Source organism: Erpetoichthys calabaricus, chromosome 2, assembly GCF_900747795.2.
Source record: "Erpetoichthys calabaricus chromosome 2, fErpCal1.3, whole genome shotgun sequence".
NCBI lineage: Eukaryota > Metazoa > Chordata > Cladistia > Polypteriformes > Polypteridae > Erpetoichthys > Erpetoichthys calabaricus.
The window spans coordinates 275,795,653-275,867,741 of NC_041395.2; the positions used below are offsets into that span (position 1 = coordinate 275,795,653).

Here is a 72,089-nt window from a genome sequence, read left to right on the forward strand (position 1 = left end):
ATATCCGGCATCGTAGCTTTATTACTGACGCTTTACTGCCGGAATTATTCGGCACATTTGCCTGTGGTTATATGAATGCCTGGCGCGTAGTATAACTGACGGTTTGGCGTGGGTATTATTACTACGTTGTATTTCGACAACTCTGCGCTTGTATTGGCCGATCACGTTATGTGATTCGAAAGTGAAAGCTGTGAATATGGCGAAACGTAAACTGACTTCAAGTGAGGTTTTGCAGGTGATTTTGGACAATAATTCTGATCATGATTGTAGCAGTTCTGAAGAAGATTTTAGCGACAATGATGATCAGCAACGTGCGCTGCATGATACTGTGAATGACGGCGCATCGGATGATGGCGATGAGTGGGTGTATCCCCAGCATCTCAACTGGACTGCTGCCCGAGGTGAACTACCTTTTCTGCATCCGTTTGAGGCAACGTGTGGCTTTATTGTTGATGTAAACAATTACACTGCTGAGCAGTTTTATGAGCTATTTGTGTCACCTGATTTGATCAGACATTTTGTTCATCAGACAAATCTGTATGCAGCACAGTTTATTGAGAAAAATCCCAATTTAACTCCACATTCCCGTGTTCGTGCTTGGGTAGACACTGATGAAAACGAAATGAAAAAATTCATTGGGATTTTGATGTTGATGGGAATAATCAGAAAACCAGATATTGAGATGTACTGGTCTACAGATCCTATGTATGCAACACCTATTTTTGCAGCTATCATGACACCTAACCGATTCTCTTTGCTGCTGAAATTCTTTCATTTGAATGACAACAGAAATGAGCCAGATAAGAAAGATCCAAACCGCGACCGCTTGTTCAAGCTACGTCCTTTGATTGACCATTTATTTGAAGCATTTCAGTTGCCCTACATGCCAGGACCGTCAGTTGCAGTTGATGAAAGTTTATTGTTGTGGAAGCCTGAGAAAAGGTACATTTTGTGTTTTATTATGTGTTTGCCCATTTCTAGAACTTGCACAACATTTAGTGGTCAATACTGCTTGAATAAATGTAAAAAATGTAAAAAAAATGTAAAAAAGTAAAAAAAACGAAAATTGTTCAGATTTCGCCTGGCGTGGGGAATATTTAGGGAGTTGGTGGTTAAAGGGTTAAGGCATTTAGTTGAGTATTCATAATACTAATCTGTTTAGAGATATTTAATGGTTACTGTTTTTTAGGTGCCAAGTATTGGGATATAATTATGTACATTTTATGTTTAAATTTTGTTTTTGTTTGAGTTTTTATTTTTAATGGTTTTATTTTTATTGGTTGTATATGTAATTATGTATTGATGTACTGTTTCTTTAAATCTGAGTAGGTTTCATGTTTCTTGTGGATGGAACCCCAAGAAGTGGGGCTATCTGTCAGTCTCTATTTATGAGCTGCCCCCAGCTCTATAAAGGCTGTGGACTCGAGCAGTTCAGTACAAATCATTGTGAAGTCTATTGGAGTTGTGGATTTTATTGTTAAAGGCTGATTTTTTTTAATTGTTGATTATTTTTGCTCTGTCTTTGGATTCTGATTACTGGACTGTGTTTGTTTGAGACTTATTCGCTGTTGATTATCTGTTTGGCAGATCCTTTAGATAGATAGATAGATAGATAGATAGATAGATAGATAGATAGATAGATAGATAGATAGATAGATAGATAGATAGATAGATAGATAGATAGATAGATAGATAGATAGATAGATAGATAGATAGATAGATAGATAGATACTTTATTAATCCCAAGGGGAAATTCACATACTCCAGCAGCAGCATATTGATAAAAAAAACAAAAAAAAAAAAAAAACAATATTAAATTAAAGAGTGATAACAATGCAGGTATAACAGACAATAACTTTGTATAATGTTAACATTTACCTCCCTGAGTGGAATTGAAGAATCGCATAGTGTGGGGGAGGAACGATATCCTCAGTCTGTCAGTGGAGCAGGACATAGACAGCAGTCTGTCGCTGAAGCTGCTCCTCTGTCTGGAGATGATACTGTTCAGTGGATGCAGTGGAGTCTCCATGATTGACCGGAGCCTGCTCAGCGCCCGTCGCTCTGCCACGGATGTCAAACTGTCCAGCTCCATGCCTACAATAGAGCCTGCCTTCCTCACCAGTTTGTCCAGGTGTGAGGCGTCCCTCTTCTTTATGCTGCTTCCCCAGCACACCACCGCGTAGAAGAGGGCGCTCGCCACAACTGTCCGATAGGACATCTGCAGCATCTTATTGCACATGTTGAAATACGCCAGCCTTCTAAGGAAGTATAGTTGGCTCTGTCCTCTCTTACACAGAGCATCAGTATTGGCAGTCCAGTCCAATTTATCATCCAGCTGCACTTCCAGGTATTTATAGGTCTGTACCCTCTGCACACAGTCTGTACCCTCTGATGATCACGGGGTCCATGAGGGGCTCCTTGGTTTTGCTGCTGTTCAGTTGTAGGTGGTCTGAGTTGCACCATTTAACAAAGTCCTTGATTAGGTTCCTGTACTCCTCCTCCTGCCCACTCCTGATGCAGCCCACGATAGCAGTGTCGTCAGTGAACTTTTGCACGTGGCAGGACTCCGAGTTGTATTGCAAGTCCGATGTATATAGGCTGAACAGTTATTTATTGCCTTTGCTTACTCTGTAGCACTTTTGCTACATTTATGGTGTTTCCACTTTTATAAAATTCTTCTGTTTGTCCATCTATTGATATGCTAAGGTTTACGGTTCCCCTCCTCTTGTTGGGCTTTTGAGATATTTAAAGTAATTTAATGTTATTTTGGAGATAACATCCCTTTCAGGCCTGCAGGTCATTTGAGTAGGGTTTGGCCCAACAGGGTCAGGTCTATTTTTGGAATGAATTGAAAGCCTGGCCTGGCCAGTGAAAACTTTGTGGAACATTATTGAGGCCTCACACATTTTTGTATTTATGGGGGCTCCAAATCATGACATTAGGATTTAATCTAAGCATTATTTGTTTGGTAATGATTTTTGGATTTGCATTTTGTTGGTGTTTCTGTTAAATTTTCTTTAATATTACCCAGTAGTTTTTTTTCTTTCTACTTTTGTTAGTTCCTATTGCATTTTTATTATAATTATTATTATTTACTTTTAATTAGTTTTGTTCATGGTGTTGGAAATTCCTTTTTTTACTGTTTCACTTCTGATATGATTCTTATTTTGAATAACTAAAATTTATTCAGAATGTACTGTATGTTAATTTTGTAAAGTTTGTTTAATAAACTACTTAGTTATAATACCATTTGAGAGTTTTGGGAAAATTCTTCTTTATTCTAGTGTATATTTTTCCCATAACAATAACCAGTATGCCCTTTGTATGTGCTGCCTGTCACAAAAATTCAGTAGATGTGTTACCTGTGTCAGTAGGAAAGAAAAAGAGAAGAAGATGTGAAGGCCAGGGAGCACACATGCAGTATTTCTCCAGGATGCTATATGACAGGTGACCCAGCAGTGGGCAGGGTTGTATTGTGGCTGGTGCTCTCATTTCTGGGTGATCAAGATTAGTGAGAGGAAATCAGAGATGGTTGGTAAAAGATTAGAAGATTCAGACAGGAACATATGGCCCTGTTCTGCTCCCAACCAGACACGTAGTCAAGAGTTCATTTGGGGCATGTACGAAAGGTTCGGGGTGCAGTTGAACTGGAAGCCTTAAAATGGAGCTCTAGTCTGTTTTAAACAGCCACCACTAAACAGAGGAGCTCAGATGTGATGCTAGAGTTAGGCCAGAAATTACTCCCCAAAGAGTAAAAGGCCATCCCATGGGGTCTCAATAAGGACGGAGTTAGGGAAAAGGTTTTGGCAAGTGGTGAACTAGTGGGAGGTGGTCATGACTAGGAAAAGTTTGTAAAGGAAGTGAGGTAGGCCTAGGGCTGCAACTTAGTTCTGCATTCTATTGTGACTTCCATTATATGGATTGGGGAGACTACATGATCAATTGAGATATCACCTGTCCTTATGTTAGAATGTGGACAAATAAGCCAGCATTACAGAACATTTGCAGCCCATCTTAGTCATTGAAATAAATACACTCAAGCTCCACAAACATAAAGAGGTTTATTCCCTAGGAAGCCGCTGTGATTTTAGCAGTCATGTTCACCCAATAAGCAGACACATAGCAGTGTCACATGTAGTTATAATCTGTACAGAACAGGAAAGACTTGACCAAGTCATCCTGGCTGGTTTGGGAGGTGGGGGATTTATCTATGTATCCATATTAAGTCTATCGCTCAAGTCATTTGAAGCCTGAGAACTAATTTAATAACTCAAGGCAGCCCCACTTGCTTACCAGGAAAAGAAGGCATTGTCTCTGTTAGATCTACACTAAAAGAAGAAAAAAGAATTAGAGCCAAAGGTGCCTCTGAAGCAAGCATCAGATTCAGAATATTAGTTCATTATAGAGTAATATTTCAAATGATCTCTGGCATCAAATTTATTGGTTAATTGGGTCATTATTGTAACATAATTGAACTTTTTGATTCTCCTCTGCTGTGTCCTGAATATTTTGACAGTTTTAACTATTAAAGATGAGCACTTTGTAACCCTTTGAAATATAGCATCAAACTGTTTCTTTGAATCCGCAAAGTAAATTGTCAGCAAAAACATTCTCCTGCTTATAAAATGGTTGCATGGTCTTATCCTGGTACATGAAAAGTCCTCATTTAATATCATGACAATGTAATGATTTGGCAAAGCTATGGAGTAGCTTAAAGAGTTCAAGTCTCCCTTTGAATGACTCTAGGGGGCATACTTGGTTTTCAAACCTAAATGAGCACCAAGGAGCTCAGATATAAACAAAAACAGATATATAATGAATTGCAGCTAACAACACAGGCAAAAAACAAATGCAAGTGCAAAACAATAAAGTTTAATGCCCCACTTCAACCCTGATTATTAAGTGGGGTGGCTTAACTGCTTTCATCACATATACAAAATACCACTCCCTTCTTGACTCCCTCCATAATGCATGTATCTTCTCTTATGCAATGGCCTCTTTTCTCTAATGAGTTGATTCTTTGCTAGTGACTCCTCTTCTTACTCTGAGCTCTCTGGCCTGTTAGGAACTTAGTGACTTTGTAGACACAGGCCAAGGCCACTTTCGAGATCTCAATTACTATGCTGAAGCTTCCTCTGCTGAGCAAGCTTGAACACAAAAACTGCAAAATATCTCAGTGTGTTTTTCCCAGTATGCTGGAACATTTCCTAGACAAACAGGTTTTGTTTTAATCTCCACAAGAAGATAAAATTTGAAAGAAATCAGGTATAATACCTGCAACCAAAAACTATCTAATCAATGGTACTATTCCTATCTGACACAATGTCTCCTGCATCCTCCAATGTCTTTTGGATTTAGCAGACAGCTTAAATACTGAAACAAATCTGCCAGTTCAGTAGCAGGACAATGTAGCAGACTATGCAGGGGGAGCAAAAACCTCACAGTGAGATCCCTTCCTGCCAAAATAAACAGCCCAATAGAGCTTAACAGAGCACTGACCTTGGTATCCACAGCATGTTGACCAGACATGCTGCAATACTCTCCAATAATGCTCATGGTTTGTAACCCTCCATTTTTCTTTATTTGGCAACACCTGCATGTTTTGGGGACATGGGAGAAAACCAGAGTATGCAAACCGAAACAAGCAAAGGAAGAGCATACAAAAACCACTCAAGTAGTATGCAGGTCATGATTTGAACCTGGTTTTCTAAGACCACCAAAAGTATACCTGAATTATAAAAACAAATTCCATAAGACAACACAACATACTTTGTTAGTGGTTGAACTCATTTCACTGGGTTTCTGTTAAGTCTGAAGTTGTCATCAAGGCCATCATTCCATGACCATCATTAACCATCATGTTTTAAAGTTAATAATAATACATTTTATTTATACAAGGCACCTTTCTAAGAACTCAAGGACACCAAACAAACAATAAATAAAATAAATAAATAAAAGACACATTATAAACAACTTAAAACATCAGAAAATATAAAAAATAAAACCAAACAAAGCCACCATAATCATAAAGAAAAAGTCATTTTAAACAGATGCATTTTAAGTTTACATTTGAAGGATGAAAATGATTTGGTATTTCTAAGCTCGGTAGGTAATGAATTCCAGAGCTTGGGAGCAGAACGGCTGAATGCTCTGCTCCCCATGGTGGTTAGATGGACGAGAGGGACGGTCAGATGGATGGAGGAAGAGGATCTAAGGTTACGGGAGGGAATGGTAACATGGAGAAGGCTGGACAGATATGGAGGGGCAAGGTTATGAATGGCCTTAAATGTTAATAGCAGAATTTTAAAATCAATTCGAGACTTAATCAGGAGCCAATGAAGCTGCTGCAAGACTGGAGTGATATGGTGAATAGATGTGGTTCGAGTAATGATGTATGCTGCAGAATTCTGGACTAGCTGAAGCTTTTGGAGAGATTTATTAGAAAGACCAAAGAGGAGAAAATTGCAACAGTCGAGACGAGAAGTAACAAGACTGTGAACAAGAATGGCAGTGGTATGGGGAGTGAAGGAGGGACAGATGCAATTAATATTACGTAGGTGGAAGTAAGCAGACCGGGTGATGTTATTAATGTGGGATTGGAAAGACAGAGTACTGTCGAGGATGACACCCAGACTCTTGACCTGAGGTGAAGGGGAAACAACGGAGTTATCAATAACAAGAGAAAGATTATTGGCTTTGGATAATGATGATTTTGAGCCAATGAGGAGACCCTCAGTTTTGTCACTGTTTAATTTAAGAAAATTCTAAGAAAGCCAGGATTTAATTTCAGCAATGCAGTCAATAAGCGAAGATAGTGGAAAGGAAGAGGTGGGTTTACTAGCAAGGCAGAGCTGGGAGTCATCAGCATAACAGTGAAAATTAATGTTATACAGTATTTATGAAAAATATTGCCATGGGGAAGAAGGTAAATAATAAAAGGAAGAGGCCCCAGGACAGAGCCCTGGGGCACACCTGAAATAACAGTGGTGGGCTGGGATGTGAAGGTTTTAAGATGAATGAACTGAGTGCGGCCTGAAAGGTAGGATCTAAACCAATCAAGTGGAGTATGGGTAATTCCAATCAAAGATAATCTATTAAGGAGAGTGTTATGACAAATAGTATCAAAGGCCGCACTCAGATCAAGGAGGATGAGAATAGTAATTAGACCGGAGTCAGCAGCCATAAGAAGGTCATTGGTAATTTTAACAAGTGCTGTTTCTGTACTGTGAAGGGGACGAAAACCAGACTGGAACTTTTCATATAGATTATTATGGGATAAGTGGGAGTGAAGTTGGATAGCTACTATTTTTCAAGAATTTTAGAGATAAAGGGCAAATTAGAAATAGGGCGAAAATTACTGAAGTAGGATCGGCACCAGGTTTTTTCAGTATTGGGGTTATTGCAGCAGTTTTAAAAAGTGAGAGAATAATATCAGTAGTAAGAGAAGAGTGAATTATGGCAGAAATGAGAGGGACTAGAGAGGGGAGGCAGGCTTTAATCAGAACTGTAGGGAGGAGGTCCAGCTGACAAGTGGATGACTTAGATTTGCAGATGAGATCTGATAAGTCTGAGGAAGTAGGAAGCTGGAAAAAAGAAAAAGAGTAAAGAGGCGAGTGTAGTTCAAAGGAAGTACAGAGAGAATCTGGACCGAGGTGCTGATGTATCCTCTGGATTTTCTCATTAAAAAGTTAGCCTCTAATATCATAAAGCAGGCACCGCATGGAAAGGCCCTGAAAATCTTATCTTGGAAGAAAAATAACCAGAATTCATCAAAAACACATGCAAAATTCCCCAAACTCTGAAACTCATTATTTAAAATGTTTATTTTTTTCAACTATCATTCAAGGATGTGAAGCAGCCCGATGGTGCATTCTGCCCCTGCTTTATGATCTCAGAGGTTAACTTTAAAGCTTAGTGGTAGATGTAAATGACTCACCTTGAATAAATTACAAAAAACAGTGAGATCAGATTAATAATTTGTTACCACATTATCTAATAAACTAAAATTTGCTATGGAAACGTATTTGTATATAATTCATATATCTGACATCACATCTACACATTCATTATTATCAAATTTCAGTAGTCTAGTTCAGGATCATGAGGACAAGAAACAGCACTAGGGAGAAGAAGGCAGGAACTGTCCCTGTGTGGGGTGCGAGTCCATCACAGTGCACACTCAGCACACACCCAAGTACGGTCAACATTACAATAGCATTGATATAGAACAACACAAAAGCAGCACAGATCTATCATCGGTAAATCTGAAAAATAAATGAATGGCATTGCATGGGGATCTTACAGAAATGGGAAAGAAACTATTTTTAAGGCCTGGTATTGTTAAAAAGGCTGGTGTTCCTATTCAATTAGAAATAAAAAAGGTGCACAGCATCACTCTGCCTCTACCGGAACTCATTTCTTTTTTTCTCCCACTTACAAGGAGACAGGCCAGGATGTTGTTTCACAATACAGTGAGCCAGACACTAAAGTGTTTAGGGTTTATATTATTTGCAGTGTGCATAACTATAAAAGAAAACCACACACTTACTTAATTTAAAGGTGAAAGAGATTCATTTGCCAGTTTCATATAATGTGAACAAAGTGGAAAACAAATAAACTGGTTATCCTGAAAGATTTCTTGTGTCTCCTTGTCTCTGACCTGACATCTGCAATGGGTCCAGCTTCCTGATTGTGAAGGTTGCCACTGAGCAATACCTTCATTATATGGTCTTTCAAAAACAGAATTTAACTGGACGTTACTGCAGAATGGAGAATCTCACAACAATGGCAAGGTGTACCTACTGTACATCCAAGAAGACAAGTAACCCTTCCAGTGTATCTGAAAAACTATGAGATGACAGGTTTCTACCAAACTTAACCCTTTTTGCCACCCCATTCATCACACTTTTAGTGTCAGGACAAGCTGACTGAAAATGAAGAGGGAAATACTACATTAGAGGGATACCACTTATCACCTTTAAGTCAGCATAGTTACCACCCCGTGCAATGGACAGCTCAGGATCTGAGAACCTCAAGGAAGGACAGATTGACAGAAGACACAGAAAAGGGCACATAAAGGGTAACAATCCCTGCTTGATGACTTACAAACAACAACATTAAAGGCAAAATGCCAACATAAAGAAGAAATAGAGCAACTTCAACAACTACTTCAGCACTTGCAGTGTCGGATAGATCAGCAGCACTAGGTGGACTCTGCCTTCTCAACTAACACTGTCTTCATGCTGTATTGCAGTCAAGCCGGAGCCGAGACCACTTCCCATGCCAAGGAAAAGGCTACATATGAACTATAAGGCAGAAGCTGAGGAGCAGCACATGGGCAGGCTTCTGTTCTCACAGCTTCAGTATCACTATGCTAGCCACATGTATACTCTTAGCCCAGAGCAGTGTGAAAATGGTGAAGGATACAGCCAGCAGAATGGTGAAGGATACAGCCAGCACTGTATGTATGAAGTGCTGAAGCCAAGACTTTAAACCTCTTCATGGGAGCACCCAACCAGACCTGAATTCTCCAAAAAGTATAATAACCCAGCATAGCTGGATTACTCCTCCAAGTGCCAGAGGTTAAGAAACAGATCAGGACACTTCCCAATCTAGTTACAGATATTTATGGACCACCTGAAGGTAGAAGTGATGTCGGTTGCTGAATCATACAATTGTGAATTTCCCATTGGGATTAATAAAGTATCTATCTATCTATCTATCTATCTATCTATCTATCTATCTATCTATCTATCTATCTATCTATCTATCTATCTATCTATCTATCTATCTATCTATCTAATTGACAACATTCTTTCACAAACACTTTGGCTCCTCTCAATAAACAGCTAGCGCTGCAAAGAATATTCGAGTTAACAGATGATTAGCTCATAGCTAGTGAAGATATTAAAGCCTTCTGATTGTTTGCAGTCAAAGTTCGCTCTCTAGTAGGCATGTTAGAACAACTGGGAGGGAATGGTGATGTGGAGCTACAGTGTGGTTCTCATGTTTCCGTGTTACTGGCCAAGCTTCCTCCACATGACCTACGTTCCAGTTTCCACCGTTTCATCCATCCAGAGAAAGTGGCACTCCCAACATTCATTGATATCTCCAAACCGTTAAAATATGAAATCCAAATTCATAATGACACTGATAGGATTTCAAGAAGCCTCCAAAGAGAAGCTACAAGCAAGTTCTGAGAAACCTGTAAAAATTTAAAGAAAGGGAGCAAATCCACCATTATTATTCTGAACACTACATTACATCTTGCCTGAAGAAGGGGCCTGAGTTGCCTCGAAAGCTTGCATATTGTAATCTTTCTAGTTAGCTAATAAAAGGTGTCATTTTGCTTGGCTTTTCTCTACATTCATAATGGCTAACACGGTACAACACCCTAGTATTCTGAACACTGAAAAAGTTATTACCAGGAAGTCCATCACAGATTTATTCAGATAAGTCACCAGTTAAGACAGACTGTCCCTACTGTGATCATGATAAACACTCTCTGAATAACTGAAAGAACTTTAAAGAACTGAAAGAACTCCTCACAAAGGAGCGGAGGACAGAGCTGGATACAAGTTAACAAACATTGTTGGCAGTGCGTATGAAATCTTCAAGCATCTGACTGTGATCTTAAGATGTGATGTAAGATGTGCAGCCGCCACCGGTCTTGCATAAAGGACAAAATAAAAGAGATGCCTGATGAAGCAGCATCAGATAACTCCTGTCTTCCTAATACTACATACTGTATTCATTGAGAAGCCCCCCAAAAAATAGAAAATGCTTCTAAAAGTTAGAAAGGTTATTGTAAAGAATGGAGTCATGTCCATAAAAGCATCCTTGACGACGGGTCTAAGAGGACCATACACAGTGCTGTCCAAAGGCAGGAACTGGAGGGACAGCATGAAGACCTTCTACTACGTACAATCCGGCAGGAATTACAGGTGTCTTACAGGCCAGCAGTTTCATTCACCCTTTCACCAGTCTCCCACCTGGATAAGGAGTACCAAATTCAGAGGGCATTTACAGCCAAACAGCTAGGCTTAGTCAAGTACACTCATCCAGTCAAAGCTGTCCAAAAAAAGTATCATCATCTTAAAGGATTTCCCTTACAGCACCTACAGGCAGTTCACCCCGTCCTTCTCATTGGATTAGACTACCCTCATTTAATAACATGGAACCAGTAAGACTGGGCCCATCAGCTGTTCACACTCGCTTTGCTTGGACAGGGCAGGGTCCAGCCCACGATCTGTTACAGGGATGTACTGAACAGCATTGTTTGTTCACCTCAGTTCATAACTCAGCTGTGGCAAAGGGATTTGTATCCCTACACATGTGAGAGGGATGCAACCTGATCTCCTCAATCTCAAATAGCCATATGACTTCTGGAAAGGAAAATAGTGAGAGTTGAAGTGGATGAAGCAAAAACGTATGTAACTGTTCTTCTTTTACTCAGAGACATTCCACAGCTTAAACCTCCCAAAAAAGCTATACTTCCTCAGTTGAGAACTATAGAAAAACGGCTTTCAAAGTCACCAGAACAAGCAGCAGCCTGTACTGCTGAAACTGAAAGATTGGATCTGGCTGGCCAAATTCTTAGTCTCAAACAAGGTGAAGGAGAAGGTAGTTGGACAAGATGGTACATCCCACATCACATGGCAGCATAATGGGAAGAATCAGGTGGTGTTCAACTGTTCATTCCAATATAAGCATACTTTAATAACCTGTATACTTTGTTCCTGTGATAAAATAATATTTTATGCCAAAAATATTGGCATTGTCTTACATGTTGGGGACAAAGTTTACTGCTTTTAGTAAATATTACATTTAAATACTGATTTTGTTTCCTTTTTATTGTTACTCAAAAAACATGGTCATAAGACAATGTACAGTACAAACCCATCAGCAACCAGAGATATTTGTGCTACATCAATTTTTTTTTTTACATACTTCAATTGCCTTTTTTGCCTTATTGTTTTTCATCTTTTTTAGATGAATTTAAACTACTGAACCACATACAATTTTAAACGTTATAAACAGTGGAAGACTGTTAGCCCGTTTAGCTTTGTACATATGAAATCTCCCAATCAGCAATACCAAATTAAGACTGTTTATCATCCCTTAAATTACACAACACACGGTCGACTTCTTTAAAGTTAGCATTACTCTTCAGTGTTCCAGAATTTGCATGAAACTTTGAATTTCTGCCCAAAAGAACTGGGCATAAATACAGGTAGCAAATAAATGTCAAACTCTTTTCATTAGCACAAAGTATACAAAGTCCATCTTCATCATGCTTAAATTTGGCCAGGGTTAGTTTTGCATAATACATTTATGTACAATTATTTAAGTAACTTCTTTGATCTGTTTGTCAGACAGTATTGATTTAGGGTTGTCCATACAGTTTTCCAGTCAATATTATCAAGTTCTGCATTCCCAAAGGAAATATGTGCAGTAATTAGGATTACACAGTCTCCTTCTATGAGTATCATTACATTGTCTGTCTAACAACTGTATATTCCCTTTGTATAAATTACTCCTAGAGGAGAAAGGTTTCTCAGTAGCAAAATCTGCATTCCTGCTGATTAAACCGATCACCATGTCAGGAAAGACACTAACAACGGTAGCAAATTTAACATAAAAGACAGGAATCTGAAATGTATCAGAATAAGAACTCAACTTGCCCTTCTTATTTAATAATTTTGCCCCAACTAACCGAACGTCATTAATAAACCATGAGTGCAAAAACATACATCCTGATATCCTTAATATCGAAGTTGTTCAAAATGGTATGAGAAAAAAATAAGTTAATAAATTAACATCCGTGACAACACCACCTTCTTGTAAAAATTTGACAATCTGATCGTGAGTTTGTTTACGTAAACTTAAATACTGATAATAATGAAAAAATAAAAAGGTGCACATTATCAACGCGACGGCTCTGGAGACAAAGGCACAGTCTGCACATGCGCTAATTGAAAATTTGACGTCACCGTTGTATTTTTTTTCTTGAAATTTAACTATCAAGGAAAAAAAGTTCGGGATGTTTAATGCGTGCATTCTGTTTTAAAAAATTGGTCAGCTAAACAGTCTTGGTGTGTTCTACTGGATCTGGAAAAAGTCGCACAAATTCGCTTTATGGAATCGTGAAGGGTGTGGCTTGCTCCTTTTTAACGCCGGTAACCAAGGGGGAGGCTGTTGGAGCAGCTACGGTCAGCAAGCCACCGATCGAACCGTCAAATTGCCCTCTGTGCTCACATCGAGAGTCAACAGGATGGATGCTAGAGGTAAGGATCCCGTAATGGCTTATGAAGATTATTATTTTATAGACAGACATCCGTTTTCAGTTTCATGATTAAAAAGTCTGACTTCAAAAGTGACGTGCTGTTTCTTTAAAGTCGCACGCTGGCATTGTTTTGGCTCTTTGCTTATTGTGTTGCATTTTATTTGGTTCAAAGCAATTATCAATCATGGAAGTATATTATTTTAATTAGCAACGATGTTTACATACAGTACACCGTATTATACCGATGATTGTGCAAAACTCCTACGGCATGCCAACTGCACCAGAAAAACTAAGATGTTAAGTTGTTGACACCGTTGGTAGCATCTAATTCCCAATAGATTGCACTTTAAAGGTACACCAGATTAATTTGTTTGTTTGTTTTACAAATGGACAGGCGTCGCGTCCAGGGCTTGTTTGAAACATTAATAAATTAATTGCGGTGCAACATTATTTTAAGCTGCCAAAGATCGTGTGCGATTCTGCGAATTACCTTGTGCGTTCGCGGCGTGTAAAAGGAATTAATCTACACGTTAAGCGGAGTAAAATACTCTCCTTATTTTACAGGAAACAGCTAACATACAAACGATCTGATTATTTTTCTGCTTTACTGTTACAACCGAGTCAACGGGCTATTCGCAGTCATGTGTCAATGTTTATATAACGAATTCATATGTGTAATATGCATTCGGGCTTCATTGTCAGTGTGGCTACTGGTATTTTTCGGTGGCTAGCATGTTTCAGTTTGGTCGATCATCGATATGCCTGCGTCACGTTAATTAAACATTTTCAATGTACCTTCTGTCTTATTGTGTTTAACCACCTCCCATATTCGTACAATATTTAACAGTCTTGATTAAATGCTTTAACGTCAGCCTAGTTTTGTAAGTTTATTGAAAGTGCCAAGCAGTAGTCGGTGAAACGATTTCGCTTCCGTATTAATAACCTGCTGTAAATAACCAATCGCTGCTCCGATTTAAGGATTCGCCCACAACATCACACATTAGCTAGCCAACGCTAATCCTCCCCTCGACATTTTGCTTTGTATCTGTTGCACTTTACCTTCCATACCATTAACATATGTCACTATTAAGCGGCATTTCGAAGGAGTCTGTGATCGGCACTGCGGTTCTTGGCTGTGTCTTTGCCGCTGGTCTATGGGCGGGTGAGTCAATCAGAGCAGCGCTCTCTTCAGCTTTAAGAACTTCCTGCTCAGCCGGGGGCTGTTGGACTGGTTTATCTGGCAATTCAAGTTCAGGCTCAACCGTGTACAAGTTTTTCTTCCGTTTCGATAAACTGATCGAGATGAGAGTGTGGTGGGGTAGAGGAATTGGGAGTTGGTTTAAACCCAAGGCGAAGGCAAAAAAAAAAAACCGGTGGTCAATGGTGAAGTAAGTCGCGTACGAGGAACAAAAGAACGAAGTCTGCACGTGTTCTGTTGCTGTCACCAGGGTTGCCACATTTGAGTGCGTTTTTTGTTTCATTTTTTAAATCTGTTAACAAACACCCAACACTTCCTCGTCTGGTTTCTTTTCCTTCATTTAACTCTGTATAATAAATTAACAAATAGCTTCATTTTACGCCGTTACTTTTCACCACTTTTAATCCAGTTCAAGGTCTTGGTGGAGTTTAAATATTTATTGGGTCGTACTGTTAATTTATGAGCAGATCCTTTGCATATACAGTACTGGTTTACTCACTACCTTGTTGGTTTCATTCATATAAAGAGTATTGTGTGTGAGTGTGCGCTTGGTTTTTATATTGGTTTGTCCCTGAACTATATTGGTTTACCTTTCCGTACGTTTCCTGAAAACAATTAAACTTAAGGTAATGGCAGCTTAACAATGTACATATGTAAAGTGTATGCTACTATCTAGGTTTTCTAAAACGGCGTTTAATCGGGTATTTTATCAGATAGTTGGCATAGCAGAGAGCATGTCACATCAACTGATAATTCGTTCGTTATAGGGTGTCGTTTTTGGTCCTCTGGTGGGATGAAATAAAGTAAAAGTGAATAGTGATGTCAAGTAAACAACTAAGATAACATGTATAAATAAGCACAGAATCAAACCGCTATTGACTCTAAGACAAACGCTAAAGAGATGACTGGCACATGAACTCTTAAAAATAAAGGTGCCAGAGTAGTTCTTCCATAAGGGAGCTGTTGTTGGTTCCCGAAAGACACATCTACATTAAAGTCCAAGAAAGAATCTTTAATTCTTCAGATCCATAATAGGCTCCATACAGCAAAAACTATGGACAAATGGTAACAGATTTGTGTAATACCAATGGGACATAGACATTTTTAAAGGACCTTTGCTAAGTACATGTAATCACACAGGGTTATGTCCAGGTTTTCTTAAGCTGTTAGTGTCCTGCTAGGTGGTCTACCATACATTAAAGATTTTTTTTCTTCTACACATTAGGAAGTTTTTCAAAGCAAAAAGAACAAATTTCATATGCAAAGAATTAAATGATTCTTTGTGAAAAAATTGCTTCATGAGGAACCACACAACCCAGTGCAGAACCTCCATAAAAAAAAATTAAAGAACCATTATTTTTAAAAATGTGTACCATCAAAGAAACCTTCACTTATCTAAAGGATAACTTGTTCTAACTCTTTTCCAAAAGCAAGAATAACAGAAGTGGAATGAAATACAGAAGAGAATAAGAAGTGCCTGCACCTAATAGACATTAGGAACAGCCTGGATGTAATTTGTAAATTCTCTGTATATTAAACCATGATATGTTTTACAGTTCATAAATGAACACAAGTAAATAAATTTCATTATGTATTTTAAAAATGACACCTTTTCAGATGGTGCAGTGTGTTTACTTCTCAAATATATATGTTATACCTCAAGAACAAAGAAATGAAAACAGTCTTTCAACTAGAAATGCAGTTATCTAAAAATAATATTGATATGCCCTGCCTAGCTAGCATACCAGCTTGATATCCACTTTCAGACACCATCATATATGTGTTGTGCAAAGTATCAAATAAAACAGTCCATTGTCATTCACAGCCATTGGCTACAATTGCAGAAGAGCATCTCTAAAAGCACAAAGGTGAAGGAATGTAGAGAGTTGCACATATCTAGTCACACCATTTCATTCTGCACAGTCTTGTTTTGCTCACAGTGCAAAATGTGAAAACACTAAGTCTAATAAAGCAAAAACAAAGACTTTGAATTAGAAACCAACAAACAAAACGCTTATGTAAAAATAGTAGTGATAGTGGCCTGCCCAGCTACCACACCAGCTTGATATGCACTTTCTGTTTTAAGATAATCACTAACATTTCTCATCTTGGTTCTTTGTGCTTCTTTGACTTCATTGGTTGGGTTTGGGCAACCATCACAGCACAGCTGAAACTGAATGACATCTGACGATTTCTGAAGATAGCTGAAGTGCATGTAGCCATATTGGGCTGCTCCACGCTGCACACTCGCTGCTGCATTGTGTAAACCGGTGTGTTCTATCTGCCATCATCCAGTAGCCATGCACCATCCAACTCGATGTATCTCATCTTGTAAGACTGCTGAGTTGGCCCATAGGAAGACATCATGGTTATTCTCCGGCCACTTTGCCACAATATCTGTCAAAAGTCCATGATGATTGCATGTGTCCGTTACATTCCAAGCTTTTAGAACATTCACGGAAGGTGTGATCAGCTCCAGAAGGTCGGGAATTTGAATGGTTGGGCGTGCAGTGAGTGTCAAAAAGAAGGGGGTCAATACAATACAATACAATACACAGAACAGAACAAATCCTCAATACAGTATAAAAATAAAAATTTTACAAGTACGGAGCAGAATTTAACAGTAGATGATATCCCATAATATGATTTGGATTTGTTTAGAGTCCTGGAGACCTCCGCCATCAAGGTGCCTCCCCCATTTGGCCATTCCACAGCTGAAACATCGCTGGGCCAGCCAATCCGATGAAAGGACCCCTCTACCCCACGATTCCTGCGATCCTCCATCAGGGATGACTTTACCTTAGGCAGGCAAAACAATTTGGCAGGTGGGCTGTGGCACCAAGTGCCACATTTGAGTACAGAGAAGAGAAACCGAATAGGTGAGGGTTAGTAACAAAGTATAATAATCATATTACTTATGTTTTAGTGCTAATGACTAACAACAGAGATGCAGTCTGTACAGTTACTCAGCAGATCTAGTCAGGATATGCTAAACTGAAATAGTGAGTCTTCAGCCGGGATTTAAAAGCTGAGACCGAAGAGGCATCTCTTTTAGTAACAAGCAGACCATTCCACAGTTTAGGGGCCCTGTAACTAAAAGCTCGACCTCCCACTGTTATTTTATTAATCCTTGGAATCCTAAGCAGACCGGCATCTTGAGATCTTAATGTGCGCTCTGGTTTGTAAGTCATGATAAGTTCAGACAAGTAAGCCGGACCTTGGCCATTTAATGCTTTATATGTTAAAAGGGGATTTTGAAATCTGCCCTAAACTTAACCGGGAGCCAGTGTAAGGATTTAAGAACTGGAGTTATGTGTTCGTATTTTCTTGTTCTTGTAATAATTCTTGCAGCAGCATTTTTGATTAACTGGAGGGTGTATAAAGAACAGTTTGAACTTCCGGTGAACACCGCATTACAGTAGTCAATCCTACTAGAAATAAATGCATGAATTAATTTCTCAAAATCCTGTTTATTTAGAAAGTGCCTTAATTTCCCAACATTTTTAAGATGGAAGAAACATGATTTGGACAACTTTGTAATAGATAGATAGATAGATAGATATGCACTTTAAATGACATGCTAGAGTCAAAGATAACTCCTAGATTGTGGGCAGATTCAGTAAAATTAATGGTGATTCCAACCAAGTTAAATGATGATAAAAAATTGTTGTGATCAGTGTCATTCCCTCCAACAATTAACATCTATGTTTTATCGGTGTTTAAAGACAAGTAGTTCTCATCCATCCACTCCTTTAATTCACTAACACAACTAATTAAAGACAACATTTGAGAAGCTTCATTTGATCTAAATGAAATGTATAACTGGGTGTCATCTGCATATGAGTGAAAATTTAACATTGTTTCCTATTGATAGATCCTAGTGGAAGCATGTAAAATGAAAACAGTAAAGGTCCCAGTATTGAGCCCTGTGGGACACCATATCTCACTTCTGTGTATAATGATGGAGTACTGTCTGCACATTTCTGTACATATTGGAATCGATTTGATAAATAAGAACGAGCGAGCACAGTACCTGTAAGCCCAACATCATTTTCTAGCCTGTGCAGTAAAATAGAATGGTCAGTGGTGTCAAATGCTGCGCTTAAGTCTAACAACATAATTACAGTGTAGTTTCCTTCATCAGAGGATATCAGAATGTCGTTTATAAACCGCGTTAGTGCCGTTTCTGTACTATGACCAGTGTGGAAACCAGACTGGAATTTCTCAAACTGTAATGCATAATGTGTGACTGAAGCTGATTGGTGACTACTTTTTCTAGTATTTTAGAGAGAAAGGCCTATAATTATTTAGTATGTGTGGGTCTAGGTCTATTTAAGTAATGGTTTAATGACTGACACTTTTAATGCATCAGGTACTGTGCCATGCAATAATGAACTATTGATAATGTTTAGAATAGGTGCTGCAAGAACATCCACTGCACTTTTTACTAGTTTTGTTGGCACTGGAACTAGGGAACAAGTAGCAGGTTTCATTTCAGAAATTAAAGTTAAGACTTCCTGCTCCGTTATAGGGTTAAAATTCCTAAAGTGCTGAATGCAATGTGAGGCAGGGTCTGCTAAGCTAGTATGTGGTTTGTACTGTGATTCTGGGATCTTAAATTTTTAATTTTCTCATTGAAGAAGTTCATAAAGTCTGTACTGCTAGTATCTGTTGGTATATTGCAACGTGGATCTGAATTCCCATTTGTTAATTTAGCAACTGTTCTAAACAGTACCCGAGGATTTTTATTATTGCTATCTATTATTGTAGAATAGTATTCTGAGCGAGCTGTAAAAAGAGCTTTTTTATATTTTTTAACACTCTATCCAAACAGTTGCTATCAGACTAGGATCCCATCCTGTGATGAAGGTGTTTAGGAAAATGAAAGGGTAGTAATTGTTTACATTTGTGCAAATTCATAAACTCGTATTGACAAGGATGAGAACCAAGAAATGAAAGATCATAGCTGGTGGTTTGAGCACATTCATAATTCTGTATATAGAAACAAGTTGCCCAAAAGGCAGGAGACAGAACTAGTGAGAGCGATGTGGATGGTTTGGATGCAAAACTGTTATTACAAAACTAGTCTAAATCCTTTCTGAAGGGTTTTGATTCCATGTCTTTTATTGATAATTATACTTCTCTAAAACATCAGGGGCCTCATGTATAACGCCTTGCGTAGATCTCGCACTATAACATGGCGTAAGCACAAAAGCGGGCATGTGTGTATGCACAGAAAAATCCAGATGCAGGAATCTGTGCGTACGCAAACTTCCATGTTCTTCTGCTACATAAATCCCGATCAGCGTGAAAAGTAACGCACGTGCACGCGCCTTCTGTCCCGCCCCAGCTCCTCCCAGAATTATGCCTCTTTGAATATGCAAATCAATATAAATAGCCTTCTGTGAAAAGACAATGGGAAAAGCACAGGGGAAAATATAAGAATTTTCAGCGAATACCAAGTGGAGGCCAAGGAAAAACGTACTATTTGTTGGTTTAAACAGTGGTATAATCAACAAAAGGAAGTTGATCGAGTGACATAGTTTTGGAGAAACTCAAAAGCTCAAGTTCACAAAGTCGCACAGTGCCAGAAATAAAAAAAGAAGTTGTCGCATATCAAAGTCGCCGTGAAAAGGCGAGTCATAGCCCACCGTCTGAGTGTCATATGAAAGTTTATTCGGGTACAGAGGGAAAAAAAATAGGTACACAGTGGGTTGGGGGGGGGGTCGGGGGGGGGGGGGGAGAACGAAATGTCAACTTTAATGACAAAATAAACTATGTGATTAAAGTGGAAATTTCGAGATTAAAGTAGAACATCATAAACTTCATCTTAAAATCGTTTATTTTACTAGTTTCTCAAATCCCATCGTAACTAAAGTAGCACGTTAAATGCTTTGTTCTGTGTTTGATCTTCTATGTGTGTGAATCACTACGTGCTTCCGTTCTTTCTCCGACAGGGCACAGAATCCATTACATTCGTGATATTACAGCTCTCTGAATAATTAAAATACTGAAATGTATATGTGATATCTTTTCATGATGATAGGAACGAAAGCATGTTATTAAACATGGGAACACGGTGGCGCAGTGATTGCTCATATCTTATGCAAGAGGCTTGCTGCGCCATGCGCGACCTTCAATGAAATAATTTATTGCAGCAGTACTGTCTCTTTCAAACATACTAATCTCCAATTCCTGTCCTTACTTTTCTTTCCCCAAATACCCAGTCGCCACACAATCAGCTCTGTAATAGACATTAAGCCATCTGTATGCTTTGAACGCAGATTCTTCGAAACTTTTAAGGAACATTGAAATATCTTCGTAGTACATGTTTAATTATTCTATCCGTCTATCCTTCCAGTGTCGCGTCAGCACCAGCAAGAATACGGCACAAGGCAGGAGCAATCTGTGAACTAGCCAGCGCTGCGCCACTGTGTCCTCACATGTTTAATTATTAACAACACAGATTATTTAAATGAAGTTAAAGTTTTATCTGTATACTATAATCAACATATTTTGCTGCATTTCATCTTAAAAATGATATCGTCATCATATGCGCTTTATAAAGTGGCACAGGTTGTGCAATATTATAACTGTAGTGCAAGTTTACAGTGGGGTAATTGTACTTACAGTATAAGTACAAACAGTTCTACAAGGAGCACTTGATTGAATGCGTTTATAGTTCTTGGGATGAAACTGTTTCTGAAACGCGAGGTCCGTACAGGAAAATCTCTGAAGCATTTTGCCATGGCTGATGCAGCATGTTTTTGATGCTGTATCCCGATAATTCTCTTTCCGATCAGCTGCTGCTGTGATTCCCCACTCAGAAACAGTGATATAAATACTCCGAGTGGTGCAGTGAGAGTAATATGGAAAAAGATGATCCACTGTGGCAACCCTTAACGGGAGCAGCTGAAAGAAGAAGATGCAGTGAGTGTAACAACGCTAAAGCAGTTATGGTATTTGGAATACTATGGCTATTCCCTGGTCCATTATATTGCTACAGGTTAATTACAATCAGATGCATTACACTAATAAACAATATGCAGTTAATTTCAGTGTATTTATAAAGCCGCATCAGGAATGTGGGTCTAAGAAAGAAAGGGTAACCACACAGGAAGAGTAGCACCGCTTTGACACTGGATGCTGCCAGTCTGCAAGACCGAGCGGAGAAATTGCATACGCCAGGGTATGAGGTACCGTGGAAATGTGCATGGCTTTATGCCAAGTTTAGGTTTTATACATCACGATTTTAGCGTGGAAACGTTCGTACGCAACATTTCTGTGTGTATGCACCGTTTATACATGAGGCCCCAGATGTGTGTCAAATACTGTATGAGTGAAAAAGTGGAATTAAGATGCAGTGTGAATGGAAACTTTTTGTTTTAAATAAACCAAACACAAGGTTGCACTCCGTAGTCAATTCAACGGTGCAGAAGCTGCCACCAACATGTTAGTGTTCATAAAAATGATTGATAATCTAAAATGACAACAATGGCACTAACAATTCCACAAATACAGTGGTGTGAAAAACTATTTGCCCCCTTCCTGATTTTTTTATTCTTTTGCATGTTTGTCACACAAAATGTTTCTGATCATCAAACACATTTAACCATTAGTCAAATATAACACAAGTAAACACAAAATGCAGTTTGTAAATGATGGTGTTTATTATTTAGGGAGAAAAAAAATCCAAACCTACATGGCCCTGTGTGACAAAGTAATTGCCCCCTTGTTAAAAAATAACCTAACTGTGGTGTATCACACCCGAGTTCAATTTCCGTAGCCACCCCCAGGCCTGATTACAGCCACACCTGTTTCAATCAAGAAATCACTTAAATAGGAGCTGCCTGACACAGAAAAGTAGACCAAAAGCACCTCAAAAGCTAGACATCATGCCAAGATCCAAAGAAATTCGGGAACAAATGAGAACAGAAGTAATTGAGATCTATCAGTCTGGTAAAGGTTATAAAGCCATTTCTAAAGCTTTGGGACTCCAGTGAACCACAGTGAGAGCCATTATCCACAAATGGCAAAAACATGGAACAGTGGTGAACCTTCCCAGGAGTGGCCGGCCGACCAAAATTACCCCAAGAGCGCAGAGACGACTCATCCGAGAGGTCACAAAAGACCCCAGGACAACGTCTAAAGAACTGCAGGCCTCACTTGCCTCAATTAAGGTCAGTATTCACGACTCCACCATAAGAAAGAGACTGGGCAAAAACTGCCTGCATGGCAGATTTCCAAGACGCAAACCACTGTTAAGCAAAAAGAACATTAGGGCTCGTCTCAATTTTGCTAAGAAACATCTCAATGATTGCCAAGACTTTTGGGAAAATCCCTTGTGGACTGATGAGTCAAAAGTTAAACTTTTTGGAAGGCAAATGTCCCATTACATCTGGCGTAAAAGGAACACAGCATTTCAGAAAAAGAACATCATACCAACAGTAAAATATGGTGGTGGTAGTGTGATGGTCTGGTGTTTTGCTGCTTCAGGACCTGGAAGGCTTGCTGTGATAGATGGAACCATGAATTCTACCATGAATTCTACTGTCTACCAAAAAATCCTGAAGGAGAATGTCCGGCCATCTGTTCATCAACTCAAGCTGAAGCGATCTTGGGTGCTGCAACAGGACAATGACCCAAAACACACCAGCAAATCCACCTCTGAATGGCTGAAGAAAAACAAAATGAAGACTTTGGAGTGGCCTAGTCAAAGTCCTGACCTGAATCCAATTGAGATGCTATGGCATGACCTTAAAAAGGAGGTTCATGCTAGAAAACCCTCAAATAAAGCTGAATTACAACAATTTTGCAAAGATGAGTGGGCCAAAATTCCTCCAGAGCGCTGTAAAAGACTCATTGCAAGTTATTGCAAATGCTTGATTGCAGTTATTGCTGCTAAGGGTGGCCCAACCAGTTATTAGGTTCAGGGGGCAATTACTTTTTCACACAGGGCCATGTAGGTTTGGATTTTTTTTTCTCCCTAAATAATAAAAACCACCATTTACAAACTGCATTTTGTGTTTACTTGTGTTATATTTGACTAATGGTTAAATGTGTTTGATGATCAGAAACATTTTGTGTGACAAACATGCAAAAGAATAAGAAATCAGGAAGGGGGCAAATAGTTTTTCACACCACTGTATACCAATTTAGGATACTTCACACTGGATTATAACTATTAATCCTAAAAACAGCAACAGTGAAAATATATGTAAAAAACCTAAACACAGCAAGCTCAAGTCTGCACTACTGGGGTCCTGATTCTGTTCAAACAAATGTTTTTTCAGGGACCAAATTAAAATAAACCAGTCCTGTGATTGGCCAATTGATTGCAATATGGAGGATAAGTGCTGTGGCAGTGACATATAATAATGAAACATTTTGAGATCCCCAAGGTTATTATTTACTTATTTTTATTGAAAAACAACATAACCTTTTTTTATATCTGTGTCTGTCAGATTATTCTGCACATCTTTATAAATAAGCTTGTTGTTATCTGCAATGGGAGGAGGTGGCTAAGGAGGACAAAGAGAAGAAGGAGAAGCCTTTTCTATCATGCTTGCCGCAGTTCACCTGATGGACAGCATATTAATCTGCTCCATTTATGACACATGCAACATTTCACTAATTCTACTGATATTTTAAACATAGATGTTATCTTTGATAGCTGTGCTTATTGCTTCATTTGGGCAGCACTAAAATGTTTTCTTTTCTCATCGTGATGGGTCTCTTCATTGTCTACTAAACTATTTCTGCAGATTTTTAGTAATATCATTCTCACCTGTCTGTTGCCTATAATGTCCTGAGATGTGACACACCAGTTACTCAGTGTTTCATTTAGCCCAAAAATACATGAAATATATATAGATTTTTGTTTTTCAAAAATTTAAATATCTATATTTTTGTGGAGGTCTGGTGAAGGGGCCCTTTGGGTATGGAGGCCAAAACACCCCCCCCCCCCCCCCCCCCACCTCGCAGGGCCATTCACTACACTGCAGTTATAGTTGTTCTCTGCAGTTCTTTTAGACGTAAGCCAACATTTGAGGTGAACTAGTTCCGAAAGTAAAGAAATTTGTCTCAAGTATTTAAAGGTCCACCTTTTGCCAGAAACACAAATTTGCTTTTCTGATTGTTACTTCATTGAATTTTGTTTGAATCCTTCACTGCCATGCTGTTAAATCAGAAAAGAACAGTAATTAGAAGCATTATGTATAATTAAGTAGAAAATAATGCACAAAAGTGACATTTTAGAGTAGAGTAGAGTTCCTTAATTTTGGTTTGCAATGAATGTTTACATTTGCCTTCATAAAGGCTGTCATTGGAAACTACTGCTTGTGTTTTTTTTTTTTTTTCATAATTCTTTATGTAACACACATTTCCTGCATACTAATGAGTTTGTGACTTTGAATTGTAAAATGAATTATCCATGACAGGTTTGCATAGAGAGAGCAGGATCTGGTGCAAAGCACGGGATTTACCTCTCAGGGTATACCTGTAGTTCTACAAAAATTTAAACTCCTCTGAGAAAAGTGCAGGCCTCCACACAAATATTGGGAGACTCCACACTAGGACCCACAGTCAATCATTCAATACTACCTGATGAGCCACCATCCATTCCATCCGTATAAGAGTTTTTTTGTTTTATTTTTAAGAAATGTATTTAATTTCATATCCCATCCATTTGCTAGTCAGAAGCTGTCATTAAAAAGATGAATAAATGTGATAATCAGACACACAGACCATTACATACAGTACTGTGCAAAAGTTTTAGGCAGGTGTGAAAAAATGCTGTAAACAAAGAATGCTTTCAAAAATGGAAGTGTTAATCATTTATTTTCATCAATCAACAAAATGCAGTGAATGAACAAAACCGAAATCTAAATCAAATCAATATTTGGTGTGACCACCCTTTGCCTTCCAAACAGCATCAATTCTTCTAGGTACACTTGCACACAGTTTTTGAAGGAACTCGGCTGGTAGGTTGTTCCAAACATCTTGGAGAACTAACCACAGATCTTCTGTGGATGTAGGCTTCCTCACATCCTTCTGTCTCTTTATGTAATCCCAAACACACCCGATGATGTTGAGATCAGGGCTCTGTGGGGGCCATACCATCACTTCCAGTACTTCTTGTTTTTCTTTATGCTGAAGATAGTTCTTAATGACTTTGGCTGTATGTTTGGGGTCGTTGTCCTGCTGCAGAATACATTTGGGGCCAATCTTACGCCTCCCAGATGGTATTGCATGATGGATAAGTATCTGCCTGTATTTCTCAGTATTGAGAACACCATTAATCCTGACCAAATCTCCCAACTCCATTTGCAGAAATGCAGCCCCAAACGTTCAAGGAACCTCCACCATGCTTCACTGTTGCCTGCAGACACTCATTATTGTACCGCTCTCCAGCCCTTCGACGAACAAACTGCCTTCTGCTACAGCCAAATATTTCAAATTTTGACTCATCAGTCCAGAGTACCTGCTGCCATTTTTCTGCACCCCAGTTCCTATGTTTTCATGCATACTTGAGTCACTTGGCCTTGTTTCCACGTCAGAGGTATGGCGCTTTGGCTGCAACTCTTCAATGAAGACCACTTCTGGCCAGACTTCTCCGGACAGTACCTGGGTCCCACTGGTTTCTGCCAGTTCTGAGCTGATGGCACTGCTGGACATCTTCCGATTTCGAAGGGTAATAAGCTTGATGTGTCTTTCATCTGCTGCACTGTTTCCTTGGCCGACCACTGCATCTATGATCCTCAACGTTGCCCGTTTCTTTGTGCTTCTTCAAAAGAGCTTGAACAGCACATCTTGAAATCCCAGTCTGCTTTGAAATCTTTGTCTGGGAGAGACCTTGCTGATGCAGTAGAACTACCTTGTGTCTTGTTGCTGTGCTCAATCTTGCCATGACATGAAACTGTCTTCCACAACCTCACCTTGGTAGCAGAGTTTGGCTGTTCCTGACCCAGTGTTTTTATACTCCTACACAGCTGTTTCTGTTTCAGTTAATGACTGTGTTACAACCTACATGTGACATTGATGATCATTAGCACCTGTTTGGTGTAATTGGTTGATCATACACCTGACTATAATCCTACAAAATCCCTGACTTTGTGCAAGTGTACCTATAAGAATTGATGCTGGTTTGAAGGCAAAAGGTAGTAACAGCAAATAATGATTTGATTTAGATTTTTCTTTTGTTTGCTCACTTTGCATTTTGTAAACTGATAATAAACAATCATTATTTATATTTCTGAAAGTATTCTTTGTTTACAGCATTTTTTTCACACCTGCCTAAAATTTTTGCACAGTACTGTATGTGTTGTGTGAAGTATCAAATAAAACAATCCGTTGTCATTCACAACCCTTTGACTGCATTTACAAAAGAGCAACTCTAAAAGCACAAAGGTGAAGGAATCTAGAGAGTGTTGTGGAGAACACTTCAAAAAATACACGCAGAGTCACCAGATAGACCGTCATCATAGACTTGCACAGCACAGAACACTTAAAGCCTGTTTCAGTTCAATGAAGTGAGCCCCTTGCTTTGGCGTGCCTCCTATTTATTACAATTCTTACCATGAAAACAATCCCCCCCACACACATTTTCTCTGCTTTACATGTTTTTTTCATGACAATGACCTTGCTCCATACCTTTTCCTATAACAATTATTTGGTCTTGTAGACTTTCTCATAACAGTCCTGTAGCTGCGTTTTCCCAAAGTTTCCAAAGTTCAGCAGCTCTAACTCAAAAAATGGGATTCAACAAAGGCCTGACGCGCAGAAATGATTCCACAGACAAAATATCCTCGTTTTTATGTGTTAACTTTTAAAGTAAAACCGTTCACACAAAAAGAAAATTAAAATAACAAAATAAAGGGAAAAATTTATAATAAGAAAAGTTTAGTTCTAAGCTTAATCTTGTTACATATTAAATCGTAACTAACCACTTATAATTTCTGAACCATTTCAAAACGGTCAGAAAACTGTATGCTTATCCCATTTCTAACTTGAAAATGGGTCTTTCAAGTCCCTGTTTACTGGGACCTGTACAAAACACAACAGAATTTAATACCACACTGTTTTTCAGTTATAGCAAGAAGGTTCTATCTCTTACTAACTTATAGGGGGAAAAGACCATATCATTGTCTATGACTATGGAAGAAATTTATATTCTATTCAAATTAAGCAAACATTAATATGACTAACTCAAAACTTTAACTTTCTAAGATTGGCTCTTACTAATCCCTTTAGTTCGAAAGACATACTTGCCACCTGGAGGTGGCCATCATCCAACCACTCCTACCTTAATTCTCACATTCCTAATCCCAGGCTGTTAATTGGTGGCCTTTTAGTTAATCAGTTCTCTCCATTAAGTTGGAATCAGGGGGGCCCACATGTGAAAACTGGACTGCTCAATTAATAATTACTTACTGAGTTGTCAGCACAGTGTCCAAGCTGCTGGGAATGGAAGCAGGCAGCCTTGAGCTAAAAGGCATCTGCTCAAAAGAGGGAAAAACACAAGCCTTTAATAATCAACTCTTAAACTCTTATATAGCTCAAGCTAGCTAGTACAATGTGTTTTGCTTTAACTTGATTGTCCAAGGTATTGATAAGCCTTAATATGTAAATTTAAATGTTTATATGTATAAGTGCTAACGTGAAAGCTTGCTTTGTTTTCTTCAAATGAAATGCTTGTGGAAGCTGTTTAGTCTTCTGTTAGTTGGAATTCTTGGCAGTGTTCTCAAAACAAAACTGTGCTTGCTCAGTTTCCTCCGAGAACACGAATGTCCTTGACTCGCCAAAGTGTAAAATACAACAATTGAAAGGACAGGCAGGCTGCACAACCGGCGACCCTAATGGTAATAAATGGTGGCCTACAAGCATAAGCTTTTAATAGGTAATATCTCTAAAACTAATAATAAGGCACATTGATCCTTAATCTAAATTCTCAATAAGAGCCACACATATCTGGGCACCATTTCATTCTTCAGTCTCATTTAGCTCACAGCACAAAATGTGAAAACAACAAGCCTAAAGCCAAGTCTGAAGCCATTTGCCTCAGATTGTTAGCCTTTCAGAGTGACAGTTTTAATGATCTGAACTGGAAACTGAACCCCTTGTGTCAGTGTGTTATTATTGATTTTTCCAATGAAAAACTTTCAAAGTGTGTCCACTGTGTTATTGTTCCTGCACCCTGGCATCACATTTAAAGTATTTTTTTGTCAAGGATGAACTATTCAAATTTATAACTCAAGAGTTTCTCCATAGATTTAGTGGTGGCAACCAGAGTGTGCCTCAGTTTTGTCCATTTTATTTCGTAGCTCATTTGGTTCAGCAGGGAGCTGGAGAATATCATGATAGTCGGTAATTTCCATAGAGGTGATTTTTCTTTTTTCCATTACTTCATTTTCCTTTAAATGTTTTTCTCAAATTTTTAATTCGCGTCATAATCTGGTTTTAGTCATTGTTCAGATCCATTATTCCTGCTTTTGGATTTCATCTTCAGATTTAAACCACAGCTTTACTTGTTTTTGGCCGAATATAATAAATATGTTTATTTTATATTTGATAGGGTCAAGGCAGTCTTCATCTCACACAGGTTTCCAGGGTGCCAAGAACACAGTCCTGGGATCTAACAATGTCTTGTTACAATATATGCTGGAGAACTCTTTGAGGGAGCACCCTTCATTGAAGAAAATTCGCTTGGTTAGTAAAATTAATTCTTTATTGCTGATTTTCTCATTGTTTACTAGCTGTTCAGATTGCAGTCCAGTATTCTAAAGCCAACTGAACAAATTACATTGCTGTTGTAGGATTTGATCTTAAAATGTCAATCACATTTAGGAATACAAAGTAATACTGTAATATAATTAACTACGTTTCTCAGTATTAAAGTAGTATAACATGCTACAGTTTAACTCTAGTAATCACATTCCAATTACTGATTTAAGTAGAATTTCATTACTTGCATTACATTGCTGTCTTCCTTATACTTTTTAAGTGCTACATATTTGCATGTGTTTAGAGTGTAACATAAAAATAATTAGTCATATGATTACTTTTTCCAGAAAGTATTGAGTAAAGTAATCCCTTGACAATTTGGTACATTTTTAATAACTACTTTTTAAAAAATAACTGCCTCAAGTGTGTTGTCAAGGTGCTTATACAGATGGAGACCCAAATTGAGACCATGTTTTTGAACAAGATGATTTCAGAAGTAAAGTCCATTGCCCTAATTTCTCTTTATACATTTATGGTTTAACCAAATTTTAATTAGACTAGGCCCATGCAAAGTCTTTACTATAAAGTCTTGAATTTTGGTTGGGAAATAATTGAGTTGTGCAAATTGGCAACTGCATGACTGGTAAGGCTTGATGATGGGCATTCTTGTTATTTCCATTTTGGATTTTTTGATAAGATGAGCAGCGCAAACCCTGTTTGACCAATGCTAATATCAATTCATCTATTATCAAATCTGCTTAATCCGGTTCATGGTCACAGGTGCACAAGCTTACTCCAGTAGCATCAGACACTGAGCAAACAGTCTGGATGGGTCACCTGTCTGTCACCAGGCACTCACTTGCATGCAGTCCTTCTCACTCGTATGGTGATACTTGGATTCTGTAAAACTCTGGAAGGGCAAATGTCTGTCTCAGAAAGCAGAAAAAAAGCAAATCCTCTTTTGTTTACTTGGCTTAAATTCAAGTACTCTGTGATGACAGAAATGAGATTCTTCGCATTGTTATTAATTAATGCATACACTTCAGAATGTGTCTGAGTAATTACTCATTTTATATATCACTTTTGTGTATAACACAATCATATAACATGTTACATTCATGGTATTTTTTCAGAGATGGTCATTTGGAGTTTGGGCAAGTGAAATGATTTAGTCAATGGCTTGGATTATAACTGCAGTTTTCAGAGCTTCCAAAATTTTAACAGCTAGGTCAGATTACATAAAAATGTAATTTATCCACTCATTAATTTTTCAAACTCTCCTAATCCATCTATACAGTAATAGAGTGACAGAATGTGTCCTAGCATTACTGGGCACAATGCATGAACTACTCCTAAATGGAGGGGCCAGTCCATGAAAGGATATTCTCATGTATGTCATCCCTGTCATCCAACAATGTTAACACACAAGTCTTTGTGATGTGTGTGCAAAACCTAAGGTACAACACATGGGAGACATGCAGACTCCACACAAACCGTGATTTGGCTAGAATTTAAACAGTTGTAGATGTAAGATCGCTCACTAACTAATGGGACACCAAGAAAAATTTAGTTCTGTTTAAAAAAATAAATAAATAAATAGAAATGAGACAGTAAACTGTTAATGCAGCAAGCAGTCACGTATACTGTATGTGCCCCTGTGCACAGGTTCTGGGATTGTGATCAGAATGAAAAGGATAATGCAAGATGAATTTTACTGCTTCTTTCCAAGTCAGAGAATGCACATCTCATTTGAAATTACTTGTTTTAAGCTTTAGTTGTTTTAAACGGCTGACAAGAACATTTTGAAAAGTTAGACTCAAAATATGTTTAATTTCTGAATTTATTTTTAGAAATAAATTTAAGTACAAACACTCCTTGCCTCATTTCCTGGCCAGCTAACCATCTGTGTCAATTTTAGACATTTTACATGTGGTTCTGTGGAAATATCCCAGACAAGTGCAGGTCAACCTTATTAGCAAGTATAAATCTGCCATGTGCCCTGAGGTGGGCTAGGGTCCTGACTTCTGTGTTGTGCCCAACATTGTGTGGATAGGCTTTAGCACCTCATGATTCTGAAGTAGCATAAGTGGGCTCTGTAAATGCATTAATGAATAGAAGGATTAACAACTAAAGAGCAAACAAGGTATAAAAAGAGAATTGTTTTATGTAGATACCTTTCCATCTAAAAATAATCCATCAAAAGATATAAATCAGTGGTAATGTCTGTAAAATAATAGAAACAAGTTTTTAAAACTTTTTATAAAATAATTAAATCTGTTTTATCGAAATTAGAAAACAGACTACAGACACCCCATTTTTCACTGGTTTTCCCCACAATTTCAGTATTTGTACAGCAGATGGCGCCATATCCCAAAGTATATGCCGAGCCTAGTTTAACATTTTGTACATATTTTTGTAAACTGTTTAAAGTTACACCACATTTCTTGTCAAAGTGAAGCTTCTAGTACCAGGGTTCTCGGCTCTGTCCATGGAGATCCACAATGTGTACTAATTGTCATTACAACTATTTCTTCTTTTTATTTGGCCTGCTATTTTAGTTGCACATGCTGTTTGTCTGCATATTCTACCATTATTTAGCGAGTTTGAAAATTAGTTTATTCCCAATAGTTTATTCACATTTTATATGAATGTTACTTTTTGATATTTCAAGTTTGCTGTCCAACATTTTTGAAATGTTTTTAATTATTAAAGCATTTTCTTCCTTATGTTCTAGGGATGCACCGATACCGAAACGGGTATCTGGTATCGGCCTCGATACCACATTTTCTAAAGTACTCGTTAAAAGTCCCCCGATACCGGGGACCGATACCACGGTCTGAGAAATGTCTATGTTTGAGCGGCGTGTAAGGAGTTAATCACAGGCGCCGAGTGCCCGCCCCCAGGCCCCGGCTGCAGCTCAGAGCGGGGAGAAGGCAAGGTGAGGCGAGACATGTCAGCCGTGTGGAACTATTTCAAAGTGAATGAAGACGACAAAACAAAGGCAGACTGCAAATTGTGCTCAGCGAAATTGTCCAGAGGAGGCTCAAAAGGTAGTGCATTTAACACAAGTAATTTAATCAAGCACTTAAAATCCCAACATAACGAGTACAAAGAGTTTACCCACGCTTCTAAACCAACACAACCCACGCTGCAGCAAACTCTTGCAAGACGAGAGAAAATGTCCAGAGACAATCCACGTGCTGTGAAAATAACACAGGCAATTATCGAGTACATTGCATTGAGTGACCAGCCACTCTCGGAGGTAGAAAATGTGGGATTCCTGCGTCTCCTCCATGTTCTGGAGCCCAGATATGATATCCCAAGCCGCCGCTACATGACTGACACGGAGCTGCCTAAACTACACGACTCTGTGAAAAAACATATCCACAGCCTAGTGCAAGCCTCCTCTGCGTTTAGTTTCACCATGGATATTTGGACAAGCAGTGTTAGCTCCGTGTCGCTAATTAGCCTAACCTCCCAGTGGATAGACGAGAGTTTCTTGTTTTTTTTTTGTTAAATTATATGACTAAAGCTGTTACCTGTAAATTTAAATCATGTTTTTATTAAGTACTCGGTATCGGCAAGTACTCTGTATCGGCGAGTACTGAAATGCAAGTACTCGTACTCGTTTTCCAAAAAAAGTGGTATCGGTGCATCCCTATTATGTTCACTCATATGGAAATGACACAACAGCATTCTGTTTGTCTGAGACACCCATTCAGTGACACAGATAACTTTAAATTAAGCAGCCTCAAAATTTGTCCTTCCTTTTGTTCCTTTTCTGAATCTTTTCTAAGTCTTATAGGATAAGTTTGCTATTTTTCAACTCAGTCATTTCTTAACAAACATGATGTACTGTATATACATTTGCCATGTGAAATTGTGTTCAGAAGTTAATTAAGTGGTTTCAATAATTTTTTAAAAACGTATAGCCCGCCCTGGCATTTTATAATGGAAGCCATGGGGCACGAAGCACCATCAGAAAATAAAAGCTTAAAAATGTAGGAATATGTTCATTTTTAAAGCTAAGAAAGTTTGATAGAACAATGATTCGTGTCTTGAGATTACACACGCATTGTATAAAAGCCTATCCGTGTCGTTTTCAAACAGAAAAAAATGCCAATATTATGAGATTCAGTCATTTTTAAAGAAGAGCAGCTATGTGCGCAACCTCAGTACTTTTCTTCCTCTGCAAGAACCTTTCATCCCCGGGATTGTGGTTTCCTCTCGAAAGATCAAATCATGTGCTTGGTATTGTGGTGATTTAGTTACGTATTTATGTTATTATGTATAAATAATAGTAATATTTATTTGTATAGCACATTTTCATACAAAAAAGTAGCTCAAAGTGCTTAACATAATGAAGAACAGTAAATAAAAAAAATATATATATAACAACATAAGAAATTGAAATAAGACAATATTAGTTCACATAAAAAAAAAAAAAGAGTAAGGTCCGATGGCCAGGGGGGACAGAAAAAACAAAAAAAAAACTCCAGACGGCTGGAGAAAAAAATAAAATCTGCAGGGGTTCCAGGCCACGAGACCGCCCAGTCCCCTCTGGGCATTCTACCTAACATAAATGAAATAGTCCTCTTGTGTCTAGGGTTCTCACGGAAGGACTTGATGATGATGGACATGCAGACTTCTGGCTTTTAATTCTTAACTGTTGGAACATCATGGTGCTTTGAGTAGATCGACACCAGAAAAAGAAACGGAAGAGAGAATAGGGGTTAGTACAGATTTTAGAACTACCATGGATAGTTATTATAATGAATTGGATATACAGAGTATCAGGATTAAATTACAGTGAAATTATGAGAAGGCCATGTTAAAATAATGTGTTTTCAGCAGTTTTTTTGAAGTGCTCCACTGTATTAGCCTGGCGAATTCCTATTGGTAGGCTATACCAGATTTTAGGTGCATAATAGCAGCATGTTAAACTCCTCCTGCTAAGTCACTACCACCACACAAGCAAATAGAAAAAGCATCCTTACTTCAAGAAAGTAGTACCAGGAATATATGATAAAATGATTATTTCCAGATCCCTTTGTTGTCATAAACATGCTTTAGAAACATGGAAGGCATGTTTACTTTATATTGAAACTTTTGCTGCTTCAAAGTTGATATATTCAGTAAGCTTTTATGCTTTTTTTTTTTTTTTATGGTGCCCCATAAATGCCAAGAAGGGCAAGGTATTTTTTTAAATTTATAGAAAACGCGTAACTTTAGAAAACAATTTCACATGACAAATGCATGAATAGTAAATGCCATGTTTGTGAAGAAGCAACTTTGACCTGAAAAATACAGAATTTATCCTTTAAAGGGCCAACAGGGCACTTTGGATAGGATATCTTAGTTTCACTTACACTTACTTCTCACCTCGGCTAACATTCTTATATTTGTTGCTTGGAGGAATGCTGAAAAACTCAAAATAAAAACTTGAGCACAGGGAGAATGTGCATACTCCATACCAACAGTGACTAAGCCAGGCCTCAAACCCAGCATCTCAGATTGGTGAGCACTGTGCTGCCTCCTGTGCCAATACTGCAATAAGAATCTCTTTGAATAACCACTCTGTCATCTTCCTCAAATTTATGATTGCTGTTTTTATATAAAAAAAAAAAAAAAAAAAAACACCTAACCAGCTTCTATTCTCTTATAAGGCTTCAGTTATTTTTTTTTTTTTTTTTTTTTTTTGCAGAAGACTGTAGAGCACCCTTACCACTTCATGATGGTAGCATGTGAACAAGCTCAGTTGATGGCCAACCTTGCAAAACTTATCAAGACAAAGAAAGCACTTGAAGTTGGTAATGATGTGTTTGTAAGCCTACATAGGACTTCAGTTCCCAGCAGAAAGTTGCATTAATAATTATAAAGTTACTGTATATACATCCATCCTTAGATACTGGTTTTGTTGGACCACAATATATGAATGTAGTTTCCCCATTTCTTTTAATGACTTGTTTTCCAGCACAGATGATACTCTTCCTCGCCTGTATGCTTTGTTGTACACCTCTTCTAATAAATTTTCAATATGGTACCTTACATTTCAGGAGTCTATACTGGATATAATACTCTGAATATGGCACTTTTGTTACCAGATGATGGGAAGGTAGTTGCTTGTGATGTTAATGAAGAATATGCCAATATAGGAAAACCTATATGGAAAGAGGTAAGATTTTTAGCGTAACCATTTGAACAGTTCATCCGTATCTAAATTGGCTAAACTAACAAATCACATAAAATATCCAGCATGATGATACATATTTGTATCAACCAGAATGTGCCCAGTTTTCTTCACTTCTCACCTACTTCTATTCTGGAAGAAATCTTGATTAGTCTTGAGGACTCGGACAGCATCTCTATAATATATAAAAACATTTTAAAGTCCCTTCCTTTTAAAGATCCCAGAGTACAGTGAGAAAAGGATCTCTTACTCAACATTTCAGAAAAGGAGTGGAAGGCAGTCATGCACAGAATTCGCTTGAGCTCCATATGCGCAAAGCATACAATTATTTGATCTTTTATTGAGCACATCTTTCTCGCTTAAAATTGTCCAAAATGTTTCCAGGTCAAGATCCAACCTGCGAACATTGCAATCAAGTTCCAGCCTCATTGGGTCACATGTTTTGGGCCTCCACCAAATTAACATAATTTTGGACCAAAATCTTTAAATGCCTTTCAGACAGCCTTGGTGTCACAATCCCTCCTAATCCACTAACAGCGGTGTTTGGTGAACTTCCAGATGGGCTTAAAATGGACAAACAAACTGTAATTGCCTTTACTTTACTATTGGCACATAGGATTCTTCCAGTTGAGCAAGATAAGTCTAACACACCTCTTTTAAGTCAGTGGGTAACTGATGTTGTATACTATTTGAAATTGTTTCTAATTGATTTAAACGTAGCTTTGTCAAGTTTGACTTGCTTGTATGAAATTTTACTTGCTTTTAATAAATTTAATAAAATTAAAATATATACTGTTAATATGCATCATCATGCTGGGTATAGGAATCAACCAGAATCATGAACATCAATACACCACTCCAGCAAATATACAATAATGGAGTGTTTCATTAAACAAATATACCAAAGGGTCCACAGAGATCCAACACTCTCCAAGTACCTTCCTTCCATCCTTGCTTAACTCTTACATTTTTTTTTCTTTGCCTAAAAGTGTACATTTCACAAACCCAACAAATCTCTTCCTGGTCTCGATTATCTAGATTACTAAATGATAGTTTAATATATGCATGGACGCAGGACGCACCGAGGCGCATGCGCCTCAGTGCCCCAGAGTCCAACCCAGCGGCTTCCCAGAGTCGGTAGGTGGCTCCCAAACAACACAACCTGTACGAGACCGCATAGATGCACCCAAACACAACCTGGAAACTAAACTTGCTCTAATCCACTGTGCCAGCAGTCAGTGTGGCATATTTGAATCACATAACGGTAACTTCAACCTAATGACACAGCCACAGAAAAACAAAAACGAGACCGCATGGATAAAAACAATGAACGAAGGCACCTACAACGCGCTTCAGAAGCAAAGGAGTCACGGCTCCAAAAACAAACAGCTCAACAATTAGAAATACAAAACCGAGCCTGTATGGATAAAAACAATGAACAAAGGCGCCTATTAATATATGCACGGATGCCAGACGCACCGAAGTGCATGCGCCTCAGCGCCCCAGAATCAAACCCAGCGGCTTCCCAGAGTCTGATTAACTATTTTGGATTTACCATTTATGAATGTTTTGTTTCCAATTTACTTCATTTAAACCTTTCCATTCTGATATTGTTTGTATTTATAAGTGCAACAACTCAAAAGACATTTTGGACTTAAATGATGTAACAATTAAAATTCAATTTTTGTTTTAATAAATTTGATTAATTTTAGTACAAATATGTGTTTAATTCAATGAAAACTTTTTACCAGGACGCTCCCACCCTCCATCATTTGTTATTCCTCCAAATATCGGAGGGAATAGAAACTGATTGCCATTCTTGCATTTGCGATTCTTTTTTTTTTTTTTTTTTTTTTTTTTTTTTTTTTTATTATATTTTTATTTTATTAATTTTCATTGTAATCATTCCATACAAACAGATCAATTTATAACCCAACAAATTTGAAGACTAATCAAACCCCACCCCTGAGAAGGAGAGCTTAGCTAAAGGAAAATTGCTTTAGGCTTTTTAATAAGGCAACATTAAACAAAAGAAAGGGAGAAGTAAATATCTATGTAAATAAGAGATGGAGAAGGGAGTTAAATGCAATAATAGTTAATTCTCTTATTCTAAAATGATTAAATCCTGCCATGTTTTGAAAAAATGTTGTACAGTTCCTCTAACTGAAAATATTTGATTTTTTCCAATTTCAAATAATATAAAACATTGGTTTCCCACTGACTTATAAGAGGAGAATTAGGATTCTTCCAATTTAACAAAATAAGTCTGCGTGCCAAAAGTGTAGTGAATGCAATCACAGTTTGCTTGTCCTTCAATTCAAGTCCATCTGGAAGAACACCGAACACAGCTGTTAATGGGTTAGGAGGGATTGTGATACCAAGGCTGTCTGAGAGGCACTTAAAAATTTTTGTCCAAAATGATGTTAGTTTAGTGCAGGCCCAAAACATGTGACCCAGTGAGGCAGGAGCTTGGTTGCAGCGCTCGCAGGTTGGATCCTGCCCTGGAAACATTTTGGACAGTTTTAAGCGAGACAGATGGGCTCGATATATGATTTTTAGTTGAATAATTCTATGCTTTGCGCATATAGAACTCGAGTGAATTCTCTGCATTGCTACCTTCCACTCCTTTTCTGATATATTGATTAAGAGATCTTCTTCCCAATGTCCTCTTGGATCTTTGAAAGGTAGGGACTCTAATAAGATTTTATATATTGCGGAAATAGTGTTTGTTTCCTCGAAATTGAGCAGTATTTTTTCCAGCATTGTGGAGGGTGCAAGGTCGGGGAAATCGGGCAATTTCTGTTTAACAAAATTTCTACTTTGAAGATCGTAAAAGAAATGTGTAGCTGGGAGGTTGAATTTTGAACGTAATTGTTCAAAAGATGTAAATATGTTGTCTATATAAAGATCTCTGAGCATTTTAATCCCGAAACTTTTCCAGGTATTAAAAACTGGATATACTTGCGAAGGTTGAAAGAGGTGGTTCTCTTGCAGAGGTGCCACTGATAAAATATTTTCCATCTTAAAATGCTTCCTAATTTGGTTCCATATTCTGAGTGAATAAAGCACAATTGGGTTATTAGTATATTTGCGATAACTTTCATTTATTGGAGAGCAGAGCAGGGAATCTAAAGAAGTACTACAGGATTTTACTTCTATTGCGGACCAAGCCTGTGTATGTTCATTTATTTGTGTCCAGGTTTTTATGGCTTGTATGTTTGCTGCCCAGTAATAAAACTGAAACTTAGGTAAAGCCATGCCACCTTCTGCCTGAGGTCTTTGTAGGGTCGCTCTTCGGATACGTGGGTGTTTTGAGTTCCAAATGAATGAGGTTATTATTGAATCTAACTGTTTAAAAAATGATTTATTGATATATATTGGAATGTTTTGAAATAAAAAGAGAAGTTTAGGAAGGATATTCATCTTAACAATGTTAATTCTTCCGGCTAGAGTGAGATGAAGGGTTGACCATCTATGCAAGTCTTGCTTAATTTTTTCCATACAGACGCCAAAATTTTGTTGATAAAGAGCTTTATGTTTACTTGTGATATTTACCCCTAGGTATTTAAACTGATCTGCTATAGTAAAAGGTAGGGTGTCTAATCTAATATTATATGCTTGTGAATTCACTGGAAAGAGTATACTTTTATTCAGATTAATTCTAAGACCAGATATCTTTTGAAATTCTGTTAGTGCTGTTAAAGCAGCGGGGACAGTGTTTTTTGGGTCTGATATATATATATAAGACCATATCATCTGCATATAGAGAAATTTTCTGTTCCAGTCCTTCTCTGACAATCCCCTTTATCTGATAAGAATTTCGGCAGTGAACCGCCAGTGGTTCAATAGCGATTGCAAACAACAGTGGCGACAAGGGACATCCTTGTCTGGTACCACGTTCTAGTTTAAAGTAGTCTGAGCAAATGTTATTAATACAAACTGAAGCTTCTGGATTGGTATACAGTAGTTTGATCCAAGCACAAATATTCGGGCCAAACCCAAATTTCTCCAATGCAGTGAAAAGGTAATTCCATTCGATCATGTCAAATGCCTTTTCTGCATCTAATGATAGTAATATCTCTGGGGTGTTTGATTTTGCTGGTGAATATATAACATTAAACAAGCGTCGGAGATTTGAAGATAGGTGTTGGCCTTTAATAAATCCAGTTTGATCTTGTGATATTACCGAGGGCAGCACTTTTTCTCCATCCTTCTAGCTAGGATTTTTGAGAGTATCTTAACATCATTATTCAGGAGTGAAATTGGTCTATATGATGCACATTGTAACAAGTCCTTATTTTGTTTAGGAAAGACGGTGATTAATGCTTGTCGAAATGTTTGAGGTAGTATTTGGTTGTCTCTAGCTTCTGTAAATGTTGCCAATAAGAGGGGAGCTAGCTGAGTGGAGAATTTCTTATAAAACTCTACGGGGTAACCATCAGGGCCTGATGATTTCCTGCTTTGTAGTGACTTTATAACGTCTAGTAATTCTGTTAGCGTTAGAGGTTTATCCAGTTCCTCAGCACTTAAAGCATCTATTTGTGGTATTTGTGAATTATCCAGAAATGCATTAGATTGTGTGTTGTCTTCTTTGGGCTCAGTGGAATATAAAGACTTATAGTAATCTCTAAATGTGTGCATTATTTTATTATGGTCGATGATTTCTTCTCCATTCTTGTTGGTGATTACTGGTATTGCATTGTGAACTTCTTGTTTATGAATTTGTTGAGCTAAAAGCTTATTAGCTTTTTCTCCGTGTTCATAGTAATGCTGTCTAGACTTATAAATAAGTTGTTCAGTTTCTTTAGTTGTTAAGATGTTAAGTTCTGTATGTAGGGCCTGCCTTTTCCTGTGGAGAACTTCATTTGGACGCCTGGCTTATTCTTCATCTATTCTAGTAATTTCATTTCTTAGCTCTGACACTTTCTTGGTTTCTAATTTATTTCTGTGGGAAAGATATGAAATAATCTGTCCTCTTAAGAAGGCCTTTAGAGTTTCCCAGAGTGTTCCTGCAGAAACCTCTGTGGACGTGTTTGTCTCTAGGAAGAAGCTGATTTGTTTGGATATAAATTCTGTGCAGTTCTCTGACAATAAAAGAGGGTAAAGACGCCATCTGCGAGGTGAGTGTGAGGGGCTTATTGATTTTAGCTCCAAGACTAGAGGGGCATGGTCAGAGATAACAATTGTGTCATATTTGCATGATTTAATTGTAGGCAGGAAATTATTATCTATAAAAAAATAATCAATTCTTGAGTAGCTATAATGCGCTGGTGAGTAGAACGAATATGTTCTTGAGTTTGGGTTAAGAAACCTCCAGGGGTCTGATAAGTTGTGATCATTCAAAAACTGTGTAATTATCTTTGCAGTATTAGATGTCGTCCCCCCTGTCACAGGAGTCCTATCTAAGAGTGGATTTAAAACACAATTAAAGTACCCAGCCATTATAATTTTATGAGTGTTCATATTGGGAATGGATGCAAATAGATTTTGCATGAATTCCTTATCAACATTGGGTGCATAAACATTTATCAGAATCATTTTACTGTTATATAAGTTGCCCATGACCATCACATATCTCCCTTTAGGGTCCGAAACTACATCTGATGCTACAAATGGAACTGTTCTGTGTATGAGAATTCCCACCCCTCTAGTTTTCTTTATAAAGCTAGAATGGAACATTTGGCCAGTCCAGTCTTTTTGTAATCTGAACTGATCCTTGGTTAGTAAGTGGGTCTCCTGTAGAAATACTATTTTAGTGTTTAAGCCTGTTAGGTGAGAGCATTCTTTCTTTCTCTTTAATTCGTGATTCAGGCCTTTAACATTCCAGCTCACAAAGTTAACTGTCCCATCATGGAGACATTGATTCTGAGTTTTTAATGTCATTTATAGTTTTAATTGGTAAAATGGCAGTTTTAATCTTAGTTTCAAGATTCCCCATGAGTTATTGCATTTTAGCCTATTGTTGCATTGATATTTATAATTATAAGAATTACAAGAATAGATTAGATATAACCTGCTCTCCTTCTCTCCCCTCTTTATCCCCCCACCCCCCCATTTTGCCTCCCCACATGAGGCTAGATCCCACTTCGCGATGTTCCAGTCCTCTGATATACGAAGAGACAGAGCACGTCCAAAACAAAACAAACCCCACCCTGCAGCAGCGTTACAGAATTAAAACAGAGATATCTTTTGCAGTTAAATTCTTAATACTATCTGCCGAAGATGTTCTCATTAACAATATTTAAGCTTGAAATAATCTTCGGTGCTTTTAAGTTAAGATATTAAGATTAAAAGAAAAAAATAAATAAATAAAGAAAACAACCCTGGGAATGATTTTAAAAACTAGTCTAGGATAAACCTGGTAATTCCTACTGTAATAGTATAATGGTAATAGTATAAATAGTAGAAAAAGCAATAAACCAAGGGTATGAAGTTAAACAGTCTACTTTAAGGTATAGTAAAATAAAAAAAAATAAAAAAACTAATCCTACTTTAATTACTTCCACATTTTCACACTCACCTCTATAACTCTGATTAAAACATAAACATATAAAGTCCAGATAAAGAAAAAAAAAAAAAGGGATGTATAATTATAATACGTCTCTTTAAACATGGATCCAGAGAGCACCTTCCCGTGCCTTGATAGAATACGGCTCCTTATTAACTTTCAAAAAAGTGTCGGAAACCGCTTCTTTAGTTCTTTTTCAGCTTCTTCTTTGCTTAAGAAAATATAATGTTGATCTTGAACTTCCACTTTCAGTTTGGCGGGATACAAGAGGCTGTATTTGATATCGGCTTTCCGTAGCAACTTTTTAATGTTGATGTAGGATCTGCGTTTTGCAGCTGTTGATGGCGAGAAGTCGGGAAAAATACGAATAAGATTATTTTCGAATATAATCTCTTGCTTGCGTCTGAGAAGTGCCATCACATCAAGCTTACATTGTAGTCGCTCGAAGCGGACAATAAAAGACCTAGGTTTAAAGGCGCTTGGTATCTTTGTGCGATAAGCCGTGGCTATCTCAATGTCGAGTTTAAAGTCATCTCCAATTATTTTAGACAGTAATTCTACTGCAAATTTCACTGGGCTTGAGCTTTCTCGTTTCTCAGGTATACCCTCAATTCTTATATTATTTCTTCTGCACCCATCCTCCAGGGCTGCAAGTCTGTCTCCAAGTTTTTTGCATTCCGAGTTCGCAGCTGTGGCTTTTTCATCGGCGTTAGATGCCAGTTGTTCCGCTGTTTCCACTCGAGCCGTGAGTCCCTGCTTAACGTCTTCCAGCTGATCTGAAACATCATTAATATGGTCGTCAAGCATTTTCAGTTTGGAATTAGTTTCTTCAATGTGTTCCACTAATTTCTCCAACATGCCTTTAAAGTTCACGTCAAAACGTTTAAATAGACGCGTTTCCTTATCTTTGTTATCCTTCTTGAGCTCAATGGTCACCGTTCGTGTTATCTTTCTTAAGCTCATTCATGGCCGTAACCATGGCAGTGGCCAGTGTAGCGATCATCTCTTTCAGTTTGGACAGTTCGCTTCGGCTTTCATGCTCCGCGAGTGGAAATGCAGCTCCTGTTACAGCAGGCGCTGCAGGCTCGCGATGAGTAGATGAGAGCACGTCCTGCAGAGCCCTTTCTAGTCTCGAATGATCCTCAGAAATCGGCGATCCTTCGCGACCTGTATCACTTGCACCTTCGCTCCCATTTTCACTCTCGACTGGAGACGATACAATGGAGCGGGGTCCCAGGAATTCTGCGCATTCGTCTGCCTGTTCCAGGTCAATCTCCGTGAGGCTATACCTTGCACTTGCACTCAGGCCGGAAGTCTGTCCAGACTTTGATACAGCTTTAAGTTTCTTTTCCGGTTCTTTCTGACTTTTCTTCTTGTTACTCATGCTTGTATATTGTAGTGGAAGTTCCTTGGTCGGGTTAAATACAGGATACCTCTAAATAATATGAAATATGTGGGAAAATAAAGCCGCTGCTAGTGGAGCTCTGCTTCAGACGTCCATCTCCTATAAACGGACGAAACCAATGATTTAGATTCTTTAGAGAATCGGGGGTTTACTGGTTTCTTCTATCTTGGACAGGAAGCAGCTATTTACATTTCTGTCTGGGTTCAGCTTCCCATTACTCACCTCATCTACTAATGCTATTTATAGAATTTTGAACCCTCAGTCTGTCTCTCAAGAAGGCATAAGGGGACTGCTGCACCTAAATGAACCCAGTCACCTGGGTGCTACATCTTCTTCTGGTCCAAGTCGTCTCACTTCTTTTCTTTGTAGAAATACATTCTAAACAGATTGTGTAGCCCTCTCAGATAATTAAGATGCTATTTTTATTATTTAATGTTTTGTTTTTATACAATATTGCAATGACTTTTATTAAAATAAAAATATAATGAATGGATCTGGGTTGAATGGTCCACCACTTTCCCACTTGAGCACTTATTTCTCTCACCTTTTGCACCTTCTTAACTCTATGGCTGCTCTTTTTTCCACTAGTTGAACTACTTATCCTGCTAGGTTCTCTATTTCATGTTCACTGGAGGTTCACATGGACAAAGCCATTAAACCCCAGCCAGGTCAGGGTCATCCTCTGGAATCCTACAAGTCCCATTTCTGTCAGCAGTGTCCCTGGAGTTTTAAGAACCAGCACAGTCTTTAAGAAATCCCTAGGTAGTCTGGCCATCATAACAGATAAGAGGAAACCATGCACACTGCGACAACTGTCCATGTGGCCACTTACTGGACTGGGATCTTCACAAATAGGTTAAATGGTGCTCCTAAAATAATTTTGTTCTGAGAATTCCTCATAAGCATGTAGCTATACTGGTGGTAAAAGGGTGTGTGTGCTGCCTTTGCCAAGTTTCCCCTCTTATTGTCAGGACCACATGCTGCGACTGTTCTTATTGCAGTGATGATGTCTACTTGTCACATATCTACACTGGATACAGCTTTTGCATGAAAGTAGCATCCTTTCAATACTGACATGCAGACAAGACCATATATATCTTTTAAGTTCTCAAACTTTTCTTCTTGCCTTTAACAAAATAGACATACATTTAGTTTAGTGCAATTATTTAAATTCAGTGGTACAGTCCAAAATCTGGACAAATTCAGACCTCGCACTGAACACGTGATGGTAGCTGGTAGAAGTTCAAAACAGAGTAAGAGTGAGCAGTATGTGCCTTCCCATGCCCATCTGAAGACCAGACTGAATATATTGTTTAAAATGTATATTTTTTTCTCATTCATTTTAGCAAGAGATTCAAGCCTAGATAACTGGTAGTTACAGATTAGTAGTGTGTAACTACATATGAATCTTTTTCAGATTTAATATTTTTCTTCTTGTTACTGCCTTCAGGCAAAGGCAGATATATTTCTTTTTATTAAGGAATAGGAGATGAAACATGCCTCAGAAATCAGTGAAGGTCATAACCAAAAAGTTAGTCCTGGGTTTTGTCAAAGCCTATTATAGAAACCAAGTAGCAAATTCAAAAAGGACAAACAAAAAATATAGAAACCAGGTCAAAAGACTGAAAGCAAAGCACAACACATGGTTAAAAAAAAAAAGTCATCCAGACTCAGAATACCAGGAAGTATATGGAGCTGAACTTTATACCATTGACCCCCCCAATGACATGTGACTCTTTGAGATCACTCATAGCAACTGCAACAACAAAACTGCACAAAATGGCAGCATCCCAGGTCAAACAAAGTGGCATCAAACAATTATACTAAAAAGTTAACAATGTCTGAAGAAAGCTTTTTAACAACAAACATCAAAAAATTCCTTTGGGGTAAAAATCCCATTAAAGATGTATACTTTAATTTAAACACTTAATCAGAAATGTTTAAAAAATTCCTACAATTTTAGTCAGTTTTGTCTCAATACACATGTAAAAGTGCACTGCTTCACAAAGTACATTTTAAATATTTACAGTATATCACTCTATTAGATATCTCTGTAAAATGTATGTGTGTTTGTAAAAGTAAAGTATACCCAATGATTCAGTAGCCTGTAATACCGTCTTTACCAGAATTAACCTGAAGTACTCGTTTTCGGTAAAGTTTATCACGCTGTTACATTGTTTTAGATGAGTTTTGTCATATTCTCCCATTAAACACTTCTTCAGTTCATTGGTGTGTGAATTCCTCTGTTTATTTCCAGCTTTTTATAATCCTTTGACAGCATTTCAGACTTTTAGGTGTCATGTTATTCTGTTTTGGGTTGTTGTCCAGTTGCTTCCTCCTGATTATGCCATTTCAAAGAGATTGGCTCATGCGGTCTTCCAGAATAATGTGGTATGAAGAAGAACTCATGGTGGACATCCAGATCTCTTTCCCCAAAAACAAATCCTAAGAATCAATTCCTTTCCACCATTTTTGACAGTTTGGTTGGTGTGAGCTTCTAATGGTGATATCCTGTGTGTAGTTTTCACCAAACATGGTGTTGTGCATAGTAAATAAGCAAACTTCTCTTTGGTCTCAATTCTACACTGGTCATTTCTTGTTGAAATGCAGTATATTGTAAACCTAAGCAGTGTTACAATGTTCTTTTTAAAGTGAGTTTTCACTTTCCCTGAACACTGTACTTTTTCAGTCTTGTGATAGTGGAATCATGAACTGGAATGTTTGGTATGTTGAAAGAGGCCTGCAGATCACTCATTGTAGTTTTTGGGCTTTTGGAATTTCCTGGTGGAATTTTAGCCCTTAGTGCTGTCTTGAATGTTAGACATTTATAAAATCAACATTCCCAATGTGGAATGATGGACATTACATTAGTTAGAAATGGTCTTATAGCTCTGCCTAAACTGATAACTGCAACAGTTCTGTTAAGGTCAATACAGCCTATTTTCATTCTTGGAATGGTGTTAGTATACTTTTCACCACACCTGTGCAAAATGACAAGCCAGTGCTTTTATATACAGTGCATCCAGAAAGTATTCACAGCGCATCACTTTTTCCACCTTTTGTTATGTTACAGCCTTATTCCAAAATGGATTAAATTCATTTTTTCCTCAGAATTCTGCACACAACACCCCATAATGACAACGTGAAAAAAGTTTACTTGAGGTTTTTGCAAATTTATTAAAAATAAAAAAATGGAGAAATCACATGTACATAAGTATTCACAGCCTTTGCTCAATACTTTGTCGATGCACCTTTGGCAGCAATTACAGCCTCAAGTCTTGTTGAATATGATGCCAAAGGCTTGGCACACCTATCCTTGGCCAGTTTCGCCCATTCCTCTTTGCAGCACCTCTCAAGCTCCATCAGGTTGGATGGGAAGCGTCGATGCACAGCCATTTTAAGATCCTCACAGGTGGCGCAGTGGTAGTGCTACTGCTTTGCAGTAAGGAGACTGTGGAAGATTGTGGGTTCGCTTCCCAGTTCCTCCCTGTGTGGATAGCGCTTTGAGTACTGAGAAAAGCGCTATATAAATGTAATGAATTATTTATTATTATTATTATTTATCTCTCCAGAGATGTTCAATCGGATTCAAGTCTAGGCTCTGGCTGGGCCACTCAAGGACATTCACAGAGTTGTCCTGAAGCCACTCCTTTGATATCTTGGTTGTGTGCTTAGGGTCATTGTCCTGCTGAAAGATGAACCGTCTCCCCAGTCTGAGGTCAAGAGCGCTCTGGAGCAGGTTTTCAACCAAGATGTCTCTGTACATTGCTGCAGTCATCTTTCTCTTTATCCTGACTAGTCTCCCAGTTCCTGCTGCTGAAAAACATCCCCACAGCATGATGCTGCCACCACCATGCTTCACTGTAGGGATGGTGCCAGGTTTCCTCCAAACGTGACGCCTGGCATTCACACCAAAGAGTTCAATCTTTGTCTCATCAGACCAGAGAATTTTCTTTCTCATGGTCTGAGAGTCCTTCAGGTGCCTTTTGGCAAACTCCAGGTGGGCTGTCATGTTCCTTTTACTAAGGAGTGGCTTCCGTCTGGCCACTCTACCATACAGGCCTGATTGGTGGATTGCTGCAGAGATGGTTGTCCTTCTGGAAGGTTCTCCTCTCTCCACAGAGGACCTCTGGAGCTCTGACAGAGTGACCATCGGGTTCTTGGTCACCTCCCTGACTAAGGCCCTTCTCCCCCAATCACTCAGTTTAGATGGCCGGCCAGCTCTAGGAAGAGTCCTGGTGGTTTTGAACTTCTTCCACTTACGGATGATGGAGGCCACTGTGCTCATTGGGACCTTCAAAGCAGCAGAAATTTTTCTGTAACCTTCCCCAGATATGTGCCTCGAGACAATCCTGTCTCGGAGGTCTACAGACAATTCCTTTGACTTCATTCTTGGTTTGTGCTCTGACATGAACTGTCAACTGTGGGACCTTTATATAGACTGGTGTGTGCCTTTCCAAATCCTGTCCAATCAACTGAATTTACCACAGGTGGACTCCAATTAAGCTGCAGAAACATCTCAAGGATGATCAGGGGAAACAGGATGCACCTGAGCTCAATTTCGAGCTTCACGGCAAAGGCTGTGAATACTTATGTACATGTGCTTTCTCAATTTTTTTTATTTTTAATAAATTTGCAAAAACCTCAAGTAAACTTTTTTCACGTTGTCATTATGGGGTGTTGTGTGTAGAATTCTGAGGAAAAAAATTAATTTAATCCATTTTGGAATAAGGCTGTAACATAACAAAATGTGGAAAAAGTGATGCGCTGTGAATACTATCTGGATGCACTGTATACTCTTTTAACACTAGAATTGCCAAAGCCTATGAAAAAACTCTGGCCCACCTGAAATCCATTCGCACCTCTCTGTCAGCATCTTTTGTGTTTTAAATGTGTCGATCAACACAAGCAGCAAGCAGCCTGCACATGTACTTTGTGAGCATTCCCATGTCGATCAAACTGAGGAAGCTTTGCAGTTTGACTTTACGCTGTAGGAAGATAAGTATAACCTTTCTGCTTTAATGTGTTTACATAGATTGTTGTATACATGGAACACACATGAAATGCATGTATTTCAAATAATGATATAGTATTTACCCTATACAACTACCGGCAACTCACACGCAGGTAAACCGAGAGGGAACATTCTGCCCTTTCTGCATTGGTGGGGGATGGGATAGCAGGCTGCTTGCTGCTTGTGTTGATTGACACATTTACAACACAAAAACGCTAATGGAGAGGTGCAAATGGATTTAAGGTGGGCCAGGATTATGAGTTTTTTCGTAGACTTTGGTAATTGTAGTGTTAATACTTTGTGATCACCAATTAATCAAGTGAACTTGATCAACAGCCTCTGGCTTTATTTATCCTTTATATGTTAGCCATAAAGTTGCACTTTTTTATAATTTGCTTCACCATCTTGGCTTTTTTAGTTGAGTAAATAATAACAGAGTAAAATGTGGTACGTTATAAGATGCCTCACATTTTAGGACTTTTAGGTAAGGACTGGATAGTTGCTAGTTATGTGCTGATATATAAAACCCCAAATTGAAAGAGGGTTATTCACATTTTCACTTGAGAGTGTATTCACCATTTTAATTGAACAGGATTTCGTTTCTACTTCTCATTTGCCTTTTTAAAAAAAACTTAATTTGCTCAACACAAATTACCTGCTTGTGTTTTTTTCAAACCATTCCATACAAGCCATTGTTGGATTAATCAGGTTTGAAATGTAAATGAAATAACCTGTGAAATGAAAATGTAGACTTCCTGCAACAAATCTTTGTAAAATGCTTAATTGTCCAGTAAAGGTTTCTGTGAATGTCTTTTAAATATAAAGTTATAATGGGAATTCTTCTTTATTTTACAGGCTGGAGTTGAGCATAAAATTGATTTGAGGATTAAAGAAGCAGTTCAAACTCTAGGTAAGAAAAAAAAAAATGGTTAATGATGACTAATGCTCTTGAAATCATTTTAAAAATTCTTAACATATACTTAAGAGAAAAACTATTGTTGACAATAAAGTAAAATGTTTCTAATAATAACTTATAAATTAAAATAACCTAATTGACAAGAATGTGTAAGATACAGTAGTACACTCTAAAATTAAGAACACTGAAATTGCTACGCTAGTACATGAACCCTTTGTATTTTTTATTATATGCAAGTCTAGGCACGTGATAATAATACTAAATTATGACACATGTTTTACTTTTGGAAAAGACTTGGTCTACATGTGATCCTTTTCATTTATCCTCATTTGCAAATCTCCTGTACTGGGGAGAGCAGTGTTTGCACCCTTTTCCCCAGCAAGATAGCAAGGGTCAATTTCATGATTCCTCCAGCATGACCACAAGGTTTGCACAAGGTATTCTTTCCATTACAGCACCCCCACCCACACCCCAAACCCCACCCCCCCCTTGCAAGGTCCTCTTGGACTGTCAGGCTCCTCACTCAGTCATGGACAGTAGGCTCGGTAACATCGCACCCAAACCTATTTTAGTTATTGTCGGCTTCTTTTAGCTGCTAGCAAAAACTAGTCAGCATAAATATTGACAAGTAAATTGCTCTAAATATTATATGACACAAATATTTAAAATAACACAAGAAAAACATAAGCTTAATTCAGAGCTGCTTCTCACAAACAAAACACTAAAAATGTATGAACTGTTCTTTCAAGGCAATGTTTAAATAAGCAAAGTAGGTTTCAGAGCCATCTTTTTAAACAATCTGGCAAATTCTGAATGAGAATAAGTTGTGTTTGACTTTAACAGCATTTCCAGCTAACAAATCTGGAAGTGTGCACACATGTGGAAAGAAGGCTTTAAAAGTTTGAATCGTTTTTCCTAAAAAAAATGAAAAATGGGTCTAATTTAATTTGATTTCAAGCTTTGCAACAAGAAGGGTGTCTAAACATTTATTATAAACGGTTACATTATTATTTGTTATAAATACGTTTTTTAACCTCCTCATCCAGTTCATGTATGTGGGTAGCCAGTGTCAATACTGAACACCAGGCAGGACATTCCAGGATCATCTTGCTCCTTCATCCAGTTGTTTTTATTATGTTTACCATTAACTTGATTTAGTATGATCTGTGTACTTTTCTGTAATGGCTACAGATTAGCCATTTGGGTTCAGACTTGAACTTGGAATGTGAATTTGTTTGGATTATGGTACAGAATGTCTAATTATAAAACTGGACTCCACCAAGGTCCTGTTTACATTACAGGAGAGAAATGTACAGGAGATATCATGAAAGACCACACTTACCCAGGCAACCATCTCTTTCAGCTCTTGCCATCATGGAAACATTACCAGTCACTAAAAGCAAGAACTGCTCTCTGTTTTATTATAGCCATGGCAGTTTCCCTAGCTTGCATTTATTTTCTTTTTTTATTGTCATTTTTGTTATGTTTGAGATATTGTTCATGTTTTTATGACATTTCTGTGGCTTTTGTTTATTATTTATTAACCATGTACCGTTTCATTAAAGTGGCATCAATTCCATGTGTTCTGTGGATAGAACCCCAAGAGGCAGGGCCACCCTAGCATCACTGCTGCAGGGTCCTCTGTCTTATTCTTAAAAAGAATTGTTCTTTAATGGCATTTTATGGTTCTTTACTGGGTTGTGTGTTTCCTCGTAGAACGTTTGCTCGAGAAAGCACCATTGGGTGGGTTCTTTGCATGTGAAGTTGGTTCTTTGTGCTTTGAAAAATTTCCTGAAGAGCAAAAGCCACCAGGAAGCAGTTGGAGATTGGTTGATTTCGGGTGACCATCTTCAGGACTGGCCAATTAAGATCCTGGCCCGCATTTTGTGGCTTAGTTGGAAAGCCTCACACCCATTTTACCATGTCTGGAACTCCAGCTTATTATACTTGGCACATAAATGATTTGTTCCTACTGCAGTCATTCTAGTTAAACACAGTCTCTATTTCACTGTGATCTCTTCCTCATCTCCAGACTCTTCCATTCTGCCTAAATTATGTTACGTTTATAACAACTTCCTGTGTATATTGCTAGGCATAAGTGCAGTTCTTCATTGCCAAATTGATTGATATATTTGTGTTTTTGTGAAGATTCACTGCTTCTGTATATAATGTAGTGATGACGTAATGGATTATATATTGGGTTGTATAATTGTGTTTACCTTGTTATGTATATGGATGTAACACTAGAGATATACACTAGCAACTATTGTATGCTGCCTGGTAATAAAGTTCAGTTACTGTTGGTTTGTTTGCTTCTTTAATAGTAGCATTCACTGATAACTGACAAATAATTACTAAACATTTGTAATATTTCTTTTTCAGATGAGCTTTTAGCAGCTGGAGAGGCAGAGACATTTGATTTTGCCTTTATTGATGCTGATAAAGAAAGTTATGATCATTATTATGAGAAGTGTTTGAAGCTTATTAGGAAAGGAGGAATCATAGCCATTGATAACGTAAGTATGTTTTCCAGAGTAATTTTTATTAGGCAGATTGTTAGGCCTTTGTACTGAAGGGTTACAAAGTAATTTTGACTTTTATTACCCTAGTAATCCCTAGTATCCCTGTATAGTGGATGTGCATGTGAGGTACTTGTGTCCCCAAAAATAGTATTTACTTTCTTCTTTATCCTTGTAATTCCAAAGATCTTGTACATTCAGTCAAAAGATAGGACCACTCCTCTTCATCTGCGCTTATGTCGCCACATTGTTGACCCGTGCGTACCAGTTAACTAGGCTGCAAGGCTTCAGATGCGATCTAATAACAAAAGCAGCCAAACTTCAAACTTTAGCAGCAGGATTTTTGGTCTGCAAAAGCCCACAGAAGGGAGTAAAAGCTTTTATATTCAAAATTCTGAATAAGAACAACTGTAAAACCCCTGGTCTACAAAGGCAAAAGCAGAGTTGTTGTTTTTTTTGGTTTTTTTTTTTTTTTTACATTTCAAAAATGTATTCAACAAAGATTCCAAAAAGAGTAAAAAAAAAAAAAAAAAAAAAACCCAAAAGAAATAAAAAATAATGAATGTCCAAAGGCAAACCGAAATCATTGAATTAAAATCTAAGATCACAAAGTCCACAAATAAGAATAAATCATAAAGACACAATTAGCAAAATCCAAATTCAAAAGAAAGATGAAGAGAAGAAATAAATGCCACAGCAGCCATCTTGTGCTTTTCTGTGCTCTTAAATAGCACTTGCAGTTACTGACTAATGAAACCTCGCCAAGCTCAGGCAAGTTTCAGGGTTTTCCCTTTCCTTATCTAAGATGTACCTTTCTTGATCCTGTGCGGCCTTTTCTTCTTTTGACCAAAAACCCTTTGTTTGTTCTGGCCCTAGCACTGGAGTTAGTGATATATAATTTAACGAATGTGGCAGAGAAATCTTGGGCTGCTGTGAGCTGGGTTATGTTTTATTCCTCTGGGCTAACTCATACTGTACGTTTTTGAAAGGACAACTGGACTGGTTAGGCGTATATCAGGGTCTCACAAGTAGTAGATAAACAGAACTCGCCAAATAGTTTACAGTGCAGGATAGTTGTAGAAAATGGATATGTAGCTTTTTACATTTGTGTAACATCAGTTCTGTCTTGTGAGCTGACCTTGAAAGCAGACAAAGAGGAAAATGAGGTAAAAAAAATTTCAGCAATAAAAAAAATTTCAACAATATGGACAGAAAAGATGACAAAGGATCAAAAATACTGCTATGGGAGAAGATAGACAATTTATTACATTATACAGCTGTAACAAGTTAATTAATTGTACAGTATTTAAAATATCTCCATGTATATAAAATCCAATGTCTATCTGTCCACATTTCATGAGAGAACTTAACGGATTTAGATTTGGTTTTTTTCTATAATGTGCTTGAATGTTCCGGTTGATTTTTGTGACCTTTCTCTCATCATGCCAAGTATCGTAGTTCGCTTGCGGTACCGATTTTATTTGCGCAAATCCGAGATAAATGCAGTGGGCCAAGGGGTGGAGGGCAGGGCCCTCCTCACTCACGCACCAGCCTCGGGCGTATCTTACATCTGCTTAGCTAATGAACGGATTTAGATTGTTTTTTTTTCTATAATTTGCTTGAACATTCAGGTTGATTTTGCGACTCCTCACATATAGTCACACTAATCTGAGACAGAAGCTGTGGGCCGAGGGGAGGGGGAACCATGACGTCTGGAGTGGGGAGCCAGGAAGGGCCCTCCTCACTGTCCTGTTTCACTACTAAGCAGGCGGAGCTGCAGGGGATGGCTAGTTTACTATAAATAAGAAAAAGCAGAGTTGGAGGAAACTATTGCACAGAACACCAACTTTTAAATTAATTGCATTCCCGGAGGTCAGGTCCACATTGATAAGCTTAATTTAGCCCTTTACTTTAAAACATTCTTGGATTACAAATGGCTCTGCCTCATAAATCTGTAGTATTCACACAAAAAAATAAGTTGTACATTAAATAATTTTAGAAATGTATTGAAATAATTACATTAAGTGAAATTTCACAGCCAAGTTTGTGTATCCTTCCTTCCTGTCTACTTTTTAGGTGCTGCTTGGTGGCAGAGTACTAAACAGAACAAATGACATCTGTGGCCAAGTCCTCCATGACCTGAACCAGAAAATCCTCAGAGACCACAGGGTTAATATGAGTATGCTTGCTGTTGGTGATGGATTAACTTTAGTATTTAAATTATAATCTGTGGTTTTGAAAAATAAAACCACAACATAGTGATCAAAAGTTTACAATCAAAGTTCTATTCCTAACAGCTTTCTACTGTAATAGCCCAACAAATTTCTATACTATAACAAGCTATCTGTCCTGATAAAGTGCTTGTCCAGTAAAGAAAATACTGTAGTGAACTTTTATATATTTTTTTTTTACTGGTGTTTGTGTTCCATATTAGTATTGATTTTGTGGTAAATATTGTGAAAATATGTATGGGGTTAACTGTGGCTTGAAGAAAGTCCCTGAATTGATTAAATTATTTTGAAGCTATTAGTGTGAAGTTCTTTTCGTATGACTTAAGAAAAAAAAAAAATTTTGATGAAGAAATTTTTTAAATATGTTATGTTAATTTTAATGTAAATATACTACATTGAAAAATCAAAGACATGAAAAGCTTATGTGTGTAAATTAATCAGAATAAAATGTTTAACTGTATTTCACTATCCATATTACTAATCGAGAATGCTAAACCGGATGGACGCAGGGACATCCGGCCATGGGCCGTAGCCGCAAAAAGACGTACTGCGCAGGCGCCCCAAGAAATGAGGCGCCGCGAGAGGCGGACAAGACCACAGAAAAAAGGAGTGAGCACAGAAAAAAGGAGTCAAACGCAGGCGACGCACACAGCGCCGCACGAGCAAAACACCCCCCACACACACACACACAAGCAACGGACGGGACACACACAAAGAGGACGATTCAACAAGCCCCTGGCACACAAAAAAAAGAGCCCGCAAACCATAACCCCCCCCCCCACACACACACACACACAAGCAACGGACGGGACACACACAAAGAGAAGGATTTAATCACATTGCACACGAAACGGGACGCACACAAAGAGGAGGATTCAACAAGCCACAAGCACACAAAAAAAAAAAGAAGCCGCGAGCACCACACAAGGCCCATTGGACACGAAACGGGACAGACTTCGGACATAGCACACGAAACGTACACAAAAACGACGATTCAGACCCACGACCACAGTAACATAAATAATAAATGATACACAAAGCCCCATTTCTAAATGAACCGTCCGTATTAAACATACGTCATCTCAACACGTTCACAATATGCAGCATAGGTAGATCTCATTACAATGAGGCACGATTAACCGTTCAACCGCAGAAAAGGCTCCATATTAACAGTGAGTGCGATCCTCCTTATTACTTATCCATATTTCTCACGCTCAAGAACAAACAAGTCATGAATTCATGATCACAGGTACAAAACGATACCACTCGGATAACGGGACCAAACACAATTCACACTATGCAGCATAGGTGGATCTCATTACAATAAGGCACTATTAACCGTTCAACCGCAGAAAACACTCCATATTAACAGTAAGTGCAATACTCTTTATTACTTATCCATATTTCTAGAAGAAAAAATGTCTCGGCTCCAAAAACGCAAAACTCAACTAAAGCTTCTAACTAACGATGTACCTAAAAGTAAAAACTTTATGAACTGCATTAGATCCTTCAATAGTTCATTTGCTTTTGCATCTACCGGAGTAAATATCAGGCCACCAAAAGGCAATGGCCCATACTGCTTTCGCATATGTGCACAAATACTGCATCGCATTGGAACAGTGCACCCTGAAACAAATCAACAACGCAAATAAGCACAAATCTACATCCTAGATCCACATGACGCAATCTATCAATCAAAGTGCTGCATCGCAACGGGCACGGATTCAAAACGAAACACCTCCCGTCTCAGACATACGTTAACGGCAAGGAAGGCTACAACGGGCTTCTCACACAGCACAGGCAAATCGATTACAGCTCCAAAACAACACGTCCCAAATACTACACATGCAACAACGCGCCTCTCAAACGGCACAAGCAAAACATACACCAGGAAAATTCATTCGGATTAATGAATGTCATTTGCAATCATTGTCATTCAGTTCACTTCCCTGAAGAAACAACTGGCAATACAAGTAATACATTTACACATTGTTGTCAAAAGGGTCAAATTAGACTGCCTCCTTTACATTCATATCCTGAATATCTACAGAAGCTTCTAACTAACGATGTACCTGAAAGTCAAATCTTTATCAACTGCATTAGATCCTACAAATCGGTATCCACTATGAACATTAACGGTGGCACTGCACGTGACATCCGTCTTGCAAAAATGTTAATTATTGATGAATGTACAATGGCATCCAGTCACTTACTCAACACCATTCATAAACTTCTACAAACGTTTATGAATAATAATATTCGCTTTGGAGGAAAGGTACTTTTATTAGGAGGAGATTTTAGACTGTGCTTAGCTATTCTTCCACATGCCATGCGCTCAGCTATTGTTCAGTGCACTTTAAAATACGCAGACAATTGGCATTGCTTTCAAAAGATACAGTTAGTAAAAAAGATATGATGTCCAGAACCAGATCATAACAATTGCTTATTACAACTGGGAGATGGTACACTCACCAATACAGATGGACTTCACCCACATATTATTACAATTCCTCAAGCCTTTATCTGCGACGACTTAGTTACAGACAGATTTGGAACAGCAATCTCATTAGACCAAATGCCCCTTTTAACACAACGCACTATATTATGTCCAAAAAATATTAATGTGGAAAACATAAATACCCAAGTCATTCCATTACTTCCTGGAGAGACACAACTCTTTCTAAGCTCTGACAAACTTGACTCTGATCACAACAATAACCATCTTCATTGACATTACAAGTTCTGACCTGGAATTACCTTTTACACTTAAACGGCGTGTACAAAGAAATTTTCCAATAAACCTTTACACTGTGCCACACACTTTATTGTTTGCTTTCTATTTGCATCATCTACACCGTCACACTATTCTATATCTCATTCATACATCACGCTCTTTGTCATTCCCAACACAAGGGGTTGGCGAGCGAAGCGAGCAGGGGGCGGAGCCCCCTAGTCCATATTACTAAACGAGAATGGTAAACCGGATATGGACGCAGGGACCTGCCCGTGGACGCAAAAGACATACTGCGCAAGTGCCACACAAAGCCCCCCCCCCTCCCCCCCAGAGTGAAACGGGAGAGACTACGCACGTGCGCAGGTGCCACACAAAGCCCCCCCCCCCCCCTCCCCCCCAGAGCAAAACGGGAGAGACTACGAACCGTCAGAGTAGGAAACAAAGTACAACGTCATAAAGAGGTTAAAGAACAGGGACAAACACATCCAGAGCAGGTTATAGAACAAAGCCCCCCTGCCCAGAGTAAAACGAGAAAGACTACGAACTGTCTGACATGCCACAAGCAGGATAAAGCGAGGTCAGTAATAAAACACAGAGTAGGAAACAAGCACAACCCCCCCAGAGTGAAACGGGAGAGACTACGAACCGTCTGACATGCCGCAAGCAGGATAAAGCGAGGTCAGAAATAAAACCCAGACTAGGAAACAAAGTCAAACTTTATAAAGGGATTAAAGAACGGGGACGAACACATGGAGAGCGGGTTACAGATGATGAAAACTGGAATGCAATAGCTTCAAAAAAACCTAGGCACGAAACACATGCATACCGAGATACAGAATATAAAGGCAGAAACAACGACAGTTAAACGTCCACACCACACAGCGGGGGCGGACCCGGAAGGTTCAGGCGCCTACTTCGTGCGGCAGAAGGCGCGGTAAAGTACAAAAGGCAAAGGCACCTACACAGCATGGTAAAAACCGACATAATACGGCAGGCGCAGGCGTCGCCGCCATATTGTGAGTGGCACTGATGCGTGGTGAAAGCGCAGGAGGAGACATAGTAAAACAAGAGGAGTCAACGCCCCGCCCCAGAGTGAAACGTGACACACTACGGAGTCCACAAAGGTTCATACATCAAACCCGAGATGGTACGGACACGCGTCTGAAACCGCGGAAGCAAAACTGTCTCGGCTCCAAAACCAAACACCTCAACAACTAACACGGCTTCGACACCGAGCCCGCGTGGACAGATCTAATGAACGTGGACGCCTACAATGCGCGTCTCAAACTGCGTAGGCAAAGCAGGCACGGATTCAACACGACACAGCTCCAGTAACCGAGATACAAACACGCGTCTGTCTGGATATAATTAATGAACGCAGGCACCTACAACGTGCGTGATGCATTATTAACAGTACGATCAACATCACAGTATCGCAAGCACATGAACATTATTAGTCGAAAAAGGGAAGAAAATAGATTCACCACGGACCAAATGTCATTGAAACAAAAGCAGAATAAAGCAAGATCAGAAATGAAAGACAGGAGTAGAAAGCAAAGTAAAACGTCATAAACAGGTTAAACTATGGGGCCAAACACATGGACAGCAGGTTACAGATAATGAAGAACGGAATTTAAAAGCTTCAAAAAAAAAAAAAAAAAAAAAAGCTTGACTCCTCGATCCTCACACGTGGCTGCCCAGCGGGCGCGGGTTCAAAACGCCGGGGGTAGGCGAGCGAAGCGAGCAGGGGGCAGAGCCCCCTTGTGTTTTACTATAAGATAAATAAGGTCAGTTAAGTTAATTAGATATTATTCCTGTATGTATCATGGAATAGCATGAATCAGAGACAATTTTCAAACAAATTAAATTCTGAATATTCAAGCACTAGTGATCCAAAGGAAAAGAACTCTGTGACAGTCACGAGCAGATTACGAGGCTGACCCTCTGGCCTGACCTCATCATGCCAGCCACAGCATGGAAAGAACAAACCGATTTACTCACTGAGCTGTAGGAGCTTCTCAGTGTGCCTTGAGCATGGGAAAGGCGCTATATAAATAAAATGTATTATTATTATTATTTTTATTGTCTACAAAGCTACAGCAGTGGTGATCTCACTGCAGCCCTCTTGTCACTGGTTCACTTTTTAACTTTATTACAATAGCTATAAATAACATTTCAGAATTTGCATTCATATTTCATTTACTTGTAAAATAATAAAATGACAAAATTTAAGCATGTAGTACTGTAGAAATGTTAGACTGTAATGGAAGACTAAAACAGGAATGTCATGGTGGCCCCGATGTCCGATATTCTCATCCATGTACAGTTTCAGTGTGGACATATGAGGCATGTAATATTAGTGAGTTATTAGGGTAATTTGAGAAGATGTAAATTATTCCTGTATTCATGTAAATTATGATTCAGTGGACTCCTTTGTAGATTCTGAAAGTTATCTCTGTGTTGTTCTCAATCACCAAAAATACATTGGCTCTCTGAAGTAGTATGTGTGTTGTAACAAATGCATATTTATTGTGTTTAATGTTTGAACTGAGATATGCTCTAGTACAGGGGTCCCCAACCCACGGTCCATGGCCCACTACTGGTCCGCAGCCGTCTGACAGCCGGGCCGCAAGAGAACTGCCGGCAACGGCGACTCACTCAGACTTTTCAGAACGCTTGGTGGGCGGGGCTTTGCAGTGGTGCAGAGAGAGGAGAGAGACCGAGGTGAGAGAGTATTACAACAAAGTATTTTTATGGTCCCGACAGTTTCCCCATATGACATGAGTCTATAGAAATCACGTTACTACGAAGTACATTCAACAGATGCTTTCAAGTGACCTTGAAATGCTTGAACGAATCATCCAAAGAGCAGTTAGATCTGTAGTCGCAGCTCAGTTGTGCATGCTTGCACAACGATCCCCAAACAGAAACATTGTAAAAAAATCTCTTTCTTCGAACTTTCCTCGTACTGTTTTTTGTTTTTTTTTTTTTGCTGTTTTTGTTGTCTGTGGTTTTCATTGATTCCTTTTGCTTATTACTTGTCAACATTTGAAAAACATCCATTGGAATTTAACTCATTGTCACCCTCCTATAGAAACGGCAGACACAAAAAAAAGATTGCAGTGTTAATGTTTGTGATGTGCAATCTGTTGGATTGGCAAATGTAAAGCATATGTCTTTGTTATATGCAAAAAAAGAAGAAAAATCTCAGATTGCAAACGTATGCGAACTGCTTAATAACTTTAATAATAATAGAAATGTTATGTAAATTGGGTATAAAACTGACCCCCCCCCCCCCAACCAACATAGACCGGTCCGTGGAAAAATTTGCATCTAATAAAGTGGTCCTTGCTGTCAAAAAGGTTGGGGACCACTGCTCTAGTATATGAACATTAATTAAAGAATCATTTTTTTAAATCAACCTCTTCTTGTTCTAGTATGTGATAAAACAATTTTGCTGTTGAGTCTTGAGCAAAACGAATTTAGTTTTTTTTTTTTTTTCAGAAAAAAATAGTAGTATTCTTCTTTAAAGATTTAATTTCAATTCACTAGATTCATATTGAATCTCAAATATTTTAAATTCATACTCCATCATATTCTCCCGTGACCCTTTTCAGGATAAAGCTGGTTTGAAAACAGATGACTGGATGAACCCAATCATATTATGTTAAAGGTGTTTCACAACTTTCCTCTACCTTTCCAAGTGTAGCATATGGGCCTGCAGCCTAACACTCAACCATAGGATTGGAAGTGAATGGAATGTGTATAAACAGAATATGACAGAAATACTCCTCCTACCTATGAAAATGCATCAAGCTAAGTACATGAATGAACTTGTGAAAACTGCATTTGAACAACTGTAAAATTATAGAGCTTTTGTAGAAAGAAAACGTACTAATCAATTGTATCACTTTCAAGTAACAGATGTGTACGTTATTATTATCTTGTATTTGGAAGACAGTTTTTATAACTAATGTGGCAACACCCAAACCCCAGACACATATCCATAGACACAAGTCCCAGGTGTAAACAAAAGGTTTTATTTCAAATAATCACCTTTTCAAAAGCTTCTCAATCTGGTTTGCACAAGCATGGTACAAAATCCAACTTGACTCTTCTTTTTCTTTCCTCTACTCCTCCCAGGTGAGCTTTGTCCTCTTCCACCTGACTTGAACTCATCTGGGTGTGTGGCAGAGCAGCTCATTTTATGTAAGGCCCTGGAGTACTTCAGGTGTCAGGGCATCACCTATAGGAAGAATTTCCAAGTCAAGCGCAAGCCCCAAAAAGTAGGGATCACAGATCCCTGCAGCACCCACAGAATCCAACAGGGCTGCTTCATGGCACTACACTCCCCAGCATGCCCTGCAGGTGTCTGTATAGGCACTGAAGCACAGGGATGCTACTATCTAGCGTATCGGGGGAGACTGTAGCCATGTTCGGCTGTCACCCCCTTTCCTCCTATTGTATTGGCCTCCCAACAGGATAAAGGTCCTTGCTCTATTTCATTCACTTTGTATTGTTGGGCTTTTCTGGCAATTCCCTAGCAAAGACAGGAATTGTTCTGTCCTTTCTTGATCCTGGTCTCCCAGCCAGAGGAGTACTCACCCCAGAAGGTGCTGTCCATCACATTGTTTCCTGATATGTTTTACAGTGGCTGCACAGACAGTTAACTTTATCAGGGTCACAGAGTGAGTTGAAGTTTTGAAGTTCTTTTAGTATGACTTAAGAAAAAATGAATTTTGATGAATAAATCATTTTTTAAACATATGTTATGTTAATTTTAATGTAAATATACTACATTGAAAAATCAGACATGAAAAGCTTATGCATGTAAATTGATAAGAATAAAATGTTTAACTGTATTTCACTACATTTTACTCTAAGATAAATAAGGTCAGTTAAGTTAATTAGATATTATTCCTGTATGTATCATGGGATAGCATGAATCAGAGACAATTTTCAAACAAATTAAATTCTTAATATTTAAGCACTAGTGATCCAAAGGAAAAGAACTCTGTGATAGTCACGAGCAGATTACCAGCCTGACCTCATCATGCCAGCCACAGAATGGAAAGAACAAACTGCTTTACTCACTGAGCTGTAGGAGCTTCTCAGTCGTCCTTGCTCCATTTCATTCACTTTATATTGTTGGCCTCTTCTTCCAACTCCCTGGCAAAGACAGGAATTGTTCTGTCTTTTCTTGATCCTGGTCTCCCAGCCAGAGGAGTATCCACCCCAGAAGGACGGTGCTGTCCATCACATTGTGCGGCCACTGTAAAACACATCAGGAAACAGACAGACAGACAGACAGTTAACTTTATCAGGGTCACAAAATGCGGTCGAGGTGAGAGATGAACTGGATTTAAAGCCCAATGCCGTAGTGACCACGATACACTTATGCTAAACTTCACTAGAGAATTGCAAGTAGAATAATGTGGTACTATAAACATTTCCAAACAATATACTGTATAAGAAATGTGCTTTTAGTTGTGCTTTAAATCAAATGGATGTAATTTTCAAAATCAATATTCTATATATAGACATCTGTTATAGTGAAATATTGATACAGTAATTTGGCTTTTGTGGGAGGCTTCATTAAAAAAGAGAATTTTAACAAACATGATGTTTTCCTATACAGAACCATAAGCTAATAGTAATGCAATAATCTACTTTAATGAATTCTGAATTGTCATTTCTGCTGTCATTTGACTGCGACTTCAGCTTATATAACTGATTTGTTTTAAAATGTCCCTTGTGTTCCCAGCAGTGTGTTTGAAATGCTGATCATGCACAGAAGTGCTTTCAGATATTTTATGGTTCTAATTCTTGTTCTTTCATATGTGGTAATAAAGTGTTCAAAGTAGAAAAATTTACAGTGTTACTATATTAAAGGCATTTAAGCTTTATTGCCCTAATTGGTGATGTCACTTAATATTTTTTGCCAAGAATTCTATATCTTAATGTTTCCTTTTAAGTACAGATTCTTAATGTGAGGTAAAATTTGATGTGTTTGTCCTAAACATACATTTTTATACTACATACATATTTATACTCACAAAAATGAATTTGAAAAATGTCAGTCTGTTAAATAAAATGTTTGATCAAGTGAAATCATGAATGCATTAATAAAACAGGATGGCTTTTGCTTTGGGTGGCATGGTGGTGTAAGGTTGGCGCTGATGCCTTGCAGTAAAGGAAATTGGTGCTTGTGTCCTGAATGCTTGCTCTGTGGAGTTTGCATGTTCTCCCCATGTCTTCTTGGGTTTGCTGTGGTTTTCTTTCACAGTCCAGGGATATACAAGTTAGGAGAACTTGTGTTGCTAAATTGGCCCGTGTATGTTCACCCCATGATGGACTGGCACCCTGTCCGTTCATTGTGCCTGCTTGCTGGGATAGGCTACACCTGACCTTTGACCCTACCCTGGATAAATGAGTTTGGAAGAAGGTTAGAGTCCTTCTATCAAGTTTGTCTTTTAATGTCATAAAATGTTTCTATTACCCAAAAATTGCAGATCCATTGAGGTTTATGTGGAAAATGCAACAAGGAAAACACATCATATTATTGCCTAACTATGTACTTGTGCTATTTTTTGGGGGAGTCTTTTTTTTTTTTTTTTTTTTTGTACAGCCACTACTGCTCCAGCTTGGGAGAACCAAATTAAGCTAACTTGGGGATTTAGGGAGGAAGCAGTATCCTAGACAACTTCTGTTAAGGTTGCCATCACACTCTGATACAGTAAGTGCTGTGGTGTATCAACACAAACCATTTCCATGTTCAAGTAATCTAAAAAGAATATTGTGTTAAGGTAGTTTTGCTTCAGCCAGCCTATTCAAGTGGTGGCCGGCAGACTACATGTGGCTCGGAAGCAACCTCTGAGTGGCCCAGCCCATGGTCCCTCTAAAACCATGGAGAAAAATCGAGAAAGACACATGTCACAAGCCTTCAGAAATTCCTACATGAATTCCTACAGTAGTACAGACCATGAATGTAACATTCCACCCACAATGCAGTGCATTGTTGTGTGTCTGGAAGTGGTGGTAGTATGTCTATGATACTGTGATTTTTTTTTTTTTTTTTTTTTTTTTTTTTTTTTGTGACAGTTGGTTGTGACATCATCTAGATATTAATGATTCAATAATCAATTATGTGCAGAGTCTTAATTGTATTCCATTTTCATCAAGTGCATGAAAACGTGGGTTTTCACAAATGAATCTAGTTGTTACTCCAATGAGAGCCTTGTTACTTCTCTTCATATGATTGGTTGGCCCTCCACTCACCTCCTTTGTTCCTGCAGATTCATGGCTGTTATAAGGACGCTGATCAGCCACTGACACTCAAAGCAAAGTACAAATTAGAAAGACTACATTTGATGAAAGCATATAAAAAGTTTTTTTCTTTAAAACTCAATCAAATTAAGCACTGATTGCTTTATGGGACTACAGTGATCCCTCGCTCTATCACGCTTCGACTTTCACGACTTCACTCTATCGCAATTTTTTCTCATACACGCTTACGTCACTACACGTTCGCTTTCTGAGAACTTTTACCTAAGCCCCACGATGGCACCTAAACGTGCTGCTTTTTCTAAGCCTTCTGACAATGAAACTAAGTGCCGGAGGAAGATGCTTACCATCCAGGAGAAGGTGAAACTCTTGGATATGATCAAAGATGGCAATACCCTACAAAAGCCTCCTCACGCATATGAAAAGACCGCGCCAGGACTGCCTATCAAGATGTTCTTCAGCCGCGCGCACACAGACACCCACTGCCTACTCCTAGTACTCCTTCAGCGGAAGAAGACAACGACGCACCTGCTGAAGATACTACACCATCTTGTCACTCTTGAGTTACAGATTTGCACAGAGACACAGGAGGTTGTAGAAAAAAAAGAACTTTATTCAAAGCACTGCAAACAAACATTTGTCTCTTTTCAAAAGTTTAAACGTGCTCCATGACAAGTCAGAGATGACAGTTCCACCAGGAGCAGAGAATGTCTGAGAGAGCGAGAGAAACAAAACAACCAATTCCAAAGCTGAGAGGTGCTGCACAATACTTTTAAGTAAGCAGAGTACCGCGTTAGAGGTTTATCGCGCGTTATAGCGCAAGTAAGAAGGGTAAGGAGCAATGTGAAGGTAGACGGTCAGCTGTTTCAGGGGTTTTCCCAGGGGTGTCTGTGTCCTCTGAGAATGCGATCAGCGCTCCAGCTTACAACCTGAAGACTCTCCTACTGAGCTCGTGCCTTCATAGGTTAGTGGTTGTGTGTAAGAACTGTGTGTGTGTGTAATTAAATGTACAGTACAATAATAATAATATGATATTTGTAACATCTAATATGTCTTATTTTCTCTTATTTTGTCTAATATATTGGGTAATACGAGTGTAATGGTGACTAAATGGTGTTATTTCATGTCTAGAGGGCTCTAATAATGTTAAAAAACATATTTAGAAGGTCGTAAACAGGTTTTCTATACTCTTAACTGCGAAAATATTCCATTTATAAATAAAGAATCCTACTTCGCGAAAATTCATTTATCGCGGTAGAGTCTGGAACGGATTAACCGTGATAAACGAGGGTTCACTGTATATCACAACTTTTTTGTAGAACGTAGAGCTCATTATTAACCTGCCGTTGATATTCTTCGATTTCAGAAATTCTGTGTAATTTTAAACTGTCAAGCACAATATTATGTGGCACAGTACTCCTGGGCAGGTGGAATATTGGAAGTGCCGCTGCCTTGCAATAAGGAGATCATGGGTTTGCGTCCAGGGTCCTCCCTGCATGGAGTTTACAAAGCACTTTGAGTAGTGAGTAAAGTGCTATGTAAAGGTAAATAATTATTATTATTATACTTGATGATTTGTCAATTTCAAATTTTAAACATTGTATTTTTTCACCAAATAAACCAAACATGTAGCTGTTGGACTCTCGGCCTCTAAATACTTTCACGCAACGTATGCAAACCGCCACGTTTATGTTTAGAAAGAAGGCACTGCTAATGAAACATGGTGATTTAAAACCAACCTGTGTTCCCTCAGTGTGCAGTAGTCACTGTTATCACATGTTAAGGGTGTATGCAATGGTAGCTTTGACAGCATTAATCGTTCTTTTTTTATTCTGTTAAATGTATTTTGTGACGTGCCTTGGTCATATATGACCAAAATGTTTATTACATTTCAAAAGGTAAACAAATGTTATTGCTAATACTGTGCACTTTTTTGATTTTACGCACTTCGAGATGTGCCTGTGTCAGATGTGACCCAATTTAAAAGGGAAACAATGAATAAACATTACTTGTTTTTCAATAAATTTCAATTGTGTTGGTTTAAAATTTGTTATTACCTGCTGCTTACTGGCTACTGAAAATGTCTGGCCCAGTTAAATTTTTTGATTTAAAAATCTGGCCTAACAGAATTTGTATTTGAATAGCCCTGGCCTACTAGTATTAAGTTTGTACAGGGGCGCTTTGAATATTACACTGTAATTTTTTTATTTGGTACACTGGATTAATCCCTCAGGGGAAATTTGTTAACAACAATATAAATACAGTTAGGTCCATAAATATTTGGACAGAGACAACTTTTTTCTAATTTTGGTTCTGTACATTACCACAATGAATTTTAAATGAAACAACTCGGATGCAGTTGAAGTGCAGACTTTCAGCTTTAATTCAGTGGGGTGAACAAAACGATTGCATAAAAATGTGAGGCAACTAAAGCATTTTTTTAACACAATCCCTTCATTTCAGGGGCTCAAAAGTAATTTGACAATTGACTCAAAGGCTATTCATGGGCAGGTGTGGGCAAGTCCATCGTTATGTCATTATCAATTAAGCAGATAAAAGGCCTGGAGTTGATTTGAGGTGTGGTGCTTGCATGTGGAAGATTTTGCTGTGAACAGACAACATGCAGTCAAAGGGCATCTCCATGCAGGTGAAGGAAGCCATCCTTAAGCTGTGAAAACAGAAAAAACTAATCCAAAAAATTGCTACAATATTACGAGTGGCAAAATCTACAGTTTGGTACATCCTGAGAAAGAAAGCAAGCACTGGTGAACTCAGCAACGCAAAAAGACCTGGATGTCCACGGAAGACAACAGTGGTGGATGATCGCAGAATCATTTCCATGGTGAAGAGAAACCCCTTCACAACAGCCAACCAAGTGAACAACACTCTCCAGGGGGTAGGCGTATCGATATCCAAGTCTACCATAAAGAGAAGACTGCATGAAAGTAAATACAGAGGGTGCACTGCAAGGTGCAAGCCACTCATAAGCCTCAAGAATAGAAAGGCTAGATTGGACTTTGCTAAAGAACATCTAAGAAAGCCAGCACAGTTCTAGAAAAACATTCTTTGGACAGATGAAACCAAGATCAACCTGTACAAGAATGATGGCAAGAAAAAAGTATGGAGAAGGTGTGGAACAGCTCATTATCCAAAGCATACCACATCCTCTGTAAAACACGGTGGAGGCAGTGTGATGGCTTGGGCGTGCATGGCTGCCAGTGGCACTGGGACACTAGTGTTTACTGATGATGTGACACAGGACAGAAGCAGCCGAATAAATTCTGAGGTGTTCAGAGACATACTGTCTGCTCAAATCCAGCTAAATGCAGTCAAATTGATTGGGCGGCGTTTCATGATACAGATGGACAATGACCCAAAACATACAGCCAAAGCAACCCAGGAGTTTATTAAAGCAAAGAAGTGGAAAACTCTTGAATGGCCAAGTCAGTCACCTGATCTTAACCCAATTGAGCATGCATTTCACTTATTGAAGACTAAACTTTGGACAGAAAGGCCCACAAACAAACAGCAACTGAAAGCTGCTGCAGTAAAGGCCTGGCAGAGCATTAAAAAGGAGGAAACCCAGCATCTGGTGATGTCCATGAGTTCAAGACTTCAGGCTGTCATTGCCAGCAAAGGGGTTTCAACCAAGTATTAGAAATGAACATTTTATTTTCAGTTATTTAATTTGTCCAATTACTTTTGAGCCCCTGAAATGAAGGGATTGTGTTAAAAAAAATACTTTAGTTGCCTCACATTTTTATGCAATCGTTTTGTTCACCCCACTGAATTAAAGCTGAAAGTCTACACTTCAACTGCATCTGAGTTGTTTCATTTAAAATTCATTGTGGTAATATACAGAACCAAAATTAGAAAAAAGTTGTCTCTGTCCAAATATTTATGGGCCTAACTGTATAAAGGAAGGCACACAAAGCTGCTTGTTTCTTGTCGGTGGAAATGTAACAAGAATCCATGGTAAAACAACAAAATATCAATATCTTTTTTTCTTTAAAATACCAACCAAACATTCACAAGTATGTTTGCTCCACCAGAGTGAGACCTACAAAAGCAAATGCCAGTTTACCACACGTGTGTATTTGGGATTATAGGAGTTAAGCTGAAATACCGGGAGGAAACCCCACAGAGACACGGTGGGAGTATTTGAGGAACAGGCACAGGATTTCAACCCAGGATACTCTGTTTTAAGATCTATAGTACATTAAATGCAAAATGTAAAAATAAATTACATAATTAACTACAGCAGGGGTGCCCAAGTCCAGTCCTGGAGGGCCGCAGTGGTTGCAGGTTTTCATTCTAACGCTTTTCTTAATTAGTGATCTGTTTTTGCTGCTAATTAACTTCTTTTGAATTAATTTTAATTGACTTGGTTTTTAAGATTTGTTTCCCTGAATTTCTTCATTGTTCCTCTGAATTGCTTCATTTCTTTCCTGAAATGGCACCCGAACAGAATTGAAATGTGAATTGAGTGAGCCAACTAAGTGAGGGCCTGAAACTCCAACCAATTTTACTCCAAGTAGTTGCTTAATTAGGTGCTGATTCTTGTCGTTAATTAAACCCGTTCTTTAATTCCATGGCTTGTTGCTGCTCTCATTGTGCAATAGCAGACATTTCCAAAATTGTGTATTTTCTATATTCTAGGAGCAGTTCAGCATTCCTGAGACCTTCATCTTTCTTTATTTTCAGATATTGTATGATGGACACCAGTTGTTTTGGCTCATTTTGTATCTCATTATTGTTTGGCTGCTAATTAAGGAAAAAGAAAACAATCAAGGGGTCTGAGTCTTCAAGAGCAAGTCAAATAAAATGAATTCAAAAGAAGTTAATTAGCAGCAAAAACAGGTCACTAATTAAGAAAAGGGTTGGAATGAAAACCTGCAGCCACTGTGGCCCTACTGAACTACAGTATATCCTATCAATGCAGATGTGCATTTTCAAACTACAAATATATTGGTAAATAACATTAAATAATCATTGAAGGTCAATTGATGGCAAATGCACCATAATTCCTATGTATTGTGATGGGGCACCAAGCCGGTATGGTCAATATTTTATTATAGTGAACCAGTTAGTTCTTTAAAAAGACACTTTTTACAGGATAAAAATTAGAAAAAAAAGAATAGCTCTTTGGTTGTTTTATTCAACATAAAACAAAATTAAAGAAACTGAACTAATTCAAATAGTACTATTTATATATACACACATGGTTATTGACCAAGGGGGCACCTTATATGCAGTCCAGTGTTGCTGCCCCAGAACACGTTACACTCTCATGAGCCTTGGAACACACCACTCAGTCAGCTTTCAGTGTCCCTCCTTCACTCCAGAATGAACCCTGAGCTGACAGCGTTCCCTGGTTTACCTGCTATACACTCCCTAATGTGGTAGAAATTAAACATCTTATTAAAGAAAGAAAAGTCCCCTAACAGGACAAATCAGTTATCAGGCCGTAGAAAAACTGTTCATTGTATCTTTTAATTACTCCTCGGCAAAATGCCTTGGTGGGAGCATTCTTCGAAAGCAGTCTGTTACAGTGTGGTCAGAATGGTCAGAGAAACAAAGAGTAGAGGTTCATTTTATAAACTGTTGAATTTACATACAGTGTCAATCAATGCACACATTTTACTCTGGTTGGTTTGTTGGTTTACACCCAAATGATTTATATAAAATAAAAGTCTGTTATATTGTATTCTGGTGGTTCTTATACCTTTGAGCTGCGTCACCACCCTTGAAATTTCTGTGCATATAACAATTGTCCATTCTTGTTGCTTGTAGTACATCTGCTGATTTCTTAGTCATCCTTCAGTAAATTTTGTACATTACATCAACCTTTCTTCTGGTATATTCTTTATTTACTTGACCATCTCCGTATTTTTCCTAAACCAAATCTTATATTTCAGTGTACATTTTGTTGTTCACTTGGCCTTTATTTGGTTTCCCACATTTATTAAATCTTTATGCTACTTCTTTAAGATGAACGCTGTGTTACCCTAAAATTATTCTTCCACACTAAACACTAGCGCTGCTCTTTGTATCACCCTTCTGGCGGAGTCCAACCCACCTACGACTTACAGCATCTCTTTTACATAATGGGTCATCTTCTGGATGAATTCAGAAACCTGACTTGTTCATTCATTTCCTTTTGCAGTTTGGCTATCTACTTTTGTCTTTGCAGTAGTACTCTAATTTGGCAGTGTTCTAGCACAGGCCACATACCAGCCTTGTAAAGGTTTTACTGCCTGGTCATTACATTATTAATAAAAGCATCTGCAATGAAGGTTACTAGCACCAGTGTGCCCCTGGCCTACCGAGAGATGGGTTACAAGCACAAAGGGAAATGTACTGCCTAGATTGCACAGAAGGCAATTAGATTTAGAATTGGGTCACCAGGACACCAAATGGGGCACACTCTGGCTCCCCTGAAGGTAGTAGCAATAGGAGAGAATGAACAGAAAACTGAGTCCCATTATGAACAATGCTGCAAATCTTAATTGCCACACTGACACTGAGGACTTTTAGCCAATGAATTATTCAGCAGAAGGGTGTCAAGAAATGCTGCTGGTGCTCCTTTATACCAATACGTCTGCATAGTGCCTCACTGTGACTGCCAAGTAAGAAGTTTTTTTTTTCTTTTTAGTCATTCTGGTGTGTGTATTGTTGTATAAAATTCTACATGTTGTAATGTCCAGATGGTAGTTACCTGTGTGGCTTGTGCTCTGACGAACAAGACTGCCAGCAAGCCACTACTACCGACAGCAAGATTGTAGTTTAATAAAATTTACCAACAGCAACAACATTTACCTTTATAGCACATCCTAATATAAAACTTGTAGATTCAAACTGATTTACAAGAAGATAAAGAAAATATAGCAATTATAAACAAAGACAATCTTATCTCATCACATTTTCTTAAATGCTTTTAGCAGCAGGTCAACTTAGACTTTTTTGGTAAAATTCTCGGGCGTTCCCAAGTCAGCTGAGATATATAATCCCTCCATCGTGTCCTGGGTCTGCTGAAGGGTCTTCACCCAATGGGATGTGCCCAGAGCAGCTCTAGGGTGAGCCACCTGGGCAGCATTCTGCCGACATGCCCAAACCACTCAACTGGCTGTTCTCGATCTGATGGAGCAGTGACTCTACTCTGAGGCTTTCCTGAATTGCTGCTCCCTAAATAAAAAATAATCAATATATAAATTAATAAATTACAATAGTAATAATAAGTACAAACTTACACAAAATTTTTAACACGTTTTAAAAATCATAGAAACCTTAAGCATGAATTAAATTTCTATGAATTTTTTTAAGTCTTAATGATTATAACAGTAAGTCTGATGCTATGGTCAGATGACCAAGAAGGAAAGGAAAATAAAAACTCCAATCTGTTATGATTTCCATTTACTTATAATTGTTATTATTTTTATTATGTTTTCTGTGTTCTTTTGGGACAATGTTTAAGTCCTTTTTTTTTTTTTTTTTTTTTTTTTTTTTTTAACCTCAAGGATTTCATTTCTGATGTCCCACTGCTTAAAAGCTTTCACCTTTTCCATATTATTCTACCACTCATTCCATTTGTGGAGCTTTCCCCAAATCAACACAATTAAAACAAAATGCAACACAAGAGGGAGGGTAGCCCCCGGTTTGTGATTAAAAAAGAGCAACAAAAACAGAAAATTAGGGTAAATACTCAACATAGCAAAAAAAAAAAAAAGTGTATGCCTAGAAATGGAAACAAATCCCAAAACACAATCTGTACACACAAGGCAAGAATATCACAAAAACCAGTACATTCAAACAGAAATAGTAATACTTACAGAACCTCCACAATAAACGAATGATCCCCTGCACCCGAGCCTCCGCAGCTGACTTGGTGATGTCAGTGTGACCCCGCCTCCTGGGACTCCACCCACAAAGAACAAAGAACAGACGTACACTTAAAAAAGCAGTACATAATTAAAGACATAGAAAATATGTAAAAGCATGACTCATAATATCTCAAAAACAACAGAAATACCAATAAATACATAAGGGCACGTTAATACATAATAACATTTTAATAAAGAATTTAT

At 38.3% G+C, this 72,089-nt stretch overlaps 1 protein-coding gene across 2 annotated transcripts; it reads left to right on the forward strand.

Moving 5' to 3' along the window:
* Positions 1 to 13,041: 13,041 nt before the first annotated feature.
* On the forward strand, positions 13,042 to 54,920 carry comtd1 (catechol-O-methyltransferase domain containing 1). Of its 2 annotated transcripts, none has more exons than XM_028795556.2 (7): positions 13,042 to 13,286; positions 29,056 to 29,189; positions 34,909 to 35,014; positions 35,261 to 35,379; positions 49,177 to 49,231; positions 51,620 to 51,753; positions 53,833 to 54,920. In XM_028795556.2, exons 1-7 carry the CDS (start codon positions 13,274 to 13,276, stop codon positions 53,980 to 53,982), a joined length of 711 nt encoding a protein of 236 aa, XP_028651389.1. In that variant the 5' UTR covers positions 13,042 to 13,273; the 3' UTR covers positions 53,983 to 54,920. The 2 variants fall into 2 exon arrangements, with proteins under 2 accessions (XP_028651389.1, XP_028651388.1); XM_028795555.2 differs by lacking the exon at positions 13,042 to 13,286 and adding an exon at positions 14,297 to 14,447.
* Positions 54,921 to 72,089: the final 17,169 nt, after the last annotated feature.

What these genes read in the sequence shown, in the direction of transcription:
- comtd1 (XM_028795555.2), top strand. Translation starts at nt 14,363, where the DNA reads ATGTCACTATTAAGCGGCATTTCGAAGGAGTCTGTGATCGGCACTGCG. An exon ending in CATTGAAGAAAATTCGCTTG is followed by an intron (nt 29,190 to 34,908) that starts GTTAGTAAAATT and finishes TTTTTTTTGCAG; the next exon opens with AAGACTGTAGAGCACCCTTA. An exon ending in AGAAGCAGTTCAAACTCTAG is followed by an intron (nt 49,232 to 51,619) that starts GTAAGAAAAAAA and finishes TTTCTTTTTCAG; the next exon opens with ATGAGCTTTTAGCAGCTGGA.